General features: G+C 40.8%; 1 protein-coding gene and 1 pseudogene across 1 annotated transcript; one reads left to right on the top strand and one right to left on the bottom strand.

Moving 5' to 3' along the window:
• LOC127581502 (eosinophil peroxidase-like) overlaps positions 1–37,287 on the top strand; it is a 43,485-nt pseudogene extending 6,198 nt beyond the window's left edge.
• Positions 37,288–41,971: 4,684 nt separating this feature from the next.
• LOC127581501 (myeloperoxidase-like) lies at positions 41,972–71,333 on the bottom strand. The gene is made up of 14 exons (XM_052035962.1): positions 71,208–71,333; positions 70,760–70,787; positions 70,051–70,132; positions 67,337–67,512; positions 66,142–66,274; positions 64,682–64,811; positions 62,399–62,605; positions 59,797–60,139; positions 55,421–55,581; positions 52,497–52,755; positions 49,865–50,035; positions 45,902–46,139; positions 45,330–45,535; positions 41,972–41,994 (listed from the first exon to the last, which is right to left on the bottom strand). Exons 1-14 carry the CDS (start codon positions 71,331–71,333, stop codon positions 41,972–41,974), a joined length of 2,283 nt encoding a protein of 760 aa, XP_051891922.1.
• Between the last annotated feature and the right edge of the window lie 756 nt (positions 71,334–72,089).

Genomic DNA, 72,089 nt, shown 5'->3' with positions numbered 1-72,089 from the left:
TGTCAATGGAAGTCACAATCAAACTACACTCATGCTCTGGTCAGTTCATATCTCGATTGTTGTGTCTAATCTAGCCATCCAGAAACAATGGTGATTGAAGTGCAAGGTGATCGGAATGTTCAAACACATCCTGGAATCATTATTTTATTTATTTGATCAGGGCTCCTTTCAAAAAAAGAAAATCACCCTCATATCATGTGATAGAACTGATGTTTGTGAGTTCTAGAATTTGACCAGTCCACTTCAAAATATTCAAGAGAATGCTGCAGTGAATAGTGGCAAAGTTGTTGATTGATTGGTGACATCATAATCAGAGTTTGGGGTAACTGGATTTGTCTCATTTTAGTTTTAGATCCATGGATGTTTCCATTTGAATATAATTGTGAAATTCTGAAAAAGAAGCCTTCTTTAGTAGATTTTTAGTGATACGGTAAGACATATTGGCAGCCCACTCCCCATGAGTCCACTTCCCTTTCCCCAGTAAAAAATGCTCAGGCTTACATAATTTAAAAAAGGAAGATAGTTAAGAGCACACATTCAAAGCATGATTTGTAACAGACACAAATACCAAAAAGATTGTTAGCATGTGCAATGCAATCACACACCAGGGATGTTGCTGACAAGCAAATCACTGATTTAACATCAGTACAGCCAAATTGAAGCTCAACTGTACAGTTAAAATCAAAGGTTTAATACGCATTGGGGATCAGGCATTCAGCAATAGTAATGACAACTCATTCACCTTAACTCTGCTATTTAAGAAGATCATTCAGTACCTTCAGGTGATTTCTGCTGGATGTTTTGCTTTGAATTGTCTGGTGCTTTTATGTTGCTGAAATTCACAGAGAGTGCTGAGTTTGGCTTGAATTCCAAGCTTCTGCAGGAATCAGTTGCTTCCAGAGGCAAATGCTTTAGCAGTCATTTTTGTTGAATTGCAACATGACTGAATGAACAGAAGGCAAGAAGAGCAGAACACCCTGATAGAACAGTAGGGAGGAGGATGGGATGGATGCCATATCCATCAAGAATTGTTGCAGAACCATTCACCTGTGCACCTGCAGAATTCAGTAGCAGCTTTCTGAATGAGATTTGCTGAGGTCTGTAGACATAATGAGAATGATGTGCTTCTGTTCATCAAGCTTGTCTTGGGAATAGCTGGAACTGTCCTTTGCATACCAGAGCTTCCCAAACACTGTTGCATAAAGGAAGCTCAGACATCAAACTCAAAGATAGACCTCAATCAGAAGGGTGTGTATACCCTCAATGTCCAGTTGGTGTGCAACCCCACATACCACTTGACACTGAACAGATCCTAGAACTCTGACAGGAGACATAACACCCTCATTCTCTGGAAGTATGTTGAGGTGTCTGCATTTGACGCTCCATGGGAAATGAGGGGGTTATAACTGGATGAGAAACCCATGGCCGTAAATCATGGCCCTTCATTCTGTTGCATGGCCCACACAGACTAGCCAATGTGTGTATAAATGGATGCAGCAGGCAGATAATTTGGATGTTTGGTGTGCTTGAACAATTCTGCCATCTGGGCTGCTTGGAGGAACCTTGCAGACCTCAGCTGAATGAGTTCAAGGTTTGAACTCATTCTGTTAAGCACAAGTTCAAACAGCATGCCACATGCTCCAAAACTTTGTTATCATAAAGGCTCAGGCTTTGCCACTAGGTGTATGGAGAATAGCTGCAGAGCAGGGAGAGAAAGAACATTTTGGCCATGGGGATTCCTCTACAGCCATGGAGCTAAGCGAGCTTTAAGAAAGCAAGCTAGGCCCCCCGTGTTTGGACTAGGTAGGGCATAGAGTGAACAGGGGTGAGGATGTGAGGTGGCGGCACTGGAGTTGTAATATTCGGCCCACTGCCAAGGTTGTTTAATGTTTGCTTTACAGGTTTATGACATCTGTTATGAAGCTGGCATTAAACCAGCAAGAGGATTTGTCAGAAGACAGACTTCTGGCAGCAGTGAAGGAAAAGAATTCTCTTCAGCTATTTTGAAACCGGTTCAGTTCATGGAACAGCATGAACTTGTCAAACCAGTGGGCAGTATTGTGCAACTGCTTACGTACTGCATGAGCAATCCGGAGTCTGCACTGCCAATCCAGAGATCTGAATTCAAATCCCACCATGGCAGCTGTGGCATTTAAAGTCAGTTAATAATCTGGAACTTCAAAAAATTTAGTAATGATGACAACAAAATACTGTCGTGCTGTTAAAACCATTATTGCCCCTCAGGTTGGAAATCTGCCTTTTTTTTTACCTGGTCTGACCTACATGTGTTACGTATGGTTGACTCTTTAAATAACCAAGCAATTAGCAATTAGGGACAGGCAATAAATGCCGGGCCTGCCTGTGACACCCAGATCTCAAATATTTACCTGGTCTGACCTACATGTGTTACGTATGGTTGACTCTTTAAATAACCAAGCAATTAGCAATTAGGGACAGGCAATAAATGCCGGGCCTGCCTGTGACACCCAGATCTCAAATAATGAATAGAATGTGAAAAATTTAGCTGATGTGATAAATGCTCTGGACACTGGTCCTGGGGCCCCCAATAAGTTCAGCAGCAGGAGAGAGTGATGCTTTTGGAAAATGTGTGTTACTGACTGCCTCCACTCTGGAAGCAAGGTCACTGAAAAATCCTTTGCCGAGCTGGAGAATGCAAAACTTGTGCACCCAGAGGGAAAGCTCAGTCACCACTGACTCATTCGCTGAATAAATGTAAATCAAAGATCCTTTACCAACCTGCCCCCACCGAACAATAAAACAACTGACAATACATATCCACAATGGAGACCCTGGAAAATGTGTCTCACTTTCCATTTCTCAGGAGCCATCTCTCAGCGATAGCAACATTGATAATGAAATTCACCACTGGTGTTAGCACAGCCAAGAGAAGGTCTCTCTGCAGGTCGAGATCTCAAACCCACCACAACACTCATGTTTACAGGCAGTACTAATCACTGGTGTTGCTGCAAAATCCTCCTAGTCCACTGGTGCGTTAAGCAAACCAGCATCATTGTACTCTCTCACAAAAGCCCTTTCGACATCTCTGACAGCCAGGCCACATCGAGCACATGCCTGACACCAGGTACCTGAAATACACACTAGATTTCACCATGTCAGGAGATTTCCAGGAGAATTGAGTAAATGCTTCAAACATTTAACAGCTTTATCAGCTTGAGGCAGACTCTTGCCTACGAATTAGCAAAATGGAGAAGAAACACTAAGGAAGGTACTGAACGCTGACTCTCTTCAGGAACTAGTGAAAATTGGAACTGAAAAATCAAAAACAAAACTGCAGATGCTGCAAATCTGGAATAAACATAGAAAATGCTAGAAACACTCAGCATGCCAGGCAGCATCTGTGGAAGGCAAAACAGAGTTAATGTTTCAGGCTGACTTGAGTGAAGTGAAAAAGGGAGATGTTGTGCCACACTGCACACATAGTCCATGCATCTGACTGATTGAGCACCTTCTGTACCACCTGTGGATCATGCATGGGACTGGAGTAAAATCAAGTCACCCTCCAATCTGGGGATCTGCCTGAAAATCTAATAATCATGGTGCAGTAGATTGAGTTCATATCGCATGATGGCAAGTTTTGAAACGTCTGAATAATTTAGGGCCCAACATCAAGGAAAACAACCTGGCAAATATTATTGAACCAAGATATAACTCTGCCAAGCAGAGATGTGAATGCACACTTCGATAAGAAGGCCAGAGAGGAGGTCCAAACAAGGGAAAGGGCTGCATGGGAGAGCAGCACTGAGATAGTACGAATGTGAAAAAAATGCTAAAGTAAACAGGAAGGCACCAGTGAGGAAAGACAACAGACTGGTGAAGGCCCTGTTGAATTTAGCACATGATGTCCTTATCATATTTTATTTCCATTTGCTAGCTGTGATGATAGACTGACAGGATGTCAGATGGGAAAAGCAGGGGCCATCGGCAATAATCACCAGTATTTGGAAGAATTGGGGATTGGTGACTCAAGAGTTGACATTCAGGGGAGATAGTTGACCAATCACAGGTCAGGAGATGAATGCCTCCCAGTGATATCACGGTGGTGTCTGAATGAAGCTTTGACGAGCTCAGTGAACATGTTTATCCTGATCCACAAATGATGCTCTGAATATACTTCCTTTCTGCAGCTAGCTGCTCCTATCTCCATAATCCTGCTGCATTTCCTGAACCCTGGAAGATCCATTAAAATTGGGCTCCCAGCTGCAGTGTGGGAACTGAACAATGGTAACAATGTCATAAAATAACAGCTGGTGCATGCTGGCCAGTTTGGGGGTTGTATTTTATGCTTTTTAATTATAACTACCCCACCTCTGCTTCCAGTCAAACTACTCCTGTCCATCATGGGAGGAATTAATATCAGTGCCTAGCAGTCATAGCTCAAGGCATACCCAAGTATGATGATGAAGAATTGTCCCTCATTTGTTCAAATTATAACACGTGGGACATGTGCAGGCACCAGCTCTTGTAATTTGACCCTGAACTCAAGCAACTGTAGCCTAATTTTGATTATATCTTTTATTCATAGTTATTCCAGTCTGAATTTCATAAGTTTGGTGATTAAACCCAAAACCAGAGGGCCAAGATCTATTGGTATCTGAAACCTAAGTTGCATGCTTTTAATCTGAACTTCCAATTTTATATCTACTCTCACAAGACGTTGGTTGTGATGAGTAAATCCTGGTGCAATGCCCAGGGTCAGGGATTAATTGGACCAAGGTGCTGGAGGAAAAGTGGTAGAGTGTAACGCGAAAGGGGAAATAGATGGTGGGGCAAAATGAAAAAAGGCAAGAGGGGAGGCAGGTATTGAGTGGGGAGGATAAACAGTGATTAAAGGAAGGGAAAGGGAGGAATTAAGGAAAGGGGAAAGAAGTGGAGTGGAGGGAACAGAGAGGAGGTGCAAGTGCAAGGAAATGATTTGTATTGGAGAAGGATGGGGCTTTTTGATTTTCCATGATTGGTTTCTGACGTGGAGCAGTGCAATGTAGTTTCATCATGAGGGAACTAATACCTGGAAATCTGAAATAAAAATAGAAAATGCTGGGAATTATCAGCAGATCATGATGATAGGTCAGAGATCCAAAACGTTAACTCATTTTCTTTCTCTGCAGATGTTTCCTGACCTAATGAATGTTTCCAAAATTTTCTGCTCTTATTAACACACTTCAGCTCCTCAAACGCCAGCATCCTGCTATTGGCAGGGTTTAAGAAGCACAGTGATTTGTTTTTTTTTAAGAATGGAAGCAAAAAACGTTCTGCTAGAACTTCAGGTGCTTGGACAAGATAAGGGAGCTGAAGAGTGAGGGAGGGGGACAGAGCTCCAGATGTCTGCATTTATAACCTTTGCTCATTGTTAGTGTGCTCATGGTGGTATTAGGTACAGAACCCCCAGTCATACATGAATATGTATATAAAATGTGAGGAACAGCCATACAGCACACATTAGCTCTGCCCATAATATCTGTCCCTTCAAGTACAGTCAAATTTAAATTCCTCTGCATTGTTCATCGTAAGCTTCAGCTCTTATTCCTTGCCCTCCCCATGATAAAAACTGATGTTTAAAGAATCTGTCTGTCTGAAAGAAACTTCTGCCTGTTTGGTCAAGTGCTGTCAATTGAAATGAGCTGAACAACCTATGCAGCCAACTAACTATCCAGCAACACCCCCTGTATTAATAATGTAGTCAAGTTCTCTAAATGATGCAATTTTGTTGGGGACTTTTCATGAGTTTAGTGAATGGTCCACCTCCATATACAGATTCTGAGGAAGTCCAGAGCAATCTGATGAAGCAAAATGTTGCACAGGAAGCTACCAATAGAGTGGACAGAGTGTATAAAGAGACGAGAAAGGTGAGTAATTATCTTGGAAACACTACCCTTAGGCTGGCTTGTGACGACTTATTTGATTTAAGTAACTTATTTGATAGAACCAGTTCAGATTTAGTATCACTGATCATAGTTTTATACTGATTGAACGGCAAGTGAACTGCTAATAATCAGAACCAAATCATTCCTATTTCGGCTTTGCTAATCAATCCTTAAGGTTATTAAAGTATAATTCCATGTGCTTGCCTTTCCTTAATCTACTCTTAACTACCAGAAATGTACAATTTCCTGGTTCATTTGCTTCATCAGTTCTGCTCCCTCTAGGCACTTTCACCCTCCCATGTATTAATTATATGACACTTATCTGGAAGCCATCAGCACATGTATTAAAATTAAGAGAATTTTGCATCATTTGTGAAAGATTTAAAGAACATGAAACCTCAAGTAAAGCCCCTGGTGAATTCTCACTAGTGAAGGTTTATTTTTATTTATTGATCATTAATTAAATAGCCCTGAAATCAGCATTTTCCCAAAGCGTTCACTACTCATTCCCATTATGAGGAAAGAAATTGCATTTTTTTATTTCAGTGTCAGATAATAATCTGTTAAATAAGATTAGACTTGTACCTCTGCAAAATCCAATCATTTGGTTCCAGGCTTGCGCAGGTACCTTTCTGAACATCAGCAATAGTCCAATCAAGCATTGAATTAAATCCTTTTCAAAAAAATAGACCTGGACTCTTTTGGCAATAATTTCTACAATGGCTCACATTAATCTTCCTTTGCCTGGAAGCCACTTCTTTGCTGATTCTGTATTTTTGTAGGTGTCAGTACACCAATCAAGAAATTTTCTGTCATTGTGAAGTCTCAGAGAGTTTGAAATTCTCAGTGTACAGAGCATCAAAAGGCAGTAGACTCGACGAGAAGAACTCATCCACTCACTATGTGTTGAAAGTCCAACACCTTAGGTGGAGGGCATTGAGTGCTGCAAGAAGTGAGCAGGGGAGCGCCTGTGGATTTCGATAGCCTTTTACCTCAATTTGTCAAAGTACCTCATGAGTAAAAAGTGGGGAGAGACTAAGGATTGAAAAACTACATCACCTAATGCCTAATAGAAGACATTTGACAAGATGTCTCTCAGTGCAGTGAAACTCAAATAATCCAGTATCTGACCATTTGAAAATCCCAATGGTCTGGTATCTGGCTCCTCAGGTAGTATTTTCCGTGCTCTTGCAACTCGCCAGGGCCCTGCTTCCCTCAATCCCTTCCACTCCCCGGGCTCCAGATCCCTGGCTCCTTTCCACCCACCGGGGCCTTCTAACAATGGGGTCCCAGTTCCTGTACTCCCTTCTAACTCACTGGGGCCCTACCTCCAGCATCTCCTCTGCCTCACCAGGACCCTGGATCCACACTCCCTTCTGCCTCACTGAGGCCCCCTTCAGCTCACTGCGGGCCCATTTCCCACGCTCTCTTCAGAGTGACTAGGGTCCCGTTTCCCATGCTCCCAGAAAACCTACCAGGTTCACTGGGAAATCTATCATAAAACAATGTAACATCTAAAACACGTTAGTGTATTAATATGAGTAACATCCGATAGAACAGAAAATCTGGCAGTTCAGAAACACCAAAGTCCCAAGCATGCCAGATTATTGAAATTTATATAATTTGTATAATAAGGTTGTTGTAAAACTATATTGTTCAATCTGATCATATCATAATAATCTTGCAGAAACAGAGGGCTTTTGAAAGCATCTGAGTAATCACAAGCTGCAGATTTGTTCAACTTATTTGTAGCTGTCATGAAACCCATCAGATTGTTCTTTCCTCTTTTAGTGGCAGAAGTAATGATAATGCATCCCTGGCAGCTTTACATCGCCTGACTTTCTTCAAGCAGGTTGCCGCAATGAGCAGGACTGTTGTGCAAAGTGCTGATAATGTGGAGACTTCACTGAGACTCAACCAACACCAGGTTGATGTGCAAGGTCAATGGGTGATCAATATAACAGGTCAGTTTAAAAAATGTTTCAGGCACATAACAAATAGGAGTGGCAATGGGCCATCTGGCTTTTCAAGGCCGCTCTGCTATTCATCACGATCATTGCTTATCTTTTATCTCAACACTATTTTCCAGCACTCTCCTTTGATTCCCTTAATGAACAGAAATCAATCAATCTGCATTTTTAACCTACACAATGACTAAGCCCACACAGCTGTCTGGCGTAGAAAATTCCAAAATTCAACGTCTTCTCAGTGAAGAAATTTTTCCTCATCTCAGTCCAACATGGCCTACTTCTTATTCTCGAACAGTACCCACTAGTCCTAGACTCCTCAGTCAGGGGAAACATCCTCCCTGCATCTGGCCTGTCGAGCTCTTTAAGAATCTTGTAAACTTTGAGATCTCCTCCTATTCTTCTAAACTCTAAAGAATACAATCCCAGTCCTCTCAATCTATCACATGGAAAACCCACCATCTATGGAAATGCACTCCCCCCCCCATGGCAAGTAGGTCCTTTCTTAGATAAGGAGACTAAAGCCATACACAATACTCCCGTGGTCTGGTCTCACCACAACCATATACTATTGCAATAAGATTTCCTTATTCCAGTGTTCTTATTCTCTCATTATAAAGGCTAACATACAATTTGCCCTTCTAATGACTTGCTGCACCTGCACATTGACCTTCAATAGCTTGTGTACAGGCACAACTGCGTACCATTAAATATCAACACTGTCCAGTCTCTCACCATTTAACAAATATCTTTCTTTTTTGTTATCTGCACAAAAATCTCTTTAAATATGGACCACTATCTGTCTCCTCTCATGCCTTTCAATGCATTCTCCCAGTCAAACTCTCCAGACATGCCTTCATAGTTTCCATCGTTTAGATTTAAGACCTTAAATTCACATTGAAATATATCACTTTCAAACTCAATGTAAAATTCCAGCAATATTAAGGTCGTTCTCCCCCAAAAGCTTCTTGACAAAAAGCTTGTCAATCAACCATTTCTCATTGCACAAAACAAAATCTAAAATAGCCCTTACCCTAGCTAGTTACTCAAATACATTGCATGAATTCATCTTCCACCTTACTCCATCAAATTGGATTTGTCCTAGTCTATATGCGGGTTGAAGTATCATATTGCCCCTGTTATATGCACCTCTAATCTCCTGATTTATACTGTGCCCAATATTACAGCTACTATTTGGAGGCCTATATATAATACCTACCAGTGTTTCCTGACCTTTGCTTCTTTTTGCTTGACTGAAATTGATCTAATTCTACATCATGATCTGTCATACCACTATCATTTCTCACCACTGCATGAATCAGACCTTTTTGCTTTTCCTTCCTAACTCTCAGCTTTGTTGCCACATGTCTGTTAGAATAGACACAAGAGAGACTGCAGTTGCTGGAAATCTGGAGCAACACACAGAATGCTGGAGGAATGCAACGGGTCAGGCAGGATCTATGGAGGGAAATGGACAGTCGACGTTTCAGGTCGAGACCCTTCATCAGGACTGGAAAGAGAGGGGAGATGGCCAGTATACAAGGTGGGGAAAAGGGTAGGGCAAGAGCTGGTAGTCTCCAACCTGAAGGCATGAACGTCAATTTCTCTAACTTCCGGTAACCACTCCCCACTGTCTGCTTTTTATCCCCCTTTATCCCACCAGTCCCATCACCCCTTCCCTTTCCCCTGCCCTGCCCATCACCCACACGTTCCTCCCTCCAGTTCCCCTCCTCACCTCCTTCCCTTTATTCCACGGTCCACTGTTCTCTCCAATCAGATTCCATCTGTTTCAGTCCTTTGTCACTTCCATCTATCACCTCCCAGCTTCTTACATTATCCCCACTCCCCCCCCCCCCTCACCTGCCTATCATCCCCCTCACCTGGATCCACCTATCACCCACCAGCTCTTGCTCCACTCTTTCATACTGGCTATCTCCCCTCTTTCTTTCCAGTCCCGATGAAGGGTCTCGACCCGAAACGTCGACTGTCCATTTCCCTCTGTTTGACCCGCTGAGTTCCTCCAGCATTTTGTGTGTTGTCTGTAATAATACCCATTTCCTCCTATTTGTGCCATTAACTCGTTTGCCTTATTGTGAATACGGTAAACATTCAGATACAATGTAATTAACTTGTTTCTGTACTTTAATCCGCTTTGCTGTTCAACTTTGTTTTTGCCATCTATTTATTTCACTTGCTACTTTTCTAACTTCCCCTTCCTGCATTATCTTTCTCCTTTCTGAATTCCCTGTGAGGTTTCCATCACCTGTCGGACTAGTTTAAACTCTCTTCAATAGCACCAGTGCATCCCTCCTTTTTCTGCACATGTTAGCACATGGAGTAATCCTGAGATTACAATCTTGGAGGTCCTGCTTTTTAATATTTTTCCCAGCTCCCTAAACTCTGCCTGCAGGATCTCATTCCCTTTTCATCCTATTTTGTTGGTGCCAGTATGGACCAGGACCACTGACTGTTCACACTTTCCTCTCAGAATGCTCTGTAGTTGTTCGTCGACATCCTTGACCCTGGCACCAGGGAAGCAACATCACGGGGTCATTTCTACTGCAGTAAAACAGCAGTCTGTCCCCTTAATTATTGAACCCCCAATCACTATTGATCTCTCATTCCTCTTCCCCACTCCTGCCACCCCATCCCACCCCTATGGAGTTGAGCAACTTGCAGCAACATGTTCCTGGATCTGACTACAGACCTCCAAGGAACCATCTCCCTAACAGAGTGAGATTGATTCAGAGGACTCCAGCACTAGCAGCCTTATCCTCTCAGTCAGTCCAATGGTCACCCATATCCTGCTCATGCTTAAGCTGAAGTGTGACAACTTCCCTAAACATTCTGTCGTGAAGTTGTCAGCCTTACAGATGCACCAAAGTGACTTCAGCCACTGCTTCAGATCCAAAACATGGATCTCAGCTGGAGACACTTCATGCATATGTAGTTGTCTGGATCACTCTATGTATCCAGGACCTCCCACATACTGCAGGAGGTACATTCCCCTTGGCCAGTTGTGCTCACCCTCACTAATAACCTACCCAATGTCAAAGTGTCGGAAAAGACTTACCACCACCTGTCTGACTTGCACCAGTGTCGCCCAAACCCCTCACACTGAAAGCTGTTGCACTCCAAGGACCACTATGTAAAGATCAGACAGCAGGTGTCTCAAAGAGTTTGGGCACATCTGAAATATATATTGGTAAAACTTTCTCTTAAGCTGGTGTACCTGTGTTTTCTAAACTACCTGCCAAATAGAGCCAGGAAAGCAACTTTCTTGTTCTCTGCTAATACAATTTTTTATTCTATAAAATGTGGTCCTGGTCAAAATCTATACTTTAGGCTGAGAAAAAGGTGACAGAATGGGGATTAAATTGGGAATTAATTTGGGTTATGTAGATTGGGTTGTTAAATCTAGGAACAAATTTTAAAATATTCCCAGGAGAGGATGAATTTCAGGATGGAAGCTGTCAATGATGGTCAAAATTATAAGTGCCTTCACCAGTGTTGTAATCCCCAAGCAGCAACATAATATTTACATTTCCAGAACTAATCTGTGATCTTACACTCCAGGAAACGTCGTAAATCTGTCATGAATTCACTAAATATTCCACTTGACATTGATACTTATGGTAAATATAAATCCATTAAATCCATTATCAGTCTCAATAAAATGTTTGTGTCTCCAGATGCTTCCGCTTATCAGAACTTGTTCCACAGATCATGCAACTCAAAGTGACCTGGACAATATGCCACATACCACAAATTGTTCAGGGGTTGTCCAGCTTTCTGTTTGTAAGAATGACTGTTGGTCCAACCGATAAAGAGCCATCAATTCCATGTGCAACAACAGGTAACTTTAGTGCAAGTTTCATTCAATTATGGACCTAGATAAATTACAGCTTAAAAAATAAGGAAAGCAGGTACTTAAATGAATGATAAGATTATATGGGTTACATAAAAATGGAATCAAATGAAATAAACTATTAACAATCCTTTAATTACATAATCTACAGAAACTGTTTGAATAGTAACAGTGATAGTTCTGCAGTCAACAACAACCTGCATTTAATATTACCTTAAGCACTGTAACCCCAAGGCATTTCTCAGAAACACTATCAAACAAATTCTGACACACACACCCAGTTAAGGAGATAATAAGATGCAACCAAAGACTTGGTCAAGCCAATGGATACTCAAGAGGTGTGGGCGGCAAGAAAAATCAGCCTTAGGCATTGGTGGGAGGAAGAACGTGGGGATCTACAGATGTCCAGAATTGGAGCACAGATTGCAGAGGATTAGAGTGTTGTAGAGGGTAACACCATTGAGGGAGTGGGAAAATAGATTAAATAGAATCCTGGTCAAGGGGAAGTCAGCCAAGACAGTTGTAGCAAGGGCTATTGATCAGTCATTGGGGCCACTATCAAAACAATGTTTTTAGAAGAGATACATGGATGTAGAATCTTACAGAGTTATGGATTAAGAGTAATAGGCATAGAGAGAATGACTTACATAATACATGATGCTGTTATAGACTTTAAATTCCAGAAATTCCCTTGGAACTAGTCCTGTCCCACCACCATAATAACATTATACTTTAAGTAAATAGCCAAAAACATATCCAGCATAAATCAAGGATAACTCAGATATGGATATCTGTGGAAGTTAAGGAGAGCGACACACACAGGCAAACAGGATGCCAGAGGTTAGGATGCTAAATGATTCAGAAACACATCATGAAATATATGTGTAATGAAGGTTGAAACACAGTGACAGATTGTGGTTAAAAGATGATGAAGACATGGTGATAAATGTAAATCCTGCCTTACATTGTCAATATCTTGAGCAATTTTAGAACATTAGTGAAACTCTTTGTTGGTGCTAAGTCACAAGTAGACTGGAATCTCCCTCAGATGCCCCCTCTCCAATTAGGAAAGGCAGGCTGAATTCTGACCCACTTTCCCAACCTCCCATCCTCCCTAGAAGAATTCAGGATGTACTGGGCTGAATCTCATCAGCTACAAATTCTAATGCAAATTTTGGCCAACGGCCTCAGAAGTTCATCCTAGAATCACCTGAACATCACTGAACACTGAAACGGCTGTAAACCATATTTGCTAGCCATCCCAGCTATACAAATCAACAAATGTTATGATGAAGCCCTGATACATGTGTCAGCCACTGTGGTGGACATGTTTTGTATATTTCCCAAAGGCCTAATGAATCTATAATTAATAAGGAACACCAAGCATTCCAGAACTTCAGGGAAATGGCTGTGGTTTCCAAAATCAGATTGTTAACTTGTTGGGACTTTCTGCCTTACTGACAAGAGTATGACAACAGCCCAAGGTTGACAATTAACCAAAGGAGTCAATGTTCCAACCTGCCACAGTCAGGAAATCTGCCCTCTGATCAGTTCAATGACAGATTGAAGAAAGATATTGGGAAGTTCCGATCATTGTCCAGGTATCACTAGCTACAGAGCACAGAATGCAAGAGGGTTAGCTGAACTGAGGTATAAATCTATTGAACATCTGCCTGTGAAAGGTGAGAGTCCTTCCAGTTTTTTTAGCAAAAATATTTGCACATTGCAAAAGACTGTGGACCTTCCCATACACATTTATCATGTCACCACTAGATACTTGAAGCAAACACAGACTCTAAATTCAGACTCATTTTGAGCTTTTTTCTGTTGATACATAGATGTGCCAATTTAACTGTTTCCTAGGGATTTTATTTCCAATTTTATTATAAGAGAGAAAAGTGCAACAGTGAAGGACTCCCAGTGAAATACTCCCTGCCTTGTTTTATGAGGCATGGAACTAATTTCTGTCTTAATTTTACATTTATATGACTGCAGATATAGACACCGGAGTCAACGTTGATATTTTCCTTCTGTTCACTTCCAGGAGGATTCCCCATCTGGGAATACCCAACATGCATTTTACCCATTGGATGGATTTTCCCTTCCAAAGGGCTGGATAGAGGGGAAACTTTACTTTGGATTCCCTCTGCTACTGGTAATTATTGTTGCTATTCTAAATCAATCAGACAGCACTCAATTGCTTGCATTGGAGAAAAGGATTGTATTTCAGATACCAACTTATTTCCTGTAATGAAAATATTTTAAAATTAGTTCTTTATTCTTTCCTGATTCAGCAGCAGGAGGTATTCGCAAACAAAGGAGACACTATACGCGTATTAAAGGTTATAAAAAATACTCTATTAGAATTATATAAAGAATAAAATACAGAAAGAAAGAAGAATACTTAACAAAATACAGAAGGGAAAAAGAATACTTATCAACCAATCTGATACAATGCTTCAAAACCGCTACCCTAGTTCTTTTCTATTCAATCTTATCCCTCGTGGCCTTTGGCCGAGGCACATATAAACAGAGACAGCATGTTTTGCAGAAGAAAATGTTTTCACCATCATCTTATCTCAAGGCTGCGTACTCCTGTACATTCTCAAAAACTTTCCCACATTCCAAGCTGACACCATTTTGTCTTACAACCACCATTTTGTGTTACACACTTTTGCACATACCAAGGAAGAATCAAATATGACTTCTGGAAAATTTAATTCTCCATTGAAAAGTTGACTGAGGACCCAAGGGACACTTTGCTGGAATCAGTGAGGGTGAAATTGAAGAAAGGGAAACCAATAAGGAAACATTGTTTGGATTTTAAATTCTGTGAACTATTGCACTAGAGGAGGAAAGGAATTCTGTACCTTTGAAGTTGGTGCAGTTTAATCCTGTTAACACCCAAATTGCCCAGGGAAAGGGGCCGAACACTTGGGTATGTTGGCTGGTATTGCCCAAAAGTCCTGGGAAAGCAAAGGGCTTTTGGCACCAGAATGTACAGAATTTATGAGAAGTAAAAGAAATGATGGTGCTGGGAGGTGTGTTTTTCTGTCTGAGTTGTTCTACATGTTGCCTGCAATATTAAATCATTAATATGCAGTGGTACAATACAGCACACCTGGCCTATGCCCAGAAGTCACTTCTGAGCTCCTCTTCATTTGGAATTTTTAGTAACAACGTTTAATAGAAATGTTTCTCACTGTGAAAGTTTGAATCAACTAGTAGAGATAGTTCAATAGTTTTTGAACAAATCTGTTCTTACTCAGTACAATCTACGTCAAGTACCAAAATAAATGCAAAAAGACATCATCTTAAAATCAAAATAATTGATGGCTAGTCCATGCTGTGCTCCTAGTTTTTGTTCTGTTAGTGATCAACTAAGATTGTAGGTTGCATTTAAAATCCAATTTATGCAGCAACAGAGGAACAGTTCGGTGCAGAACTCTGATGTTATTACCTGTGCGTCTGAAGCCAAGGGAAATGTCAGCCACTGTGCTTTTCAATGTTGGAACTGTTCCCCAAAAGCTACAAAAAAGAAATCTTGTGAGACTGTACATTGAAGAAAATTGCAAACACTCCAGGTTTTTCCCAGTCATTTGTCAAACTGAAGTCCAGATATTTCACTCCAACCATTCTGCTTGCTCTCTGCAGAAGGCAATAGCTACAAAGATGGCTACAGATCATTTTTCAAATGAACTAAAGCAGAACATTGGTGGCAGTCAGATAGGTCTTGGTGGGCATCACCGCAGCTGCAAGGTCGAAGGTCGGATTGTGCCAGTAGCAGGAAAGTAGCCTTTATAAGTCATGCACGAACAGAAATCTGATATCTGAAACTATCTTTAACTGTGATTATTTTCTGTGATTAATTTCAGGTTGGGGATTTATTTTCATGTAGAACTATTCTTTCAGATCTATGAATATATTAAAACAATTTAAGTGAGCATGTATTTACTGACAGCACTTTCCATCTGTACATGTACTGTTGGTGTGACCTGTAATTACATCACTGACATGGGGAAGGAAGGGGAGGAAGGAATGACGCTGTAATGGCATCATTGGCAGAAAGATGCACAGGTCCTCCCCAGCTTATAAACCCCCGACTTATGTACAGCCCCTACATACGAACGAGCGTTTGGGAGACCAGGATTTGCCGCTGCTGTGGGGCTGCAGGCATTTTCTGCCGTCTGGGAACTTGGATCATGGCTGCATTTCCGACTTTACAAACAGTTCACAGGAATGGAACCCTGTCGTCACTCGGGGAGGCGTGTAAATACAATGTGACAAGTTTACACGGGAAGTTGGCATTTTAACCTTGGTCAAGGAAATTTGGTATTGGTATATTATTGCCACTTGTACCAAGGTCAAGAGTCCATCTCATCTTACAAGGGAACCGCTCAATAGTCTTGTCACAGTGGGGTAGAAGCTGTCCTTGAGCCTGGTGGGATGTGCCCTCAAGCTCCTGTATCTTCTGCCTGATGGGAAAGGAGAGAAGAGAGAATGTTTATGTGAGCTTTCTTGGCCGTGGCGTCTACGTGGTTGGTGATGTTCACTCCTAGGAACTTGAAGCTCTCAACCCCTTCAACCTCAGCACTGTTGATGTAAACAGGTGCTAGTACACCACGCCCTTTCCTAAAGTCAATGACCAGCTCTTTTGTTTTGCTGACGTTGAGGGAAAGGTTGTTGTCATGACACCATGTCACTAAGCTCGCTATCTCCTTCCTGTACTCTGACTCATCATTATTTGAGATAAATAAAAGCATGTAAAATTCTGCCCTTAATTTTACAAGTTTTAACAGTGACTGAGCCAGGCAGAAGAACAATATCCCAGAAGCTTCACAGACAGAAAATGAGGATTTGGCAGGAAACATAATACACAGATGGCAACCTTGTGCAAATTAAGTGCAAGAGGATGTATGTGACAGATCTGCTATGTAGATGCACTGAGGGATGGGATGTTGATGGGGGTATTTGGGTCACAAATCCATTGGCTTTTTCCTCTACAGAGAGATTCCTCTACCGTATGTTGGAGAAACTGGGAATTAATGAGGAACAGAAACAGAGATACTATAATGAAAATGTAGGAAAACACTAAAACCTTTGGTATGGTAAATGTTGCAGGCAGTTGTTGGAGAAGAGTATAGTTGATGGACTCTGCCATTTGATGTGGAGTCCTGCTCACCAAACACTGGGGCCATGGCCCTCAGAATTGGCCGACTAAATAGGAGGATCCATATACTGAATATTGAAAACTAGTTATTAATTATTCTTATTCATCTTCAGGTCAGAGAAGTTTCCAACAAGATCTTGAAAGCACCCATTAAAAGTATTGTTTCAGATTCTAAAGGAAGTCAATGTTTTGCACAGTGGGGTCAGTGGATTAGTCACAAAATAAGTTTAACTCAATCATCCAACAATCCCCAGATCATCATCAATGACATCAACTGTGCAACATCTTGTGTGAAGAAAGCACCTTGTTTTCCCATTAAGGTACAGAGCTGGTTTCCCATTTCTAGACAACCGGGGCTGTGCTTGAACCAGATTCGTGCTTATGCAAGATCTGTAGGATTTTCATTTAGTTCCACTACTGGTAACACTGGACTGATTTTCAGCCTAATTGCATTTTCTTACAAAATTGAGACCATTATATTGGGCCCAAATAAACAGTAGCAACAATCAGAAAGATCCCAGTAGCCCCTAGTGCGGAGTCCAAACCTAGCCTTGGCCAAGCTATACATGTTGGTCTCTTATATCCATTTTCTTGTCTTCCTCCCTGTTGCTTCTTTAGGTTGAAGAAGTGAGGAAGTTGAGAGGAGACAGCAGGTGCTGGAACCTGGAGCAAAAAAAAATACTGCTAGAAGAACTCAGCATCTGTGGAAGCAAAGGGGCAGTGGACATTTTCAGACCCTGCTTCAGGACTGAGAGTGTAGATAGCCAGTACCTGGAGGTGAGAGGGAGGGGTGGGGCGAGGCACAGGCTGGTGGGCGATAGGTGGAACCAGATGGGGAATGGGGTTGATGGACAGATGGAGCCAGTTGGGGGAGGGGGAGCGAGAGGTTTGAGACAGATGCTTGTTGGTGATAGGTAAATAGAACCAGGTGGGGAGGGGAGAGGCTGTCGGTGATAGGTGGAACTGGATAAGGAAGAGATGATGGGCAGATGAAACGGGGGTAAGAGCAAGTGAGAATGTTAACTGCAGGTGGCAATGAAATATTAGTCTGAGAACATTTAACACTGCAGTGTTGGAATGGTTCCCGACTGAATTGGGAGGTATTCATATTCAACAAAGTAAGTGGTGTTCTGTTCCTGAATCCACTCCAAGTCAAATTCCACAGCCGCTCACTACTGTACATCATCCTTTATCTTACTATACATTCGGCTGAATCCTCCAGTGACTGGCAAATTTCCCGAGTTCCCTGGTCGCATATCTCCGGGAGTACGCTCTTTGTTCCGGCGTGCTCCTAGGCACAGGCTTTCAACAGGTGGCTGAGTGGAGTGTTGAGTGAAGCGCTGCGCACAGCCACTCTGTTTCAGAGGGCCCTTCACAGAGAGCGAGCCCGGGACAAGCATCACTGAACGCTGGGAAAGTATTTTAGCATTTACATTTTGCATTCAATTTATCAGATTGTGTTTCTTACCATGCTGTAGATTGTCCTTGAAGTACATACCTCTTAATATTTTGTATATTAAATATCATAGAAATGCACAATGCTTAGTCCTTAAAAACAAAACATTGACCGTGAGCTTTGTCTTGCATGCAACCTAACCTGGAGCAATCTCTTAAAGTTTGAAGCAATTTAAAAAGAAACACACCTGTATAACTGAGCCCAGATAGTACTGGCTTTGCCTCGGTCAGCCTGGGTCTGATGCGCCCCCTGCTGTTTAGCACTCGAAGTTCAGAGCCGTCTGGATCGTCGGCGATGGGGCAGTGTCGAGAGCAATCAGTGGGGCTCAGCGCTGCAGCGGGACGTTGCTCGGAAGTCAGGCAAATGTCCGTCCTCGCCCTCGGCTGCTCCAGTAGTTCCGATAAGAAAAGCCCAGAGGTGCGAAGGGAAGATATGCCCCTTTGTGATTAATTTGCAGCAGTCACACATTCTCGTGAATTGCTGATAAATAAAATTAAACTGGATTCTTTCCTAGTATTTGTCAGACTCTGATTTATTTTGAAATAGAAATCTCGTAAAATCCCCTTTTCAAGTAGCGAAAATGTCCAGGGCATCCAGTGCATTTATTTTTAAGTTCAGGCAAGTTTTGGCAGAATTGTAGTCACAGGAACTGTTTGGGGAAAGTAAGGGGACTTGGTAATGAAGCTGTAGTGGGTGACCAGGAGAAGGTTGCTCCATCGACAGTCCCAGCTCTTGGTGCCTTCATCTGTTAAAACCAATTGCTGTGGTGATTTGCCTCAGCAGCTGTCGATATTGACAATAGAAGGAATGAGTAACAATGTCAGGTAAAGAATGTTCTTAAGGGCAATACTTAAGTGAAAATTTATATGTCCTTTAAACCAGAGTATGTATTAATGTCCTTCTTTAGTGCGTGGTATGGTTGGCCTTCGGCCAATAGCACCTGACAGGATTCTGCAGGCCATTTTCTTCCCCCGCCCTTCCCTTCCTTTGCCAAATATCTCCAATTAATAAACTCTCTGTTCCAGGCAAGACCACATCATATATTTACCACATACTACAGAAAGTAATTCAATATGTGTGGGTGGTCACATCAAGATCTAAAAAGCAGAAGCACTGCAAATTACTGCAGGTGTGTACTGAAAGGTCAAGCACAAATTCTAAGAACATAAGAGAACCACCCACCTTAAAAATACCTCACAGTGGGTGGGTCGCTGATAAGAAATGTTGCCCTGTCTAGTTTAAGTGTGTGCTCCTCCCTATGATTACCAGAACAGAAGCATTCTATATTCCAGCATCATCGTGTTTTTCATCTAGATTCCAGCATCTGCAGTCCTTTGTTTCTCTATGTTTTTTCCATTTCTCTGGACCACACTTGTTATTTTAAGTCAGATCAAGCAAAGGCACCAACTTCAGCTAGTTTGCAAATCCCTCCCTCCAACCACAGGACAAATAAAATTAATAATATATATCAAAATCAAATTAACTGCAGATGTTGGAAGTCTAAAATAAAAACAGAAAATGCTAGAAACTCTCAGTGAGTCAGGCCGCTTCTGTGGGAAGAGAAACAGTCAAAGGTTTTGATGTAGGGTCTTCGACCTGAAATGTTAACTCTGATTCTCTTCCCACAGATGCACCTGACCTGCTGAGTAGTTTCACATGTCCAGCTATTCAGAGCTATGTCAGAGCTGTTCCAGAGACACAACAATACTAAGCAGCCCGTCTATTCATTAAGCTGCTCCTTCTCTCCTGGTCAATCATCACTATTTTTCATCCTGTTTTTCATCCACAGGTACCTCATGGTGAGCCACAGGTTAGGGGCACTCGACAGTGTATTCCATTCACCTATTCAGCTGTTGTATGCCGTTTGGGATGTGGGAATGTAAATGCATGTGAGCAGATCAATGCACAGACAGCTTACGTCGATGCCAGCAATGTTTACGGCACCACGGAAAACCAGGCAATGAGACTCCGAGATTTCACCAGTGGAATGGGCTTGTTGAAAGTCAGACCACAGCCTGCAATACTTGCCTTTCATAAACGTTAGCCAGATGAGTGGTTGTACAGTGGCCAGCAGCAACTCCTTTCATCTCAGTATTAGATCTCCCTGTATGCAAGCTGGTAAGAAATTGTTGATGGTGATATAGTATAAACCACAAATTAGCATGGAGCCCCAGAATTCAGGACAAACCATCCGATACCATGCAAACTATCACCTGAGCCATCACTAGCTCCGTGAGTAAGCCAGTTGACGTGAATGCTGTGCACTTAGAGTGAAGAATCAAATCTGAGAACTTCAACCTTTCTGATCAATCATTCTAATAACCACCTCCACTTGGACTATTTATTGGAAAAGCTCATTCATTTGGTACAGAGCAAAGCTTCTTCATCCGTCTCCCAGTTATCCCCAAACTCAGGTGGCTGTGCCTTCAGTACTGATGAAGATATTGAGACTCATAGAATCACACAGTCCTTCTGCCCACCATGTCCATGCCAACAATATTGATTTTTGTATCATCTTCAAACTTACTAATCATACATCCCACATTCATATCCAAATGGTTAATGCATATAACAAAGAATAAGGATCCCAGTACAAATCCCTGTTGTACACCACTGGTCAGAGGTTGCAATCACATAAACAGCCCTCCACAATCACCCTCTGCCTCCTATTACTAAGCCCGTGGGCTCTTACCTTTTGGTACAATCTTCCACGTGGGACCTTGTGGAAGGACTTATTGAGGTCCAGGTGGACTACAACAACCACACTGCCCTCATCAGTATATTTTGTTACCTCTTTAAATTGATCGGACAGGATTTCTCCCCAACAAAACCTTGCTGACCACCTTTGATTAATCCCACCCTTCCAATTGCAGATTTATCCTGTCCCTCAGAATTTTTTCTAATAACTTCCCTATCATCAATGTTTGACTCACAAGGTTGTATTTAACTGCTTATCCCTGCCGCCCTTCTTGAATAAAGGTACCACATTTGCTGTCGTCCAGTCACCTGTGGCCATCAACGACTTAAAGGTCTCCGTCAGGGCCCCAACAATTTCCTCTGAGCTTTGCTTATTTAATAATTTCAGGTTCTAAGGATATTACTCATGGCATAAATTCAATCTCATCCATACACATATGATGCTCTCCGTGTTTCTCTCCTTTTGCAAATAATAGATGAACCCTATTCCTCTAGGTGATGCCCACGCAGATGAAAACATGGGGCTGTTCTCTTTTCAAACGCTATTTCTATGGGAGCATAATCATTTAGCTAGGGAGTTGAAGAGACTGAACCCACACTGGAGTGGAGAAACCATCTATCAGGAAGCAAGGAAAATCATTGGAGCATTTCATCAGGTAAAGACAAAATAGAACATATCTGGACATGTATATTTTGCAACTATGTTTCCAAAGCTCTTCAGTACTGGGCCTTTCATCATCCTGTCTGGAGCTATTGTAGACTAATTGATGAAGATCGATTTCCAGGATCATTCAACAATTCCATAATCATTGCATTGTGCAACCACCAGGATGGAGAAAGAATAAAACAAACCTTAGTCTTTTTCCATCTTGCATTTTCTATATTAATGTATTGCTAGCTAACCTTCTGACTTCCTCCAGCACTTTTTGTGTATTGCTCCAGATTCCAACATCTGCAGAATTTCTTGTGTCTCTGTTAATGTATTTCTTGTGTGTTTGTAAGCATGAGGCTGTATACTTGTGCCTGCCTCTACCTTTGTGCATTTGTCTATGTTCCTTATCTTATTTTTGAATGGTGACTTTGCATCCTAAAGATACAATGGATATTTCCAACTCTTTAAACTTGTACGTGGGTCCAGGACTTGCACCTCCAAATTTGGGCAGTGAATTAATGTAGCATATTTCCCACTCACAGTGGAAATGAAACATGGCTTGGTTAGTTCTATAACAGGTGTTTGGTACATTCCGTTTTGGCACATGGTGAAGGTGAGAATTATTCCCTTTGTTGTTGTTGTTTTAATAACCCATCCAGGCCATCTTTACGTCGCTTTCATTGGACTCTCTCACAGAGTTTCTCAAGCCCTTAACAAAATGTGAGGCAGTCTTTCATGGGCAAACCCTTAAAAATTAAAAGATGTAAGCAGAGAATGTCCCACCGGTCAGACAGTATCTGTGAGATGAAGTACAGCTAATGTTTCAGGTTGATGACCTTTCATCAAAACTCAGTGGGGGGATGGGGGAGTTCTGGTAAACACCTTACCGAAAGCAAAAAGGGAAATGGAAACCAAAGGAAACTGAACAAGATAAAAGAGACAAATGGAAATCCCATTGGAAAGAAGAGAGGAGCTTTTTCAAGGTGGCCCTTCCTGGAAGAGAAGTGGTGGGGAAATAAGCAATAATCCAGAAGTAAGAGGCTGCAGATGATGTAAGTCTGAAATAAAAACAGAAAATGCTGCAAATACTCAACTACCCAGACCTCATCTGTGAAGAGCGGAGCAGAGTTAATGTTTCAGTTCAAATTCTTTCTTCAGAACTTGGAGTGCTAAAATATTTCAGTTTTCCTCACAACATGGGTGTACCTCTTTTTAAGGTCACCAATCAAGGCATTCGGAGAACTGTTACTCATTCCACCAGGAGTACTTATTGGGAAAGAGCAAACCGTATTCAGCACAGCTTTAACAGATCATAAATGTCTCCAGGTGTTTCATGAGGCCAAATGAAATAAGTAATGCCAAAGCAAAGAAGACATCTGAAGAGTAAGCGCAGGACTGAGGGGGAAGGGTAACGTGAGGGCTGGGATGAGAGAATCATCATGGGATGAGAAAATTGTCCTGTCGTGGACAGCTAAGGAAGTTCAATTTGTAGTTTAAAAGAATGACAGGTGATCTTATTGAAACACACAAGATCCCATGGCATAAATATTGAGAGGGAGGGAGTATCGAAAGATGGGACATGGTTACAAGGTAAGGGGGAAGTCGTTTAAAACTGAGGTATGTAGGAATTTCTTCTTGCAGAAGGTAGTGAATCTCTGGAATCCAGGAGGGTTGTGGAGGAAAGATCACTGAGGGTATTTAAGGGGATGTAGATACACTTTTGAAAGTTCAGTGAATTGGAGGGCCCTGAGGTGAGGAGATGAGACTTGGGGCGGATCAACCATGATCGTATGGACTGGTGCGGCTGGTGACCTACTGCTGCTCCTCTCACTTGTGTTCTTTAAAGAGGGACTTGAAGAATGAGAGGGAGCTGAACTGGCAGAAGGAATTCCTGCAGTCTGGAACTGAGATAGCCAAAAGCTCAACATCCAATGATGAGGCCAAAGGAAGAGTTATGTACCACTTGGAGACAGGATTGTAATGATTAATGGATTGTAAGACTGGAAAAGGTTATATAGACAGTAATCAGCAAGGCTATAAAGGAATTTAGTCACAAAGTTAATAATTTCAAACTAACAGCTCTGGGCCCAGGTGGCAGATTAAACCAGTGGAGATACACGTGACGTGTGTGGGAGTTGGTAGAGGACAGGATGCAGGTAGGAGATTGTTTGGATGAGCAAGTTTATAGAGGCTGGAGGATAGGACGCTGGCCTCGAGACCATTGGAATAGCTCAGGCTGGAGGTGACAAAAGCATGAGTGAAGATTTCACTAGCTGAGTGGCTGAGGCAGGGGTGGAGGGGAATGGTATGAAAAATAACCTGCCCTTGCAACTGGCAGAATATAGAATCTGAAAGCCAAGTTACGTCATTCAGATTATTGAGTTTCCTTCAGTCTGAGCCAGTAACTGGGATGGAGAATGGAATCTGTGGCAAGGCCACCAAGTTTGCGATGGGTTCAAAGAAGATTGCTTGGTTTTAACTGAAAAAACAAAGCAAGACCGATCTAAAAGTTAGGCCTGTGATGTTACCCCCCTGCACCACCTGCCCCCGTATCCAGTCCATCTTCACTGGAGAGGAGCCCTGTCTCGGAAAATAAAATTATGGAATGATAATCAGAAAAGAAACTAAAAGAGATAGTGGAAGAGAATTAAGGATCTACGGCAACACCAATAAATGACTAAAACAATTTATTACAAATGTTTAACAATTAAGTTCTGCTTTTTCCATGACAGTTTGTAACCTACAGGGACAATATTCCACTGGTAATTGGCAGGAATGCAACAAGGAAGTACCTTTCCCAGTCCCAGGGCTACAATGAATCTGCCAATCCCAGGCTTGCTCATGTTCTCGCTACAGCCACCATGCGCTTTGGGCATGTCACCACCCAACTGGTCGTGAGACGTTACAATGAAAATTACCAGGATGACCCGAGATATCCCAGCAAGCTCCTGCACAACACTTTCTTTTCTCCAAGGAATCTAATTGAGGAAGGTCTTTAATATTATTATTCCACATGCAAACTAACAGCAGCCAATTTAACAATCAATTTTAAATGTTGCTGCATCTTTGTGTTCAATAGTTGTGTCCAAGTGGGATTATAGATCAGTTTTCTAAGTTTGGTTTCCAGAATTAGAACATAGAACAGTACAGCACGGGAACAGTCTCTTCAGCCCACAATGTTGTGCCGAACTAATTAAGCTAATGACAACTAATCCCTTCTGCCTACACAACGTCCATATCCCTCCATTCTCTTCATATCCATGTGCCTATCTAAGAACCTCTTAAATGCCTCTATCATATCTGCCTCCACCACCACCCCTGCCAGGTCCTGTGACACTGGCACCCCTTCTCAAACGTATCTTTTATTCTACATTGTCTCTCCTCATGCTTCCTACCAAAATACATTACCTCACATTTCTCCACATTAAACTTCATCTGCCAAATGTCTGCTCATTCCGTGAGCCGGTCCATATCCTGCTTCAATTTATCACTAAACTCTTTGCAGTTCACAGTCTATCAAGTTCAGAAACTGTGGCTTACCCCTTCATGTCCAGGTCATTGACGTGTTCAAAAAAAAAAGGAATGGCCCCAACACTGATCTCTGGAGAATGAAAAACACGATGATGCTGGAGGAACTCAGCAGGTCAGGCAGCATCCGTGGAGAAAAGCAGGCGGTCAACATTTTGGGTCAGGACCCTTCTTCAGGACTGAAGATAGGAAAAGAAGAAGCCCCATATATAGGAGGGAAAAGCAGAGCAGTGATAGGTGGACACAAGGTGGGAGGCGGGGTGGGCACAAGGTGGTGATAGGTAGGTGCAGGTAAGAGATAGTGATAGACAGGTGCGGGGGAGGAGGGGAGAGCAGATCCACTAGGGGATGGGTCAAAGGCAAGGAGAGAAAGAAAAAAGGTAGAAAAAAAGAGATAGGAAAGGGAAGAAGAGAAGAAGCATGGTGGTGGTGGTGGTGGTGGGGGGGGGGGGGGGTGGGATTACTTAAAGTGGGAGAATTCAATGTTCATGCTGTTAGGCTGCAAAGTTCCAAGACGGAAAATGAGGTGCTGTTCCTCCAGTTTGCACTTGGAATTCTGGCAGTGGAGGAGGCCGAGGACTGACATATCAGTGATAGTGTGGGAGGGGGAGAGGGGGAGTTGAAGTGACTGCAGAATGCCACTTTTTATCTTCCTCCAGCTCAAAAATCAACCATTTATCATGACCCTCTGTTCCCTATGACTGAGCCACTTTCTATCCATGCTATAAATGTCCCTCTGATTTTGCTGCTAAGCTTGTTATGTGGTACGTTATCAAAAGCTTCTGAAGGTCAATATACTTCACCTCGTCTACATCATCCTCATCAACTCTAAGTGTGACCTCATCAAATATTTCTTTCAAATTGCCCTTAAGATACCCATGCTGGCTTGCCTTCATCATTTTTCTCCAGGTGACTATAAATTCCATCTGATCAATGATTCCGAAAGCTTTTCGACCTCTGAGTTTAAACTGATTGGTCTGTAGTGCTGGATTATTTCTTATGCCCTTTTTGAACAAGGGAGTAACATTCTGCAATCCTCTGGCACCACTCACTGTCCAAAGACCTTTGGAAGATATGGTCAGTGCCCCCACGATTTCCCGTGCTTCCCTCAAAGTCTTAGAATGCATCCCATCCTGTCCTGATGCCTTAACTACATTAAGCTCAGCCAACTTTTCTAAAAGCTCTGTGCTATTATTTTTCAATATATCCAGTTTGCAATCCCTCTTCATTTAAATTTAAGCAGTGTTACGGACTCAGTGAATGTCCCTTTTAGATAGTGTGTGTGTGTGGCGTGCTTACGTCAATAGAAGATAAAGGACGTAATGACGTTGTTGAAGAAGTCAGGAGAAGGAGAGAGAGAAGGGAGAGAGACACCAGCCTGCTAGTTTTCTCTATCGATGGATGAGAAACAATAACTGTGTCTGCCACTGAAATCCATGTATGGAAATTGGAAGTAATCCGGTGGAGTTCACTTTGTTGCTGACCTGTAGAAGGAAACAGGTACTTGTGTGTGGACGACCATGATTCGGATGCTTTTCGGGGTGAGGAAGTCACTACCGAGTAAACACTTAAGTGTCGCTTGGGTTCTATCGTGGAACATTTGGATTTCGTATTTACTCTCTCTATGTTTCTCTATGTCTACGTCTTATCTTCAGACAACGGTGGTTGTTGAAGAAGCCCTTACTCATGTTTCACCTTATGGCTTGCGGAACTGAACTTTAAGAACCATTCCTGAACTTGGAGTTTGGGACTTTGCCACACACACACGAAGAGTTTAGTTTTGGGGTTAACGTTCAAGGTTTAACATTTTTGAATTCTAACATACTAACATTTTTACTTTTATTTTAAGTATTATCATAAGTAGTGATTAATAAAATAGTTTTTAACACTGAATCATGCTCAGTGTGTTTCTTTTGTTGCTGGTTCGTGACAGCAGGAATTAAATGCAAATGAAAATAACTGAGTTGTTGTTTAGGAGGAATTGATCCAATCATGCGCAGGTTATATGGTTACCCAGCTAAGCTGCAGACCCAGAGCGCCATGATGTCAGATGAGCTGAGGGAGAAGCTGGTTGTATCAGACCATCAGATGAATCTGGACCTATCGCCCATGAACATACAGCGTTCCAGGGACCATGGTCTCCAAGGCAATAAAAGATGATTTCAGTGAAGGGCCTGACTTACTAATTAAGCTCTTTCAATCCATCCTGTATCTAGTTGTCTGTGACTTTTCTGCAAGTCTGTTAAGTCTGTGTCTATGCAATCCATATTTGATAAAAATAGATAACGTACCATACTGGGAGCTATATTACATAGACTCAATTTGCAAATTCTGAAACCCTCAGATTGCACATCTGTTGATGCTATTATTTTCTTATGCTGATTATCATTCTTATTTATCTTAACTCATCAGCAAAAGAATTAACCTCCATCTCCCCACCCCAAATCCAGGTTACAGTGCTTGGCGAAGGTTTTGTGGACTATCTGAACCCCATGATCTCTTGGATCTTTCACTTATCCTCAAGAATGTGAAACTTGCATCTAATCTCCTCAAGTTGTATGGAAGGCCAGAGAACATTGATGTGTGAGTCAGGGGAATCTCTGAACCCTTTGTGGAAGGTGGCAGGGTGGGACCATTGTTCGCCTGCTTGATAAGACGACAATTCAAGAACCTCCGAGATGGAGACAGATAACAGAAGCGTTGAGACTTCCATTACATTCCTTTTATTGGAAACTAGATCACCAGAGTCTATCTTGAGTTGTCTCTGATCAGTTACAATTTTACTTCTCCCACTTTGTTCACAATAAAGAGTAACACATTACAGTGTTTTAAATAGTATTAAACAAGATACATGTTACTCATACAGCAGTAGGCAGAAAAATATGCAAGGTATTTCTTTCTTCTCCGTCACTGTTTTTCTGCTACATCTATTCTTTGGTCTCATGGTTTTTCCCATACCCTGGTTTTGAGGGGCATGTACTTCCATCATCTAACCCCTAGAAAGCCTCTCCAAGTTTTTTCATTTTATTGGCTTCTGTGTAGACACCCTTTCTGACCACTTCTGTGGTGGCCAGCCCAGTTAGTGAAATCAGTCACAGAGTCATACAGCACAGAAATGGGCCCTATAGTCCTCCATGTCCACTCTGATCTTTTTACCACATCTACACTCATCCCATTTGTCAATATTAGGACCATATCCTTGTATAGAGTCACAGAGTAATGCAGCATGGAAGCAGGCCCTTCTGTCCGACTAGTTCATACTGATCAAGTTGCCCATCTAAGCTAGTCCAATATCCATCGAAACCTTCCCTATCCATATATCTGCCCAAATGTCTTTTAAATGTTGTTATTAATTGTTATTTTAAATTGTTGTTATTCTGTGCCTTGCCTATTTAAATGTCTGTCTAACTGCCTCTTAAATGTAGTAATTGTATCTGATCCTACCACCTCCTCAGGCAGTGCGTTCCAGACATCAACCACTTTCTGTGTAAGAAACTTACCCCTCAGATCCACTTCAAAACTTCTACATCTCATCTTAAAACTGCCCTCTTGTTTTTGACATCCTTGCCATGGGATTCATTCAGTCTTTTTCACAAACTCTGCTGCAGGTCTCAGGACAAAGTGGCTGCCTGCCACTTGTTTGTGCTATCAAATATTTCAGAACTTAACTCAATTCCACACACCTCTTCACTCTAGCATCAGTCTTCGGCAGAGGTGAGCAGAACTTACTGTGTTCCAACATTGGTGCATTTGTCTATGTTGCCACCCCCCACCCCTCCCTTTACGTGTTTTAACTAACAATATTCATTGCAGGGTCTCCACATTATTTTGAATCCCATTCCGAGAGATAGGAGTTTTCTCCTCACTTAATCTAATCCTGCAGAATGTTTACTAAATCTAAATTATTCCAAGCATGCTAACCAAGTACGTGCATTTTAAGCAAATCTTGTACCCCCATAGAAAGCAACAGTTGCAATATAATCAAGAATCGTGCAAGATTCTCCAGTTCTATTTTTACCTGTATACATCTTCTGGGTGATCCTTGCTAAATACCACTTCTTCCTAATTCTAGTTGGTCCAGATTTACTTGTTATGACACTCCTTACTTTTAATTTTAATGTATCTGACAAGTATTAATGTGCTTAACTCTTTACTGATTGTTTCATACTTGGTTCTTGATAGGGTATGTGTCAGTGTCATTATGATTCCAGTAGTTGTCTCCTAAACTAATGTAATCACTTCAGGCTGTGCACTTCTCTAATAACAATGCAAATCTGAGACCTGTTTGTCAGTACATGTTCACCGTGCATATAAATTAGTCTTCAGTATGGCTCAGTTCAGATCTCAAAGCAGTTTATTAATAACTGAAGATGTTCCTCCTTTGAATTCATAGACGGCAAAAGATTATCCACATGTTGAAACAAACACTGTGATTTGAAAATCTTTTAATACACTTGCAATTTGTTTGTGAAATTTGGTTAGGGCATGTTGAAATCCATGTGCTAGGAAATTCCAAATATAGATCTGGTGGTTGAATGTGGAGCCAAGTTGGTTCTGATTTCCCAACAGGGAAACCTCAGAACCCATTGCAAGTTTCACCGTTGTTGAAGGATTGGGAGCCCAGTTGGATTGATCTGCTAGGATTTCTCACACAATAGGTGAACATATGGCAAGGTTAGCTTACAGCAGTCAATAGTCAATCACCAAGTACCATCTGGTTTCTTTACCAATCAAATGGAGAAATTGATGTGTGAATGTGCCAGATATATATTGGTGCTGGTGTGAAACATTGACTCTCTCACAATTGGATACTTTTTACCAAAAGGACTCTTCTTCCCTTTTGGTTCAGTCATTTGACAAATCTGTACTTTCAACATAAGACTTTATCTCTGGATTTGCATGAGTAAGTTTGGTCAACATTTCCTTTTCTGTTTTGCAAAGGCTCATTTTTGTCACACTGGATTATTACAAGCCAACTTCCTGTCCAAGTCATCTCAATTTATAGCTTCATCATTGTTTATTTGTAACAGGCTACCACTTGTAATGATAGCAGAGCCACTTGTCTTCCCCAGATGATCCTGAAATCTGTAGGCTTCTTAATTTACATTTGTTACCCAAATCTATTAACTCTTGTAGGGTTCGTCTGACATTCTTTAGATTTTTCTACAGAACAACTTCTTTCATCAGCTAGATTTTGACCTCTGAAATTCAATGAACCAACTGGCAGTTCAGCAGCAGACAGATAACCACAAGTCCTGTTTTCATGTTCTGGACCATTTGCTCTGTTTGATGCATGTTTTCTTACAGCCCCTTTCTAATCTTTTCATCTTGGCATGTACAGAAATGCTCAGCACACATCAAACATCAATTACCTGTATTTGACTTTATTTTCCAATCACTTACATGGTTCATTGAATATTGTTTGGCTTTCCTTTGTGCTATTGGATGACCACCAGTCACACAATCCTCCAGTAAAACTCTTGCATCTAGTTTCTTGAACTGCTTACCTTTTATCACCTGTGCCACCTTTATACACCTTCTAGAACATCGAGGTGACTCTCTGCCAACTGCGCTTCCTTTTGGTTTTCTTCCCAAGTCAACAAGGTGAGTGCTAGGCCTCACTGTTTTGCAGGAAACTTGCTCACTAAAACCTGATCCAGTAATTTGAGTCGACTCATGTTAGCTAGGCTGCCACTCTTTAGAATTTAGAAGAATGAGCTATGATCTCATTGAAGCATACAGAATTTTCATTGCATCCGTATAGATATGGGGAGGCCTTGCCCTCTTCTCGATGCTAGCATCAGGCAGGAGGTACAGGAGCCTGAAGACCCACACCTCAAGGTTCAACAGCAGCTTCTTCCCCACTGCCATCAGGTTCTGGAACTGAACTGAAAAACCCCAACACTACCTCAGATAATATTTCTTTTTCTCTCTCTCTCAACTTGCACTAGTGTCATTACGTTTATTTTGTCATGCAAATTGTGCATAATTTATGTTAATTTAAGTTTATGTTAACTTATGTTTCTCATGATTGTAATGTACTGTGCAGAAGATGCATGGCATTTATACCCTGTGTGTATGTTTGCCTATGACAATAAACATGAACGTGAAATTACTTCTCGCAAAGGGTAGTGAATCTTTGGTATTCCCTACCTCGGCTCACTCATCAATTGCATTCAAAACTGAGAACAGTAGATTTCTGAATATTAGAAAAATCAAGGGATATGGGGAAAGGGCAGGAAAATGTTCAATTAGAAAGTCAGCTATGATCTTATTGAAAGATGGAGCAGGCTCAGAAAGCTGACCGGCCTCCTCCTGCTCCCTTCTACTCATATCCTTACATTGTTAACAATTCAGTAGCAGACGCTGAAATACGCAAGAACTGTCTTCCTATATTGTTATTCCTGCCAACTATTCCTTGCTGTCACAGCATTCTCATAGCTTGGCTTTCATACTGAACCCTCCGACGTTTCTTCTGCATATGCAGCGCGATCACCTCCTTGTCTTAGTATCATTTGGCTAGTGGTTTCTGCACAGTACCCTTATGTATCACACATGCGAGTTTTGGCTCCATTAGATTGGTCAGCCCAATGCTCGTACTCCACCACAGTTCTCAAGGTCCAGCAGCCATTGTTCATGTTTTGTTTCAGCACCTTCTTGTTCCAATGGCACAGATCCATTTTGCTGCATCACCGGCATTTAACATCGGTCAAAACTATTTTGATCCTCCAGCTCTAATTGGTAATATTAAGATACAGCATCCCTACATTATCTGAGGCATCAGTATGCCATTTGACAATGGTCTTTCTTCAACAGAACTATTTCACCTTCCAAGAATACTAAACTCTGCATTTTATTTATTAATGAAAAAAAACTAGGAAAGAAGTTGGTAAGATTGGCACCGTCCCCTCTATCACTGACACCACATCCCTCACCACTACCAGCTTCCCATTATCATGATTTTTGTCACTTTAAAATACTTTCAGTTTTGGTCTCCACAATTAATATCCAATTCCACCCGGATCTGCACCACAACTATCATTTGGTATTTGAGCCACGAGCCTCATTGTGTTTATGCTGCTCCAGCTGCTGCAGAGGATGCCAGAAATGCAGCCAGAACTTTGCTGACCTGAGGAATATGCCGGCTCTCCTCCCATTCCCGACCCCTTTTGAATCCGAAAGTTGCAGGCCGCACATGTTGAGGAGCTGCTTTAAACAATTTCAACAAAAATTCGTTTCTTTTCACCGAGCTGGGTTCAGGCCTGAAGTGGACCTTGGCCTCAGCACTGGGCATAATTTCACTGGTTTTTGAAAGTCAGAATGAATGCATCTGCACGAACATAAAAACAGAACATGCTGGAAATAGTCAGCAGGTCAAGCAGCACCAGTCGAGTTGGTGTTTCAGATCAATGACCCTTCATCAGGATACATTAAATGCATATCATTGATTTTTATGATGAAGCATCTTTGACCTGAAAAGTTAACTCTGTTTTTCTCTCCACAGATGCTACCTGACCTGTTGAGTATTTCAAGCAGTCTGTATTTTTATTTCAGATTTCCAGCATCGGCAGTTTTTTTTTGTCTTTCTGTACCCGCACTGATCCTACTTTAATTCTGTTTGACAGCTGGAAAATGTGAAATAATTTGGGGTTCTTTCCTCCCGTGCTCCCATCCCTTCAGTCAGAGGTAGTTGGAAGACCATCCCTCACAAAGCCAAAACCCAGCAAGTCCAGGTCCCTGTTAAGTTAGTTGTTGACCCAGTAGATTCCTGAAAACTTGTAGCATGATGGCTCAGCTGTTTTAGGGCCCTGCATTCAAGCAGGATGTGTGGACATATTAGAATATTTTAACCATACAATGTTTTTACCATATCTTAATACAATATATTTATTTTCTCTCACCTGCTGCCTTTTGTGTCCATGCACCAGCTGTGTTTGAGAGAACAGGGGAGACCAATTCTCAATGTCCATTAGTAGAGAAAGAATTTGAATTTTTTTTCCAAGTTATCTCAACAACATCTCAGAAGTTTCTTTATGTGGAAAACATTATTTGGTTATGTTACATAGACAGACACTGCAGATAAAGCTCCATACAGACAAAAATCAGTTCTGTTGTGATTCCATAAGGAATAAATGTTGGCCTAAATATTCTCACTCTTCCTAATATCTTTTTCCCTATTTCTGTGTGTTTTAGATTCTGGTGGGAAAACAAAGGAGTTTTTACTGCTAACCAACAGCAGGCTCTTCAACACGTCTCGTTACCTGCCTTCATCTGTGATAATACTGGGATTAAGAAACTTCATAGGGATGTACTTACGTTCAGACCACACCCAAAAGCATATGTCAGATGCAATCACATACCACGGGTAGACCTGAGTGCTTGGAGAGAAATGGTTAACAGTGTGATACTACTAAATCTTCATTTAGTTTAGATGTTTGGATTTCTTGGGTTGAATCATGCTGTTTATGGAACCCCAAATTCACCCTGATTTACACCCCAGATGACTGTATGTGCACTGTGCCTGGGGTTCGTTGAAGGATTTGGCATGGTTTATTCTGTCAGATTGTTGAGTCACTGGGGTCCACATGGAGTCCAACGGCAGGGCTGGCTGTTGTGTTAATTCACAGTACTTCCCTCAGACCTGGCAGTGAAACCTGATGAGGTATTGACTTAAATGGGGATTGTAGGATAAAACACCAGAAGGTAGAAGGGAAAGTAAGTTACTTTACCTGACTTGTTTAATATTTTTAAGTGTACTTTACTTTCAATTAACTATTTCAATGTTAGTAGTTCTTAAATATCTCCAAATGTCATGTACATTTAAAAATTGTTAAAATCTCTTATGGTTCTGACAGAAGGCAAAGCACTCCACTGGCTTTGTCTGCTCTCAGAGGCAAGACTTCCTCTTTGCTCCATCCAAGGCCCAGCCGTTGTCTGGACCATACCTCTGGACTCCAGTGTGCAGAGGACCAATCTGATGGACTTTATGTCCAGCCCAGGGTAAGTGCAGTAACCACAGGCAGCAACTCCAGACAGAAAGCCCACATCAACAAAGTCATTTTTGTCCTAAAACTAAGCAAGTGACTGATCCCCTAAGAGGGCGATGACTCTAAACTTTGAAGTAAATTCTAATTCTGACCTCTTAATTATCCCCAGTGTTGAAAGCTCTACCATTGGCTGAGCTTTGAAATTCCTTCCCTAATCCTCTCTATCTCTCTTCCTTCCTATAAAAATACTCCTTTAAACCTGTCTCTACATCAACGTTTTACTTATCTGTCCAATTATTTCTTTTGGTAACCTTCTGTACTTCACTTTGTTAAGCTCACTTGTTCAACTTCAGTATTTACACACAACCTTTTCTGAAGAGTTCGTTCTAACATTTAGAATATTCTGTCCTTTCTAGATCACTTTCAAAAACTTAAATTAAATATCAATCACTTAATTAAAGTACTTTAAACTACTATAGAGGATCCTATTTCAGGTGATCCAAACAACACTGATAAAGTCAGTTAAATGAATCAGGTTCAAAAGATGTTATCCAGCTAAGCAATGTGAAAAAAACCAGAACTTCAACATTTTAATCTACTTTATAAGATATCAATTTCATTTAAATTTAATCCTGTTCCTTTTGACTCTGTATGTAAACAGCTTCTTAAACCTAAAGTTATCAGTCCAAGGGCCATGGAATAATTTTACTTGTTTGTTTCTTTATCATTTTGCCTCATTAGGCAGTCCCTCGAGATTAAGGATATCTTGTTTTCCCTCTATTCCGTGACTTCTGAAGTGGCTGAGAAGGCCATTGTCCCAAGTCACCCCCCCCCCCCCCCCCCCCCCCCCACCCCCCCCCCCCCCCCCCCTCCGATTCACTTTGTGTGCAGCAAGTGTTTGACAGAGTGAGTGGGAGGGTGACTTGGGAAATAGTAAACTGCTTCAACCATCTATGCTGAGTGCCTATGTGTTCTCAGTACCATCCAGAATCCTTCTCCATTTTAAGCAATCATGGACCAAGTCAGTATCACACTCTTTCAAGGAGGATACAGAAACATACTTGAATCATTTCTTCTGTCTACTTCATAATCTCTGCTGTACCTGCACTTGGAACAGAATGTGTTTTGGGAATCTGATATCAGGCATGCAAACGACACGGCCTGTCCAAGACAGCCAACCGAGCTTAATGAGGGCCTCAATGTCAAGGTTGTTGGGCTTGAAGAGGGCACTAACATTTGTTCACATAGTCTGCCAATAGATTTGGAGGATTTTGCTGAGACAGTATTGGTGATATTTTTCCAGTGCTTTAAAGCACCTGCTGTAGTTAGTCTATGTCTCGGTAACATAGAGAAGGGCAGAGATAATAGCTGCCCAGCAGATCATGAGCTTTCTGTTGGGTCTGAGGCCCTAATCTTCACACACACTTTTACTCAAGCAGTCATAGGTTGTGCTGAGGCAGTGGTGACTTTCATTATCAATGTCTGCCTTTGTTCTCTTTGAACTGACAGGCTCTTAAACTCATGTTTCAGAGTCACTATCTAGACTGGAAGAATCAACTACTTAATTTCAGTAAGTCTTAAAGATAGTTAAAGGAGTGAGTTCCCTTAGAATATTCAACAGGATTTCAGATTATGTTGATGCAATGACCATACGATGAAGGCAGTGCTTACAATTTGGCAAAAGTTTGCTCAAATATTCCCCGTAACTCTAAACTTTCCTTTAATGGCAACTTTTGTTTCTTTACAGCAACCTCCTGTGGACCCAGCCCTATGGTCTCTCATGCCTTTTTTTTCAGCCTACGAATCATTGGTCAGGTACACCTGCCAATCTGGATTCAAGCTGGTGGGAGGTGACACCATAAAATGCCCGAGAAATGGACTGTGGAGTTCCATACCACCTACTTGTATAGGTAAGAACTAAAATCCAGTGGGGAAGAAAACACATTTAAACAGCCATTTTACCTTTAGTTAAATATAAACTGTCTATAGATCTTCCCAAACCATATGCAGACTTAGAAGCCAATAATGAAATTGGTTGGAGCAAGAGTTCTTGCTGATTACATTTTATTGTTTTAATTATGTGTTGACTGAAATGAGGAATAAGTGGCCCACCAATCAATCAATCAATCAACAGCAACTTACATTTATATACTACTAATGTAATAAAATATTTCAAGGCACATGATAGAAGAGATTCTTCAGGAAAATTTTGTGTGCAACACTCAGTCACATATGTAGTATTTAAAGAGCTAGTTAAGAAGGAGAGATTGGAAAATGGAATGGCTTAGGGATGGAAGTCCAGAGTGTTGAGCAAAGTATTGAGTAGAAAGGGAACTCCAGATTGATTCTGGGCCATTCTTTTAATCTCGTGCCAAAACCATTATAATTTTCCAAATTTATTGTAAAATGTGTGATTTTTTTTAAAACCACTAATGCTTGTATCACTAGAAATTTCAATTTTTTTTAGATGTTCACAGGATGTGAACATTGCTGCCATTTATTGTCTATCCCTAGTTGCCCCAGTCCTGAGGAAGCAGTTAAGAATCAACCGCATTGGTGGGTCTTGACTCTCATATAGGCAGAAGGGATAAGCATGGCAGGATTCCTTCTTTGAAGAGCATTAATGAACTAGATGGTGTTTTGCAACAAAATTGTAGTTCACAATTAATATTTCTATTTTTTTTTGAATTCCACATTTTTTTAATTACTTGAATTTAAATTCCATGGCTGCTATTGGTGAGATTCAAACTTGTATCTCTAAGTCAGTGTCCAAAGCTCTGGAATACAAGCCCAGTAACAACCATTATAGTACTATACTCTTCTTTAAGGATGTGTCGATACCAAATCTACCAGTATATTGGTGTACAGAGAACATAATTCTAATACTGATTATAGTCACACACTTATATACAAGATTAGCTTTCCACTCAGGAATACTAAGTTTAATTTCTATTCTCTGATTTACAGTATTAGATTTCTATTCTCCGTATATGCAGTTAGATGTCCACAACTGCTATACATTGTTGGATTTTGAAGATTCAGCTCTGAAACAGGCATGATAGAACATAGAACAGTACAGCAAAGGAACAGATCCTTCAGCCCATGTCTGTGCCAACTGTGATGTCAATTCAAACATCTGCCTGCACATATCCCTCCATTCCCTACTTGTTCACATGCCTGTCTAAATGCCTCTTAAATGTTGCTATTATAGTTTCCTCTTGCATTTGACCTCCCAAAATGCATAACTTCACATTTGTCCTGATTAAATTCCATCTGCCATTTCTCTGCCACATTTCCAACTGATCCATATCCTGCTGAATCCTTCGACAACCTTCCTCATTAAACACTGCCGATTTTTGTGTCGGGTGCAGACTTACTGATCAGCCCACTTACCTTTTCATCCAAGTCATTTATGAATATCATAAACAACATAGATCCCAGCACTGACCTCTGCTGAACACCACTGGTCACGGACCTCCAGTCAGATTAGCACCCCTCCACCACGACCCTCTGTCTTTTGTGGCCAAGCCAGTTTTGAATCCAAGCCACGATGGATCGTGTGCATCTTAATCTTCTGGATCAGCCTACCATGAGGGACCATGTCAAATGCCTTTCTAAATTCCATGTAGACAACATCCACTGCCCTGCCCTCATCGATCACCTTCATCACCTCCTGAAAAGAAACTCAATCATGTTTGTAAGACAAAACCTGCCCTGCACAAAACAATGTTGACTGTCCCTAATAAGCCCAATGCTTTTTCCGAATGTGAGTAAATCCCATCCCTAAGAATCCTATCCAATAGCTTCCCTATCATTGATGAGAGGTTCACCAGCCTCTAATTTCCTGGATTATCCATATTGCCCTTCTTAAACAAAGGAACAACACAGGCTACTCTCCAATCCTCTGGTACCTCACCTGTGGCCATAGAGGATACAAAGATCTTTATCAAGGCCACAGCAATCTCCTCTCAACAACCTGGGATTGATCCCATCAGGCACTGAGGACTTCTCCACCTTCATGTTCTGAGATGCTGTTAGATTCCAAGTACATTTTTATGATGCACATATGTACCCTACTGCTTGTACTCTACCTGTAAGTTTATTAAAATATCCTGAAATTTAAACCTAGGTCTAAGCTCTTTTTCAACATTTGAAAATTTATTTCAAAAGTCCAATTGCATTTTATATGCAACTTTAAAAATAAATTATTTATTAATCTCACTGTTAATATGCATTCTGCAATAAATTCTCTTATATCCTGATAAAAGTTGTTTCTTTAGCATGTACCACTTTTGAAGGGCATAAACAATGACATATTAAAACTCATTTTCAGAACTTCCTGGAAGTTTGGATGGGATAATAAAGGAAGGTGAAAATGAACCTAAATCAGCAGAATTGGACAAGATTATGGATTTTGTTGATGGTTCAGAAGATGGTTCTTGGGCTGCAGTCTAAGGCCAAATGTATTCAGCCTGCGGAAATGTAATAAGGGAGATAGAAACTGGATAGAAGTAGAGAATTTCCTGGATGAAGATGGAATTTGTCACTCTTTGTTGCAAATATAAACACAACCACTGCTTTTGCTGTCTGCTGAGGTGCAGGAAAAGTATTTATCAAGAAAGGCAGGAACTTCCCATGCTCTATCTGTGGAAGGTTGATCATCAGCAACGCATTCAGTCACCAGTTCAAAATCCTTTGATTCCAGCCCTGGTACCTTATGTTTATTTGATCCAGCAACATGAGTAACACTAACCAGGCCGTGATTATTGCCCACCATAGTTGCTTGGAGATGGTGTTTGGCCTCTCTAGAACCACAGCCGTCCATGGTGTGCTGCTGATCATCCAATTACTGTGGGAGTTAACCTCATGATTTTCATCCAGCAATGTTGAAGAGACTGTCCAAGCCAGGGTGATGTATGATAATGGTGATTCCAAGGCATTGCTGTTTTTAGCTTTTTCAGGCATGCTGGTTTAATGTTCCCTGTAACCTCACTTCAATAAAAGAACAGAAAGCTGAGACTCTGTTCTCCTCCTCTTCTTTCACCAGCCCTTGCAGAGAGTTGATTCCAAACAACTCTAGTGCCCACTGCAGAGTGCTTTACAAAATATCTTCTCTGAAGGTGGCTTTCTCCTACATGAAATCAACTCACCCAATCCCCAAGCTCACCAAGAACGATGCAAAAAAAAAATGATTTTGTGTTTCTTCAGACGTCAAACTCAGTAAGTTTAGGATAGAGGACTTGGATCAACTGTGCAAGGTACTTCAACACAATCAGAAATGCCCCATTTTCAGTTGCTTCTATGTGGATAATATATCAAATTGATCCGCCTGGTGTTAACCATCAGATGTCATTCTAGTTAAAAACTGAGCTCTGTTCTCCTCCCTCCTACTTCAATCAATGAAACTCCTATTTTGTCTGTGAGAAATGGTTCAGTTGGACTTGCTGCCTCATTTGCCTTCATTAATAGTGACTGCACTTCAACTGAATGTTATCTGTTGTTGTCTGATGAATGTAGTCATTTTTGGAATTCAATAGATTAAACTTTTGTTATTCTGTGTTAACATTGTTCCGAGCTAATACTCTGCCTTTCTAACTATGACAATGAAATTCTATTGTGATCATCTTTGCCTGTTGAAGCTGTAAAATAAAGCAGCAGTAAAGTGTTGAATTATGACGTGAGTGGAATGTTGTTTCTGACAGTGATGACTTTTGCTCATTCTGATAACTAAGGCAGTTTACTCCCTTTCATTCCTTTCTTCATTTCACAAAGCTTAAGGTGCCACACCTGACAATTTCGCAAGAGAAGTTGAAAGGGAACTTGACGCTATGTAAATAGCAAAGGCTATGATTAAATAAAGGTCAGTTCCAATGATTCTAGCTTGCTTCAGTGGACAAGTTAACACAATGTTTAATGTAAAACTTGTTCAATGGAAGTTAAAACTATTGCTTATGTTTTTAAGGAAGTTCAACCAGGCAAAAAGTGTGCTGTATAGATTGTAAAAGTTTGCTTTCATTGTCTTGGACTTAATGATGCTGAAGTATTTTCAAATTCAGAACCACTTACTTTTTTGGAAGATGTCTGAGTGCATCACTGCATGATTCTAATTTTAATTTTATTTAATACTAACATATAAAGATGAGTTCCACGAGCAACAGGTCATCCCACATCTGGAACCATGCTCAACGGAACCAACAATTATCCTTTATTGCAGAATAATACCACCCAATTTATTGGCTTTCAACCATCGGCAAATCAAATGGAAGGTATTGTCGATACTGCTGTCACAAATAGCTTGCTCACCAATGCTCATTATAGGTTTCACCAGACCCACTGGGCCTCAGTCATTATCTCAGTCTTGATCCAAATATGGACCAAAGAACTGAATTCCAAGGGTGAGGTAAGAGTGATTGCCGTTGACACTGAGGTAAAATCTGACCTTGTCTGGTGTGAAAATGCCCTGCTAAAATTGAGCTCAATGGACAACAAAGGAAAAACACTCCAATGTTTGGAGTCATACTTGACATAAAATAAGATATTTGATGGAGGTCAGTCATCCCAGCCCTAGGACGCACTGCAGGAGTTCAGGGCAGTGAATTTAGGCCCAATCATCTTCAGCTGCTTCATTTTAAGGTCAGAAGTGGGGAATTTTGCTGATGATTACACAATGTTCAATTCTATTAACAACTCTTATCAAATGAAACAGCCCGTGCCTGCATGCAGCAAGAGAAAATCAACATTCAGGCAGATGCTGATAGTGGCGTGTAACGTATGTGCCACAAAAATGCCAGGCAATGACATCTCCCACAAAAGAGGGTCTAATAACCAACTCTTGACCGTTATCAATCCCACCCTTCATCAATATTTGGGGGGTGGAGGTGTCACTAATAACCAAAAATTCAACTGCACCAGCCTCACAAATACCCCGGCCATAAGAGCATGTTGGAGGCCAGGGATCCTGTCGAAGGATAGGGTCAAGAATTCTTTATCTAGCCAAGGGAAATGATGACGTGGTTAAGCAATTTCTGCAGGTCATTGTTCCCGGCACAAACATAGGCATGACTTATCTTTGAAAAGGTATCTGTTGGGCATGGGATATCACTGGAGAGCTGTCCATATAAAATCTGATTGATAATGGTCAGGACTGTCCTTTACAGAACAACTGGTATTAACTGATATGATGATTAGTTGTTTTCTCTTTTTCAATCATTGTCTCCACACATTATTATGCAATTACAGAATGGTTTCTGTTCTCCTGGCATACCTAACCCTTACTCTGACCCTTGACCACCAACTCTGACAAGACCCTTCTCCACACCAGCAATCTCATTCAGTTGGAACTTATTTAACTCAAACAATTAGTGAAGACAGTATTTTTATTGGTTAATTCTACAACAGGATTACAATGCATCTCAGAAGCATAATCAGGTGTAATCAGTATGTTTGATGTGAACTGATTTGTCCCATTCTTAACTTGTTATATATGTGAGAACATTAATATATTCTAGAATTTTACTGTCTGTTAATATAAATCATCATTTCATCTCATTTCAACCTAAAGCCTATGAGCCCTAGCAATGTTTAAGTTGAAGTTAGACTAAACCCTCAAGAGGGGTCAGATGTTTCTGGGTTGATTGTGGGATATTGTCCTCCAAACCTGATCACACTCAAAGGGAATGGACACTGAAGCTGCTGCTATTCTTATTTAGCAACGTATGCTTTTCAGATCCAAACCATGAAGTGTCATATTTCATTTGCCAAGATGCCTGCAGGATAAAATGATTTAAAACAAATTAGAATGAATTGTAACTGTGCAAATGTTACAGGAGAGTTGGTGCAGTTACTGGGTGAATAATTCCCTCATGTGATCTTTCCTGAAATCATAAACACAGTTCAAACTTAGGTGCCAAGAGCAGTGACCAGAGGGACCTCCATCAGCACACTGTCATTCCTCAGAACCACCATCCAACTCTTGATCCAAACTTTGAAGTGGAGACTCACTTTGAGAGGCTGCTTTAGCCATGTCATATTCCTTGGCATGTGATCCCTCTGTGTGAGCTGGGGGTTCTGTGTGTGCACCAGTTCCAGGGCTCAGGCTTCCTCAGTTAATTTCTCATATTCACTCACAACATTGAAGGAGGCCATTCAGCCCATCAAGTCTATGCTGGCTTTTAAACCAACCCATCAATCATATTCTCCCACTTAATTTCCTGAAATCATATGCTCTCTCACATGTCTATTAATCTCCTCTTTTAGTCTGTTACAAACTTAACTGCACTAAGGGTGATTTACAGCGGTCAATTAACCAATCAATCTGCACACTTTTGGGATTTGGGAGGAAACCAAGTACCTGAGAGAAACCCACAGGGTCACAGGGAGAACATACAATCTTCACACAGGCTTCACTGGAGATCTGGATTGAACCCAGGTTGCTGGGATTGTGAAGCAGCAGCACTACTCAGACACATCTCACCAGGCAGAGCACTATTCTGGCTGGGTGTTGTGGACAGAAGACTAATGCAGATATGGCATCTACACAGACACCATGAGGAAGATCAAGCAGAACTTGAAGGGACAGTGTTGAGGGAACTTTGCCCTGTGTCTGATCGACAGTCTGACATGGCAATGCTATATGGGGATTTGTGCACCAAGTACCAGAATTAAAGAAGATGGGGGAGTGGTGAATATTTAACAAATAAAAATAGAAATGTTCACTTGTTTCCTCTTTGTTTTTTTTTGTCCACAGTGAGGAAGGTTCAGTGATTAAAGTAAATTTTGCAGAAAATTAATTGCATGAAGCTACCGAGAAGACATGTTTTTCTAACATTAAAGTACTGGACTTCTAAAGTCATTGAATAAACAGTAAGATAACATCACCACGGTTAGCCCTTGTCTGGTGACTGAATTCCACCCCTCACCTGTACAGCTGGGTGGTGCAGGTTCCCACTGCCTGTTACTCACACACGTTATTGTATCCCTTCCCTCCAGCATATATCCGGACTCACAGGTGTACCTGACCAAGGATTTACAGATCGAGAAATGGGCATGAGCCACAACAGGGACGGAGCCGCAGGGAGTCACTGCAAGAGGAAAAATGTCATTACTGGCAAGAGTCAGGATCAAAGCTGGGTGTTTAATCATTTTTATGGCAATAAATTCAAGGGGCTGAAATTCTAAGGAGGTTTCAGTGGCCTTGAGTAACGAGGAAGGACAAATGGAACTGCCCTGACTCTCAGCCACAAAACGTCTGAAGAAAGACTTTATTAAAAGATAAAACTGTAGAATTACAACAGAGTTGGAGGCTATTCTGCTCATCAAACCTGCACTAGCTATTGAAAACCGACTATCCAATTAGTCTCACTCCCCTGCCCTAATCCTCAAAGTGCTGCTATTTTCTCCCCTTCATCTACCTGGTTCCCATTCCTTGCACCTCTTTCCACCACTCTTTCAGGCAGTGCACCCCAGATGGCAATTTATAGATTATAGAACACTACAGCGCAGGAACAGTCCATTCGGCCCACATTGTTGTGCTGAACTAATAAAATTAGTAATCAAATGCCCAACTAATCCATTCTGCCTACACAGTGCCCATATCCCTCTACTTCCTGCACAGTCATGTGCCTATCTAAGAGCCTCTTGAACACCTCTATTGTATCTGCCTCCTCCACCACCCCTGGCAACGCATTCCAGGCACCCACCACTCTGTGTGTAAAAGACTTGCCCCGTATATCTCCTTTGAATTTACCCCCGCTCACCTTTGCTGCATACCCTCTGGTATTAGGCATTTCACCCTGGGAAAAAGATACCAGCTGTCTATGCCTCTCACAATCTTATAAACCTTTATCAGATCTCCCCTCAGCCTCCACCGCTCCAGAGAAAACAACCCAATTTTAATCCAACCTGTCCTTGTAGCACACGCCCTCTAATCCAGGCAGCATCCTGGTAAACCTCTTCTGTATTCCTGTAATGGGGTGACCAGAATCGAATCCAGTACTCCAGATACGGCCTAACTAGAATTTTATAAAGCTGCAACGTAACTTCCCAACTTTTGAACTCAGTTCCTCGACTAGTAAAGCCAAGCATGCCATATGCCATCTATCAAAATAAATCTCTTCTCATGTGGTTCTTTGACAATTATCTTAGACCTGGAACCAGAAATGGTGCTTCCTTTGGCATTCTGTTGTTTCTTTTGTATTTGAACAACCCCAGCTTCTCTGGTCTCTTTGCATATCTGAAGTCCTTATATGCATATCTGGGAGCATTCTACTACATTTTTTCCTGTGCTTTCTCTTGGGGCTTGACATCCTTCCGAAAGGCTGGTGCCCAGAATTGGCCATGATGCCTAAGTTGCACCCTAATTCCTAAACTGATCATTCACATTGCCAACAGGTTAAAAAGGATTAAGATCCAATTTGAGGAGGAGTGTAAAGCTAAATGAGCTGCAGCATGCTGGATTTTGTGGGAGAAGAATCTAACTGACAAGAAGCTGATGGCTTGCCCCACTGATCAACACATCCCAGTAAGGAGGCCTGCTCTGTTTTAGAGTGGGCCATGTTACCAGGCCAGTGGTGAGCAGCATCTGTCTTAGCTCATCATCTTCAGATTGATGCAAGATCAGAGCACCTGCAGGTCAAACCTGCTTTGTCAGGAGAAAAGCAGCATCTGTTGTGCAGGAGACAGCGTTGAACCTAAAGCATACTCCAACCTCCTCCGAGCACTATGCAAATATTCTTAAGCTTAGTATTTTGTTCAAAACTGCCTGGCAAAAATAACCTGAACTTACAGCATGCTCAGCTGTCCATCAAATATCCAATCAGCTCCAACATTTGCCCAATTTATATATTACTATCATCTTTTCAAAGATATCCCTTCATTGGTCTGTTTGATGCTATCTAAGTATCATTTAGATTAATTTATGTCTCACTTTTTATTTGATCTAGACAAATTTTCTCTCACCCAGCTCTCACGTTGCTGTATCTGGCAAGACTTCTCTACATCCTGTTACACTCTGAATTGGTAGAAACAGCACAGTACACTTTTAGCTCAGACAGGAAGACTGAGAGACCAAAAAAAACATTGTTCTGCCCCAGGAATACTGTACCTTCAACATTCTCCTTCCAGGCACTCAGATCTACTTGTGAAATCTGTGTGCAACGCACATATCCTTCTGGATAGGTCCTGAACCTAAATGCATCTCGAGGGACTTCTTCAATCCTGGTGTTATCGCAGATTACTCTGGAGAGTGAGATTTGCTTCAGAGCCTGTTGCTGACTGTCGGTAAAAACCCCTTGGTGTTCCCACCAGAATCTGAAGAACAAAGAAAGAGTACAATGTCAGGCATTTCTGAGATTCTTGTGTCTGTGGGCTGTAGGGAGACTGTTCTCAGCAATGCCCAACGTGCAGTTCCAGTTGAATGCCAGAGAGATTGCAGGGAACCAAACAAAAGTGCACAGGATGATCAGTTACTCATTAAGTTCTCCTCCTCCTCTTACAAATAGCATTAAATTTAATTTAGTTAAAAATTGTCAAAAATTATCTGAAACTGCGGAAGATCTTTAAGGCTTCAACTTGAGCTTTACTATTGAGACTTGGAATTCATTTCCCCTTGGCATGAATGAGGGAGTCATTTAAATTAGTTAATATTTATACATGTGATAAACAGTCATCTCTTACCTGTCTCCATCTCTCAGATTTTTGAACTGCTGTCCTGCCAAGCAGGCAAGCAATGGACCCAACCTTCCACCTCTGACAGATGGCTCTGATACTCCCCCAAGCCATGGCTCGATGTTATCTGGAGTTCCATACAACTTGAACAGGTCCCTTGCCAGACGAGAATTTCTGAGGACTACTGTGAGATCCTTCACACTGTTGGGCTCAGAGAGACCACAGAACTTCCTCCAAGCATTATAACCTGTGTTTATTAGAGAGAAAGAAAGCAAGGAATACAATTTGCGTTTTGCTCTCCAGTTATTTTCTCTCCACTTCTGCTTCTACACGAGGGCCCCAAAGCAGCCCACCCCATGGTTCAAAAATGAGTGAGCTCTAGCAGCTTGGCAGATCAATCACAGAGAGCTTAATGCCATCCTTGTCCAATGTCTACACAGAAATTTCCTGTTGACACTGTAGACAGAAGCAAAAATGTTCCCTCCATAATTCATGAAATAATGCCCTGTCCCCCTACCACTTTACCTGAAAAAGCAGTAGACCAGGGATTAAATCAGATACCTTCTTTGACTGTATAGTTACATTGCATTACAGAATATTATCATTTATTGTGATCAATTAGAATATAAACATCCAGAGGTGATGCTTCAGTTATACAGGGATTGGTGAGAGCACAGCTGGAGTATTGTGTGCATTATTATTTCTGTAATTAAGGAAGGATGTAACAAATTGGAAACAGTTAAGAAAAGATTGACTAAACTAATACCTGGAACAGATGAATTATCTTATGTTAAAAGGTTGGATGGGCTATGCTTATATCTGCTGGAGTTTAGAGAAGTGAGAGATGACTTGATTGAAACATCTAAGATCCTGACATGGTGGAAGTGGAGAGAATGTTTCCTTTTGTGTAGAGCTGGGGATCACTGTTTCAAAATAAGGGATCATCCAATTTAGGCAGAGATGAGGTGAATATTTTTCTCTTAAGAAGGTCTTTGGAATTTTCTTCTTCAAAAAAGAGTGGATAGATATGAGAAATAAAGCAAGAAAATGAAAGATTATTGAAGGTACAGTAGGTGGGAGTACAAGGTTGAGACTAGAATCAGATCGGCCACAATGTTATTGAATGGGGGAAATTACTTGAGAGATCTGGTGATGTAGCTCTGCTCCTCTTACATATATTCTGATGTACAAAGCTTGCATCAGTTGAGGGGTTAATGTAAATTATTTGGTCGTTGAAGTAAAATACCGAGCAATAAATTATACAATGATTGCAAGATGTCAGAGGTCCAACAACCTGCAGCAAAATAGTAAACAAATGGCAAAGAAAGCCAATGGCTTCCTCACCTCTGTCACAAGCTACTGGGTGATGACTAGCTTCTTTATCATCCAAGATTCCAATGGTTAATGCCCAAGCAGATCTGGCAGCTTGCCAGTTGGAATGCATACCCAAGGCCAAGGGTCTATTTATGGGCTTGCAGACTTGGGAAAGAGGGAAAGAATTACAACTGAAGATAAAATTGATTTACTTGTGAGGGTATGGATAATGAAGACATCTGATGCTGAAATAACCTGGTTTACTGCATTTACTTATTTTCAATGAACCTCTTGTGGACTAGTTGATCTGTGATGTTGATTGATGTTGAATGAGACTAAAGACCTTTCATATTTAACATTTGCTATGTGCCTGTGATGCTACTGCAAGTAAGTTTTTCGCATACATGTACTTGTGCATACAACAATAAACTCGATTTTGACTTCATCTTTCAAACAAAGTGTTTTTCCTCTTCAGCATTAAACATATCGCATGGTTCACTCTGATTCTTGACCTACAGTTTATATAAGTCACTTCTAATAGTCAGGGAGCCAGTGGAATAGCTTGTATGATGTTTCCTGCTATCGCCCGGCCAAATTGCCAAAGACCAACACACCATGGATGCCAACTTCCCCTGACACTATGACCCTGAATTGGATTTGATTGATATTCTGTGATAAATGTAAGTTGCCAGGCTTTTTAACTTAATGCCTTTGGAACCGGCTGTCATGCAAGTTGACAAAAGGCAAACAGCTTCTCTTCCCTACTGACCCTTGATTCCACATAAGTCCATACCCTTCAGCAACAAACTTATTTTGTTTCTGTAATCAGTTGTGCCATATATAAACATAACTGCAGGCTTCAGTTTGAGATGGCTGACAGTTTTGTCATGCTCCAATTTTGAGACACCTTTGTAGAAAGCCGGTTATTCAAACTAAATTAGCTCCACCCAATTCCTACTAGTTCCAGGTCACTTAATCTTCTAGTGGGGCATCACAGTGGCATTTAAAGTGCTTCCCAAAGATTGTTTAAAGATAATTCATATTTTTCCCCAGTGGGCATTTAAACTTTTATCAGCTTTATTTATTCTGCATTAAATTCCTTTTATTGGCATTAGAGTACTTGCCACCAGAAAAACATCATCCTGATGTTCAAAGGAAAAAGGGACCATTGAGGGAATACATGTCATCCAGTAAACCCAAAGGGATGAAAATGCCTGCCTCATCCTTCTGCTGGAAGGTTTGGTAACATCCTAAACACCAATAAAGCTAACATAGAACTGCACTTTCAGTGTCAAGAAGGAGGTCCATCATCACTTATCTATAAACTCATGTCTGCACTCAGTAAATGAAAATCAACAAATTGCAAATGCCCAAAATTTGAAATAAAAATAGCAAATGCTGGAAACTGTCAGCATGCCAGGCAGCATCTGTGAGAAGAGAAACAGAGTTAACAGTTCAGATTTCAGAGTCTGCAACCTGGAGCACTAACTCTGTTTCTCTTTCCACAGATGCTGCCTGACCTACTGAGTGTTTCCAGCACTTTCCATTTTAATTTTCCCACACTCAGCTTTCATTCTTTCTGGCCTTCATCCCAAGCCCCTCCAATCTTAGCAAATCTCACTGTTGGTTTGAGATGTTTATGAATGTTCTAAGAAATTTTCAATTGTCTTTTAAGTTCAATCACCATTAATTTTCCTTCCTTTATCAAGTGGACTCTTCCCTAATCCAACTTGAGTTAACATTAGAACACAGTACTTTCATAAATGAGGTGAGGCTTAAGGTAGGGTAAACCCAACTGGAATGTAAAAATCTATCCCATGATCTATCATCACATTATTTTTATCCCTGTCAAAATAGTGCCTGATGAGTTATCCACAGTACATCTTACATATAATCGAGTGGTATCCAAGCAGATTGCTTATGCTGCAGAAACAGTATCATGAACTTCAGGGAATAAGGTTACTTATTGGTTTGCAGTAATTACATTTTTCTTTCAATGTCTACAACCATACAGTCTATTGAGAGTCCGTGTAAATATGTGTTCATGTAAATGCGCATCTATGACTATGCATTTCTATTGAGCATGTGCATAACAGTACGCATATGTCTGTAGCTCCATGAGGTAGGGGTGTGTGTGTGTGTGTGTGTGTGTGTGTGTGTGTGTGTGTGTGTGTGTGTGTGTGTGTATGTGTGAGAGGGGGAGAGGATTGTGTGTTTTTATGTGAAGGAATGTGCATTCGTATATATAAGTATATTTCAATTTTTCTCATGATGTAGAGGAGACCCTTCCAGCTTGTGTTGACTCTTAGAGCAATGCCCTAGATCCCATTCCCCCACAAATTTCCCCTGTAACCTATTCTTTTCCATATGACCATTCACTCCACTGTGATTCTCTCACAATCCACCTACATTAGGGGTAATTTACAGCAAAAAATTAACCTACCAAACAGCACATTTTTGGAAAGTGAGAGGAAATCAGGGCACCCAGAAGAAATGTGGTCCTGGAGGGAACGTGTAAACTCCACACAGACCGGACCAGAGGTCAGGATTGCGGGGTCACTGCAGCTGTTGAGGCAACAGCACTACCTGCTGTGCCACACTGTATGAATGTCCATGTATATCTGTGCAATGTGGCCAGTTCTGAGCAATTCTCAATACCTGGGAGCCCATGGTCCCTGGATCGTTGCAGGTTTAATGAGGCCAGGTCCAGTGGCAGCCGACTCGTCAACTCAAACAAGTGTTGGCGCAGTTCATCCACTATCATCCGATTTTGCTTCTGCCTTTTGGCTGGATTAGCCAGCAATCCCCGAAGAATTGGTTCAACTCCGCCTGACAGAATAAAACATGGCTCTGAACATATGAACGAGTTAAGAGCTGGAGCTAGCCACTTGGTCTTTCAAACCAATTCTGCCATTCAATGAGATCATGGCTGATCTGATTGACACTCAGCTCTGCATTCCACCCACCTGTGATAATCTTCATCCCTAAGTTTATTGAGGATCTATTTACCTTTGCCTAAATGTATGCAAATATTCTACCACCCTTCGAGGAAGAAAGTTCCAAAGGTTCATGAGAAGAAAAATTTTGCTTCATCTCTGTCTTATATGGGTGACCCCCTTACTTTTAATAGTGGCCCCTAGTTCCAAAATCTCCAGTAAAAGGAGACATCCTATCCACACCCACATTGTCAAGACTCAACAGGATCATGTATGTTTTAATCATCCGCTCTCAATCTTCTAAACTCCTGCAGAGTCAAGCCTAGCCTTCTCATCCTTTTCTCAGAAGCCAAACCATCTATTCCAGGTTTCAGTCTAATAACCTGCTCTGAACTGCTCCCAATGCATTAGTTTCCTTCCTTAAATTCTGTACAGTACATCCTAGTTGTGTAACTGAAACACAACCTTCCTAATTTTGTATTCATTTTCCCTAGCAGTAAAAGATAATATTCCATTACCTGCCTAAGTTCTTGCTTTCCTCCACAGTAGATTTTGTGAGTCATGCACTAATATACCCAGAACCTTCTGCATCTGAGAGCTCTACAATCTCTCACCATTTAGATAATATGCTTTTTTTTCTTGTCAAAATAGACAATCTTCCCATTATTACACTTCATTTGCCAGATCTTTGCCCACTTATTTAACCTATTTGTATTCCTTTGTAAACTCCTTATATTCTTTTCTCACTTACCTTTCCAACTGCCTTTGTGTCATCAACTGTCTTAGCAAACATACCTTTTGTGTGTTTGTCCAAGCTGTTTATATAAATTGTAAAAGGCTAAGGCCCTGGTACCTTGTGACACACCAGTTATTACATCTTACCAACCAGAAAAAGACCCAATTATGCCTACACTGTTTTTTGTTAGCCAGCCAATATTTTATTCATGCCAATATGCTACTGCAAACACCATGAGCTTTTATTTTTCACAACAACTCCATCATAGGCCTCCTAGAAATTAATTCCTCCTTCCTCTCCTCAATATTTTGTGTGTTTTTTAACCTTTACCATCCATCACTGAGGAATTGTGAAAAGCAACAGACAGCCCTTGGCACCCAGCTTTTGGTGCAACTCTTTTAATGATTTTATCTCAGACCATTCTCCTTTACAACCAGAGCCAGCAAATCCCAACAGCTCCAAATGGCCAGTGTCAAACTGACATCCATGTCTCGATAATTTACTTCAATCGGTGGTTTAGAGTTGTGTCAAGTGTAAAGTGGCTGGCAACAGAATGGCTGCCTTCTGCCAGATACAAAGTTGAGCCCACATGTGCATAAAATTTACATAGTGCCTGTGTGCCATGTGTTTATGGTACATTTATGTGCACAATACCTGGATTTGCATTTATGTATGTTGACTATCTATGCATATGTGTATGATATCTGTTTGCTTATATGTGTTTGTTGTGCATCTATATGAGAACGGTGTCTGCATATCCATGGTATCTGCATGTCCATTAATCTACAGTTCTTGTAGGAGCATTGTGCATGTATGCCCATGTATGGTACCTATATGTGTACGGTCTGAATGAGCATAGTATCTAAAGGCCGAGATGTGCGTGCTGCCTGTGTGGTGTGTATTTGCACACATGTACCAAACCTGAATGTGAATAGTGCATGTATGTCATGTATGCATAGTTTCTGTTTGCCCATAAGATTAATGTTTCACTTCCCACCTACTGCATTAAACATCTGTAAGGCAAGTTCTGCACAGATCAGTGAAGTTTTGTTTGCATTGTCTGATTTAACATTTACAGGTTAGGTGTAAAATGAAGTTTTCCCTTTGCATTGTTGTCAAAACAAATACCCAGGTTTGTTGTACCTTTCATAAGAGTTAGAATAAAGTTCTTTTTATACTTTCCCATCACTATCGCCCACCTATGTCAGTTAAGCACAGTCCATTTAATTGGAATTATATTTCTTTTACTCCCCAGAGCTATTTGCTAAAGGCTCACACCAAAAAGAATTGGATAAAGCAGCCCAAAATCAATTTACTCAGGATGCAAAACCTAGCAGACAGACCATTTTTGTTTAACCTGGTCTGGATTTTGGGCCTGACTCTCAGGTGTCAGTTCTCTGACTCACGAATGTTACAATTAAAATTCCCACATTTGTATAGGTTTCATCACATCGCACAAACATCTTCAATTGTTTCACATATATTGATGTTCTTTGATGTACAGTAATAAGTAAGTGAAGTGTTTGAGCAGTGTGTCATATTTTTATACTAACAAATCAATGCACAAGTGTAAAAAATGTGTGGCAAATTTATAATGATGTTGAGATTTATTACTTACCCTGATCCACAACTCTCCAGGGAGAGAAGAAGGAATTGCGCAAGGGAAGGTTTGGATATTGTGGGTGTTCTTGGTAGCTTTCATTGAAACGATGGACCAATGGCTGAATAGTGACGTGTGCATACCGGAAACAAGCTGTGGCAAAAACATTGGCAATCCTGGGATCAATGGAGTCATTATAACCCGTGTAGGGTGGGAGAAATTTCTGCATTGCTGCTGGACCAATGAGGCGAGGGATATAGTCTCTAAAGGTTATAATCTGTCAGAGATGAAACGGAGAGAAATAGAAAGGAAGTTCAGAGAAGTCTGGATTTCAGACGGTAGCAGAACACTGAATCTTGTGCAAAGTGATAATAATTTGTTGTACTTCATATTACAATCAATCACCACAGTTCTGATGAAAGATCTTCTAACTGAAATGTTAACTCTGTTTCTCTCTCCATAAGTGTCGCCTGACAAATTAGTATTTACTGTTTATATTTCAGGTTTGTAGCACTTGGAGTCTTTTTTGCTTTTTAATCACAACAAGGAACATTGGTGTCAACAGCTGCAGAAAATCAGTAGAAAGTTAGAATTCTCCAAAGTTTTAGAATGTCTGCACTTGTTTTTTTTACGCCTTTCTGTCTTTTCCCAGGAATTTACTAACCCAAGACATAAACCATGCGCATATAGGGTGGCACATTAGTGCAGTTGTTAGTGCTGCAGCTTCACCACTCCAGGGATTTGGGTTCAATCTGGACCTCAGTGTGATCTGTGGTGGAATTTACACATTCTCTCCCTGACCAGGCGGGTTTCTCCAGATGCTCGTTTCTTCCACGTCCTAGAGATATGCTGGCAGGTTAATTGATTATCGTAAATTAACTGTTGGTGTGGTAAAAAAAAATCAAAGGGCAATCAACAGGCATATGTGAGGGGGAATAAGCTGCAGAGCTACAGTGAAATAAGGACAAAGGGAAAGGGCCTAATAGGATTGCTCTCCTGGGAGCCATCATTGGCCTGATGGGTTGAATGGCTTCCGTCTGCGTCATTAGAAGGATAAGGTATTTTTGATTATTAATTTGTGGGATGAATTCATCACTGGCTGGCTAGTTCCATGTATAAGGAAAATTGAGCCCAATGGCATTAAAGTGTCACTAGCAGCTTGGATAGAAAATTGGTTGAAAGGCAGAACGCAAAGCATGGTGGTATATAGTCACTTTACAGGGATCAGTGCTGGGACCACTTTATTTTTTATATTAAAAATTCAGCAACTTCAATGTGATGTACAAGTTAAAATATCCAAATCTGCAAATGACACAAAGTTTAGAAGTTGGATAACAATGAATAGGATAGTAATGGACTGCAAGGAGACACGGATGGCTGGCAGATTGGAGATATGGCAGAAGAAATTTAATACTGAAACATAACAAGTGATACCTTTCGGCAGAAAGAATGAAAGACGATATAAATTAAATGATATGCTACTAATAGGTGTGCAAGAACAGAGGGAGCCAAGGAGGATGTGAAAATCCAGTAATATTACTGGAATGGTACCAGGGATGCAGGGATTTCAGCTTTGAATGGAGATGCTAGGGTTGTTTTTGTTGGTGGTTGAGAGGAGATTTTGCAGAGGTGTTTAAGATCACAACAAATTTAGATACAGTAAATGGAGGGAAGCTGTTCCTGTTAATGGACTGGGGACACTGATTTAAAACATTTTTTCAAAAAGTACAAGGACAATGGGAAGAAAACATTCTACACAGAACAGTTATGATCTGGAATTTGCTGACTTGAAGGTTAATGGAAATAGTATCAATCGGAGGGAATTGGATAGTGACTTGTGAAAGAATAATTTTCAGAGCTGTGGAAGAAAAGTGCACGAATGGGATTGATGTGATGGTTCTATTAAAATCCTTCTGCAACATACTAATAATTCTACAATTTAATTCCTTTATTATAATTCATTCCTGAGATGTGAATGTTGTGGGCAAGCTTTTATCTCTTGTCATCCTGAACTGATGAGGCTGTTAAGTTTTAACCACATTACGGGGCATATTGGGTAAAGATAGCAGATATCCTTCTGTGAAAGTTGTCAGTGAAAAGGATGGGATTTTCATTGCAATTGCTCTTGCTGCTGGAGTAAAGTTCAAGTCCATGATTACTAGTCCAGTTGCTTGACCACCATGCTACCACACCCAATTATTGATCATGCCTAAATGTTCTTAAGGAAGTAAGGTGAGGCACCTATCTGACGAGCAGCAATAAATGGAGTGAAATTTCTACCATAGCTTTCTTGGTTAGGGAGTTAATGAATTTAGAATCAGTAATGCCAATAATGATGAAGGAACAATGACATAATAACATAAAAGAGGAACCTACAATAGAAATGGATTATCATCATGTCATTGCCACTTTAGTGAACTATGCATGTGCTTTTTAACCCATTCTACTAGTTGATAGAAATGAGTTGGGATTCTGGGTGAGTGCTAAATTGGGTTAGGATACAATGTAAGAAATCCCCACCCTATTTTCCATCCTTGCCCAATCAGGGCGGCACAGTGGTGCAGCTAGTAGAGCTGCCGGCTCACAGTGCCAGAGACCCGGGTTCATTCCAGACCTTGGATGCCATCTGTCTTGAGTTTGCACATCCTCTAAGCACTCCATTTCAACCCAGATCCCAAAGATGTGCTGGATGGTAGGTTAGTTGGCCACTGTAAGTTGCCCCAAAAGTATAGGTGAGTGGTAAAATCTGGGGGCAGCTGACCAGAATGTAGGGAGAATAAAACAAAAAGGGATTAACATTGGATTAGTGTTAATGGATGGATGATGGTTGGTGCAGACCCAGTGGAATGAAGGGTATGTTTCATGCTGTGTCTTTCTATGACCCCTTGATTCTATTCTTACAAAATCCATCTCTCAGTTGGATGCATCCTATTATAATTTACTTGGTGAAATGCTCCCATGATTTTCCTCGCCTCCTGGTAGATTGTTTCGCCACTCCAGTGTTGGTTCAGCCTCTTCAGTGCTCTTGCTAAGCGATTGTGTTCCCGTAGAAACAATACATGAAAGGATAAGAGCCCCAGGTGCTCATTCACGCGTCCATCTCCTGTAGGCCCGAGATAAGTATTACATTGATAATGATTTTGCATCATTAAAGAAAGTATTTTCTCAGTTACATATCAGTCCTGGTTTGAAATTTTTTCTTACCTTTGTCTATTTTATGCACAATTTTTCAATCTTGTTTCCCCCTGCCCCTTCATCTAAAATAAAGACTTTCTAGCAGCTTCAGTGAGATGAACCAATGCAACTTGTTCAACAAAATAGCAACATGAGAGTTATGTATATTGAATATCCTCAACACCAGAATGTCTAAGCATATTTATACATAGTGCTGAATGAACTTCATGAGTTGAGCATAGTCAAACAGGATTTTTTTTCCAATTCACGACAAGTCCATCTCAATAAAGAAACCTGATGAACAAAGGTCAGGGGCCTTTTTTAAAGCTTCCGATAGGAATTCATAGCAGAATTTGTTTCTAATCGCTCACTCGGCTATACTTTTGGCAGCTAGAGACACAAATACTTTAACCAGAGGTTCTTCTAACTATTTCTTGCCTGGAATGAACATGAAGTGGATAAGAATTGTATTTTTTAAATAAAATTGCCATCACTTGGCTAAGTGTTGAGAAGGGATCCCTTGGAAAGTGTCTCATGAGAAGGAAGGAGTGAGAATTCATTGTGGGGCATATAGGAGCATCACTACTCCTCGTTCATACAAAAGAGCTTAAAAATGAGCTTCTATGCCCTCTTCACACCTGTCACTTTCTATCCCACATCAGTCTTCAAGAAAACCATTTTCCACTCAGGTCAGAGGTTAATATTGCAACAACGTCATTGAACTTGCCTCCCCCTGCTGAAAAGAACATATTGGTCAGTTGTTAACATCCAGATAGGAAGTTGATGGCTATATCCCCAAAGATTTCACCTGATTCCCTTACCTGGTTTATATGAAGATAATCCTAGTTTAGTCCTGATAACTAATTCCATTGATTTTACACAGTGCAGAAAATAAAGCTTATTTTACAGATAGGGACCATATTAACCTGTTTCCATTTTGCTCAGAATTCCCCAGGGTCTAAAGTCTCCCACGGACTGATCATCAAAAGCCCAGACAAATCTCCTTAACTCTCTCTATCAATATAAATATATAGCTCCCATCTATTGCTGGATTTATTTGATTTGAGTTTCTGCATAGGACTATACTAATTTATATTGAAGAAATTAATTCTGCTCAGGTTACTTCTATTTGAGCATTGCATATTGCTCACTTATAAGTACATGAAAGAACTATTGATGGAAGAATTTCTCATGTTAAATCTTATTGTTGTACTTCTTTAGGCTGCACTTGTTAACTTGTTAGAATCACAGCTTCATACAATGATATAACACAGAAAGAAGCCAATCAGCTCCTTTGATATCTATCAGTCCTTTAAAAACGTTTTCCAATATGTCCCTTTTACCTGCTGTTAACCCCAGTTTTCAACATTGTTAAAGCCAATTTTCTTTTGAAAGGCATTTTAAATCTGCTTCCCCATCCTTTCATTCGGTACAGTTCGGAGGATTCCAGAATGTAACAAGTTTGCTCTATCAATATTTTTTTCCACATGTCACCTTCTGGCCCATTTGCTAATTGCATTAAATCCATTTCCTTTAGTTACTGAGCCTCTGTCACAGGAACTGGTCTCCAGCAAAACCCTCCATGATTTTAAATGCTTTTTTCTTTTTGAGGCTTTATAAGGTGTTGGTCAGACCACATTTGGAGTATTGTGAGCAGTTTTAGGCCCCATATCGAAGGGAAGGATGTGCTGGCATTGGAGATGGTCCAGAGGATGTTTACGAGCATGATCCAGGGAATGAAAGGGTTAACATTTCGGAGCATTTGATGGCTCTGGGCCTGTACTCAATGGAGTTTAAAAGAATGAGAGGGGATCTCATTGAAACTTACTGAATATTGAAAGGCCTGGATAGAGTGGACATGGAGAGGATGTTTCCAGTAGTGGGAGAGTCTAGGACCAGAGGGCACAGCCTCAGAATAGAAGGATGTCCCTTTAAAACAGAGATGAGGAGGAATTTCTTTAGCCAGAGGGTGGTGACTCTGTGGAATTCATTGCCTCAGACAGCTGTGGAGGCCAAGTCATTGCGTACATTTAAAGCGGAGGTTGACAGGTTCTTGATTAGTGAGGGTGTCAAAGGTTACAGGAAAAAGGCAGGAGAATGGGGTTGAGAGGCAAAAATAAATCAGCCATGATTGAATGGCGGAGCAGGCTCGAAGGACCGAATGGCCTAATTCTGCTCCCATATCTTATGGTCTTATCAAATCTCCCCTTCAATTTTTCTGCTCTAAGGAGAATAAATCCAGTTTCATCAGACTTTCACCATTCCTTCAAATCTCCCCTGAAATCTCTTGACATTCTTTATATAATGTGTGGTGCTTTTACTTATTAATTCATATTTTTCCAGGTGATAATTAATCTTTTCCTGGATTATTATCTATGAAGGTTTCCTCCTCACCATTAACATGAGGTTAATTAGCTAATAGTTGCTGAATGTATCCCTTTTAACACATTAGTAGTGCTGCAACATGTACACTCCTGTAGCCCTCTGGTTCTGCTTCTATCTCTAAGGAAGATGAGAAGATTATAGCCAAACCTTCCACAATTTCATCCGTCAGCAACCAAGGGTGTATTCCAGCTGGACCAGTGTAACCTTTACATTTCAAAAGCAGCCAGCCTTTAAGTACCCCCCCCCCCCCCTTTATTTTTATCCTATCCAATTTTTGTATTTATTTATTTATCCATAAGTGACACGGTAGCATCCCTAGTAGCAACCCCATTCCAATGAATGGGTTCACCATTTATATGCTTTTCATCTCTGGTGCAATACTGAGAGGCCAGATACAAAGGTCATCCAGACCCTCCCTTTAACACATTAGTGAATGCCACTGGGCTCCATAGTGAGTCCAGCAGTGGAGCAGATGTCTGATGCGCTGACATCTGAGCTCCAGGTCATTTTGGTTATCCACCTTTAACTGGGCATATGCCAACATATGCTTAGGTGTGAGTGGATGACTTTTGACAGTTCCCCACAGAACAGTCAGCTATCTGTCAGCTCAAATTGGCCCAACATCTTTTACTATTATCCTTCATACTTTTGCTAACAGTCTTTTTTAAAACTTTTTTTTCCAATCTTTTGTATTTCATTGGACTTTATTTTCTATTATTAGTGCAGATGTGTCATGTGACTTCTTTAAGGCTTATTTTAATTTTGAGTTCTCATATAAAGTAGCACATCTTACACTATCCTAATTTTTTCTACATACTTCACTTTTCTTTCAATTCATTCAGTCTCATTACCTTTTAATTCCATTTTTATCTCGTTCCCACCAAAGCAACATTTTTAAATTGCTGCCCTTCCGTTTAATTTTATGCCTAAAGTGAATTGAAATTCTAAGGGCGTACTGATCCAGCACTGAGAAGTCACCGACGTTCTCACAGTTTAATAATATTCTGCTCAGGATGTTTTGGGATTAATATTTGCTCCTCTGAATTTTACTGGTGAGGAGAGACCATGAGCAATAGAGAACATACCTGACAGATGAACTTGAATGTCAAAGCGAGAGAACAGCCTGTGGGTTACCTTCCACTGATGAGGGAGAACACAGGCAGTAGAGTGAATCTCAATGGTGAGGAGAAAGCACAGGTTATAGTGGTTTCCTCAGTCACTGCCCCTTATTGAGGACAGACATGAAGGTCTTGTCCCATAACCTTAATGAAAGGAATTGGATCTGGGCTTTATACCTTATTCTTAAGGTTAGACCTAAGTTAGGGGATGAAAATTCAAAATATTGTGGTTGAGTTGCAGTCAAGGCCGACAGAATTGTGAAGAAGTAATTTTATTAATGGAAGTAATTTGCACAGCGTCTTTTTCTTTTCTATACTGAAAACAGCCTGTGGAGGGTTTTAAGTTAGTTTACTATGTTTTGTTTTACTGTATATCCCCTTAGCACACTGCAGTTTATTGCTCGATCCACAACCATGGTTGGTTTGGTTCAGAAACTGTAGGTCCATGGTCTGGGAATCGTGTTAGATGCCTGATATTGCAGAATCCACAATTTCTGCAAAATCATGATATAGAGCAGAACCTCACTCATAATTTCTCTGAGTTATTAGGTAAGCTGATCATCTTAATGGCAAAGATAAAATGATCCACTAGGAAGTAGTATTCTACTTGTAACTAGCACAATATGTATTGGAATTCTCACCTGCTAAGAAGCATGGAACTCCACTGCTGTTGGGATTCATTGCACAAGGGCTCTCTTGTTCGCTGCTACTAAATGGTAAGTACTCTAGCCCATTGTCGGAGTAGTTCTGGTTAACCTTCAGCAATCCCAGATCAGTTGTATGGTTTCGGATTCGATTTGCAATGGACTTGGCATTCCCGTATACCATACTGGAATCGATAAAGGCTGTTACAGCGTTTAGCTGTTCCCGAACGCTGACATGTCCAAAGAATAAACCCAGTTTACCAGTGCCACATACAGGAGCAGATCGCAAGAAAGGCATGCAGCCAACACTGTTATTGAATCTGAAGTCATTGCGAGGTATCTAATAATGACAACAATAAAACCAATTTCAGACATTTGAGTGTACAAAGCTAACTCATGAGATAAACCAGCACTCTTGGCAGATAAAGCTTTTTCACTCAGAAACACATGCACACTCTTCAACTGAAATAAATACCTTTCAAAGAATAAGATATTGCTATCAATGGAAGGTTAACCTAACATATTAAAGTACACAGGAATTTAAGATTAATCTCTCAAAAGCTGCCTACAAGCAATCAGGACAAACAAAACAATGACTTAAAAAAGTTGTGCTTTTATGAAAAATCAATTTAGCTTATCAGCTAGAAAAATCTAGATGATGGGGAGAAAGGCTGAATGACTAACTGTGATAGGGGAGGGGGGAGCAGCTTTAGAAGGTTCATGAGTTTAATTGTTCAAGGATACAACTAAACAGATTTGGCAATCCTTGCCATCATGAGGAGATTTGTGCTACACTTCAGGAGGGCTATCTAAAGTTAAGCTGGTCAAACAGAGTATGAAGCATCATACAGTTCCAATGCAACAACTGTATCTGTGGAAAACTCTACTGTCAGCTGCCACTGAAAAACTGTTAGTGGGCAAACAGGATGGTATTAACCATGTTTATCAAGGCCATTGGACTGGTTTTGAGTGACTGCTCATATCAATAACAATGCAATCGTTACAGATGATTGAATTCAGTTAGCATTGATCTGAATTGTCTACAGACATATTAATCTATGGATATTAATATGCAAATACACAGCAACTAGTTAAGTTATTTCAGGGTGGTTCTGATTCAACTTCTAACACAAAATGACAATAGAAAAGCAAAGAGGTTATTCCAGTGACCTTCATCATTGAAAGAAGTGACTAATTTAGTCTTAAAGTGTATCCCTCTCTATCACTAGTCACTGGTGCTTTCAGAAACACGGAATAAACAATTGTCCTCTAATCATTAAATTGAATGTTAATATCCAACATCTGACCACATTGCTATAAGGTTTGCATTGTGTGTATTTCAGTTACCAAGAGGCCTTATGGGTTAATAGCAGCTACATGTGATCCTGCATGTTACCAATGACCATATGTCAGCAAAAACAACACACATTTGTCCACAGCATTGAGAAGCATGTGAAGATATCAGAAGAAAATAGATGCATGGTCAAAAAAGAACGTAATGGTGACTAAAAGTTTGATAAAAGAGGCAAATATTCAGAAAGGACTTCAAGGATGGGAGCTTTGTGGAAGATGGTAATGTTTTGAATGGAAAATCCAGTGCATGGAACCTGATCAATGAAAGGCTTGGTCACCAATGGTAGGATGAAGGGATGGGCTTGCACAAGAGGCTAGAGAAATGCAGAATTCATGGGCTGGGGAATACATTTGCAGTGATGGAATGGATATGTAGCCAACTTGAAGTTGGGATTTCAATAGAATGTGAAAATAATGAGGTTCAGCCCAAGGCAAATAGTTAGGGGAGACACATAGAATCAGTAACTAAATAGAGTTTGTAGTGGGGTCCAAAGGTTATGGTTCCCATTGCTTAACTGGGCAATGATGCAACTCTTCCTCAAGTGATCTTGCATATGGGTCGAGGTATTGAGAGTGAGAGGTGAATGTCATTGGTGTTCAGATGGAAGCTGAAACCCCATGACTAAAGATATGTTATAACTTGTGAGACGTAGATTAGGAAGAGGGAGTCCAACAACAAATCCATGGAGGAGTCCAAGGGTAAAAAGGATTGGATGATAAACTATTATTAGAGATGTACCATCTACAAATCGGTAAAGATGAAAGAAAGAGAGGCAATTTACAACTGGAAACTGGAGGAGAACATTCTAAGAAACAAATCAAAATGGTTAATGCAGCTGGAGAAACGTAATTCAACAGGTTATAACCGATGAGAATATCACTTGTGTCAGTGCTGGGGAAGAAAGTTAAAGTTGTGGGAAAGACAGATCTGCATTTGGGTAGCCACACATTCAAGGTTATTGAAAACTAAAAAGATGCCGGGGTGAAGCCGGAGATTACAAATAACATGGAACTAAGGCGTGCACTTTTCATGGAGGAGAAAAACTGGTGTTGACTTTAAACAAACAGGGGAAAGAATGATTTCTCAAAGGTTTTGATATCTCAGCTACATTCAGGCTAATAGAAAATTATTGCTTCAATGCTGAGAACTAGGCTCTTCTTTCTCATTTTTTGGCCAATGTATAAGGAACTGGTTAAAATTCTACTGTGCTGTTGTACCCCTATATCAAGAACAAAGCATTCTGACCCTGATGGGAAAACATGGACTTCTCCGTGCACATGTTTTATCACAGTTAATGCCTTCATTGAAAGTTTGGATGCTGCCCGATTGAGGGGCTAGATCCAGGTCATGGTCAAGCCACTGGCCCCACTGCACAAAGGTGTGAGCATTGTCCTGATCCAAGGGTACAATCTGATTGGCCACTTGTAGAATCTTGTTTGAAACCCTTCGCACCTGAAAAAAAGAATGGAAACAAAATACAGAGCAATGTCAGGCCTTATCCTTGGAAACATAATTCTTGGCTCTGAAAATCCATAAAGAGAACCAAACTCCACCAGTATGAAATGTCCGTTACTGACCCACCCTGAATCTAGAATCAGAAGGAGCTTCTGTTATTGATGTGTGGCTGCCAGTTGCTAGGAGAAAAATAGCACAGTCCAAACAGCCGGGGCAGACCCTGTCTTTAGTGATCCACATCAAAACACAAGCAGTGACCATTCAGTGGGTCCTACACTGTTGTCAGAAGGCTGCTAAACCTCACGGATTACCTGCTTGGAAGACGCTAAACTGAAATCAAGGACAGTTGGGACTCTGAGCCCTACTACCCTCCCCCACCCAATCCCCACCCCTTCCAATGCCACATTTGACGTGCAAATCACTTTTGGAGCTAACGTAGATTCTTCCCCATTCAAAGGGCACAATACCAGGAGAAGCTGGGACCTTGATCTGCTGAGTCCTAATCTCATTCATGGGCTTCCGGCCACACCTTCAGCTGATTTATGACAGGATTGCACCATAAAGCCCACAGACATTCGATGATGACTTCTTCCCATTAGGGAGACTTTCCTCTTCCATGCGTCAGCGATGAGAGTGTTTTTCAGGTATATTACCATAGAACAAAGGCCACAGGAAGTACATACATCTGACATTTGCTGGAAGAGGTTTGAACCACTGATGTGCACAGTTCTTACTAGATCTGCACACTTTGCTATATAAACCAGATAATCTTAAAATCTGGCTTTAGCAACACCAACATTCTTAAAGCTATATTATAAGGGATGAGGAAGAAACCATTTTTGCCATCTAGGATTATATTTTGAGGCTCCTTTGTTGAACTTTAGACTGCATCCATTTACTGATGAGGTTTCTTCTTCATCTGCAAGCAATGTTGTTGAGATATGGCCTATTCCTAGAGTCAGCCCATTTTATATAGAATGAGTATGCTTTATAGAATTCATTGTCCTCAGGATTCTGGATAAAGAATCCATGCACAGACTTGAAGCACTTTTCTCCACCTGTATAGGTCCACACACTGTGTTAAAGATTGTTGTTGGGAGATGTTTCCTCACTTCCTACTGCTGACCAAGAAACTTTCTCCAGATTGGAACTGTACCCTTGTAATCTCACCTTGTTACTCAGAAAGAAAGATAGTTCAGATATGCTTCTATTTCAAGGATCACATAGAATTAGGTACAATCTACACATCAACCTGGATATCAGGAAATGACTGCACTAACCAGTTAGTTTTTTGTCAATAAGTTAATATGTTAAGGACCTCTTATATGCTAAAGATTGATTCTTGGTCTCCCAATCTACCTTGTCATGGCCTTGCACTTTATTTGTTTACATGCACTGCACTTTCTCGGTAGCTGCTGCACTACATTCTGTATTCTGTCTTCTTTCATTACCTCAATGTACTTATGTATAGCATGATCTGCCAGGATGGCACACAAACAGAAGTTTTTCACTGTATCAGAGAAACAAAGGACTGCAGATGACAATAATAAACCATTAATAATAATAATGAGTTTTAAGAGCGTCAAAATTTTCAAATATACTGAATGTGCTTTCTGGTGAAAGAATGGATATGCACAGGATTATTGAAAAGGCTTGGTAAATACAGAATATGTAGTTAGACAATGTCATTGTGTATGCAATCTTGAGACATCCATTAGATATTTGTATGTGGTATTGCTGGGTGCTGCTTCCTATCAGATTCAGAAAAATCAGCCCTATTAGTCCTGCTCTAATAATTTTCCAGGTCACATGTTCACCAGAAAAGGATGATGCAGTGATGGGACTGAAAGCTGGAAAGGAAGAGGTTTCATTCAGAATGGATTCCTGCTTTCAGCAGTTCCTTAGCTTGAGCCTGTTCTCATATAATCTTTTACCACGAGGTTCCCCAAAGCCAGAGAACTGGGAATGTGGGAAATACTTTTTCCCTTGATTGCTGCTGATGATATTTTGAAAGAGCTAGAAAGAAATTCTGTGCTGCCTCCCCATCATACATATAAAGAACATTATGCTCACTAGTGGCAAATGAAATCCTGAATGTAATGTTCTCCTGCTCCAGCCCTTTGGAAGCGAAAATCCATCCTCATATTGAGCTGGGAGCCAGCGGGCAAATGCAACATTAGCCGCTCCCAGATGAGGCTTCTTCCTGGAAAATTGACAAAGTAAAACAGGTGAATTTATTTAATCTTAATTCTCTAAATTCTCTGTCTCTAAGACTGATAGAGAACTGTCTTTCTAATCTATTACTGATGATCTATTAGGACTATTCCTCCAAACTCTGGAGTCCCTCGGGGCTGTCATTCTAACCCTCTACCAATCCCCATTCTAGTATTGGACTAACTTCTGCCCTTGTGAATGGATACACATCTGCTCTTCTAAGTGCTTATGATCCATAATTCTTTTTTCAGGATTGCCCTTCTAATTCCCATTGACCTCAGGATCAACATGGGATGACCAGACCCACTGTCCCAAATCATCTGATGCTGACTCTTTCACATATACAGTAGCTTTACCCCTTCCTGTCTCATGGAAAGTGCTCCTCCCTCAGTGGGTGCCTGTATAAAGAGATTACAACCAGACAAGTTTGAGATCCCTGCTAAAGTCAATATTGACAATGAGCAACAGGGCTCCACAGGTAGAAATAAATACCTCATACTTCTGGCAAATCTCCGTGTATCTTGAAGTATCACACATGTGGACGGTACCACAGTTGTGTAGAAATGAGCCTTTATCAAAAGCCTGAAGAGTTCAATACATAGTTGCCTCTTCATCATATCTCCATGGATACATGATTCTTATCACTCTTCATCGGAGTAGCTGAATACCAGGCAGGTACGTGGCACAGTACGGGGCAAAAATCCTGGCCAGTACAGCATTGGATTGCGCTCAATTCCCAGGTTGGAGTTTGGCACAGTGCCAGTTGGAATTCTGTTCTGTATGGATGGGAGTGCCCGCCAGTGCCAGACAGAAGTGTAGCCCATTGCTGGGCTTGAATCCAGTCCAGTGCTGACTGGGACTATGATTGAATGCTGGGTGATTGTAATTTATCTCCAGATCACTTATTGTACTTATTGTCGTACTTGTGGGATGGCCAATGTTTCTATTCTGAAATTAACCCTAACAATGAGATATCTTCTTCAAATGTAATAGTTATGTTCAACTGCAGTTTTGATATTTTATGGATTAATAAGTTTTGGCTTTGAATTTCATTCTCAATGGAAAATTAATCAGTTTTGTATTATAAATAATACTGGTTGGGAACAACAGTTCTTACTTCAAGGTGCACAACAATTTAAGGGTGGTGTCATGTGACTGCAATGTCTATAGAAGATTCCAGAAACCGTGTGCAAAATAGCCCAGAATTCACCACATGCTTTGATTTTTCTCCTTGTGGTTCACGTGTATAATTCTGTACACTCAGCAACAAATGAGAACTCACTGAGCACACATACCTTATAAGTTTTTTCAGTGCCTACCTGTTATTGCACTCAGAGTTGATGGTCCTATATCTGTTTGACCAACAGTCATCCTCACAAACTGTCGGCAGGAATGCAGCTGAACAGCCAGTGATCCTTGAGATAGTGTCCAGATCACTCTGCGTTAACAGATCTGCACAATACACACAGGAGAAAATTGTAACGTCTGAAAGATGTTCCACATCAAGGTCCCACTGAGCAAAATGGTGTAGTTTCATTGTGTGTGTCATATACTGTGTAATATATACAAGATAGTGAATTTATTTCCAAACAAAGATGTACACTATTGTTCAAGTTCTAACCATTTAATGGATATTCCTGCTGGGATCATTATCAAGTTGGGTTTGGGGATTGTCTTTTATGTAGGAAGAAAGATTTTAGGGTACAAATTCTATTAGTAAAACATTTTTATATATTATACACTTAAATATTATCTGAAACCAAATCATACAAACTCAGAAAATTTCAAGTCTCTGACTGAATCAAACCTTAACTGGAAAGTTGAAGTCTGTTTTGCCATCAGTTAAAGGGGATTGAGCTTACCAGTTCCTCTGCCAAGGATCCAATGTGTCAATCTTCTTGTAGCTAAGTCCTTTTTTAAACATTTTCCTTGATATACACTTCCACCCCCATTTCACTGCCTCACCCTGTCCATCGCTGACAATGTTTTTTTGGGCTTTTCTCTGATGCTCTGCCATCCATCTAGACCTCGGACAAATTGTCAGTCTCTCATGTCCCTACCCACAACACAATTGCATGTTTCATGCACCTCCAAGCTCCATCACTTTCAGACTCCTGAGAGCCGCTCCCATGCAACCACTTGTCCCTCAGTGTCACTTCCTCTGGTGCCACCTCTTCCCTGATGTGGAGCTAGTAGAAGAAAGGCACATTTCCTCACACAGGACATATGATGTCTTTGGGCTAATGCTTGATAGAACTACCCTTCCAGAATTCCTCTCACAAAACTGGGCTGCACCTGTCTGGCACTCTCAGTGCTGCTTTAATCTGCCTTCTTCAACTGGAAGGAATGTTCTAAGACAATTCCCTAAAAAATCTCAAAAGAGAAGATAGTTTTCCTGACTAGGAGTGTGGTGCCACTGTAATCCACATGAGGTCAAGGATGACTGCCACTCTCAACTAGCACCCTGAAGGATGATGTGTGCTCCCCTCTGGCCCTGGTTCTTTTCAAACTGACCTGTTACATTGAGCCAGTGTTTGTAGATGCTGTTGGCATTGCGCTGTATGAGCTTCAGTGCAGTTTCCATGTACTCTGCAGATCGCACCACAGTTCTCGTCTCTGCCACAGGCTGCTTGAAATAGGCTAGGAGGTCAGCTGAAGTCAAGGTCCTTTTAGCGAGTTTAAGTTTGTGGCTGAATAAAGCAACAATTATCAAATATCATGATGAAAAGACAGCGACTTGAAACGTCAACTCAGTTTGTCTCACCTGACCAGAGCAGCTGAGTGTTTCCAGCATTCTCTGGTTTTATTTCACATGGCTTGATACTTTTTCAGATACAACCAATATTATACAAAAGGTAATTGTATATCTTAATTTATTTAACATTTCTAATGAAGAGGAACACTTCAAGGTATTTCACAAAGGTACAAAGAATAATTAAAAGATATCATAATAACAATCAGGGGACAAATAGGAAGGCCATTCAGCCCATCATTGAGAAAGATCCAATAGTTTCTTCAGCCCCTTGTAGCATCCAATTGTTTATTAAATGATTCTGGGACTTTCACCTTCAATTTATCGGTGAGTTCATCCCATATTTTTTGTATGAAGAAAAAATGCTGATATCAGTCCTGAAGTTACCTCTTATGAGTTTGAACCTGCATACCATTACTATTCTCAGAATGTTCTTTCATGTAATAGTAAAGACACCTTCTTTCTGTTCTTCTAATGGTCTTTTCCAGCTTTCTAAGATTACCTTAGAGAATAGTGAGTGAGAATTTCTCCAGTTTTTTCTCAGACTTCAAGGCTCCTTACATTGGGAACATGCCTCATGGCTCCTCTCTGCACTATTTCTAGTACTTGTATATATACCTCATGTAACGTGAGCAGAAACATGCACAATACTGAAAATGTGATTTAACTAAAATGGTATTCAGTTTGAACATGACTTTGATTTACATTTGACTGTATTATTTTTTATAGTTTAACATTCCATTGATATGAAGATTGCTTCTCTGGCCTCTTTAGGATGCTAGCACTATACAACTATTTCAACTTTAACTTTAACTAAATTCAAGGAATGTGTGTTTTTTCTAATTTTCCTTCCTGCACTTCTCTGTAGTACATTGTGTCAGCCTTTTACTGACAAGTTACACACATTTTTACAATTTGTTCTGTAACTTCTAAGCTACTTCTCCCAATTCCATTGTGTCCTGCTTTGGTCCCATCAGAAGGTTTACCAAATTATATTAAGTTTCTGAATGCAAATAATGTATGTGAAATGGAAGAGAAATGGTCCTGACATCAAGTTCCTGCTGCACTGTTGAGTGTTTACCTCCAGCCCAACGTTAACAGATAAAATTCAGCCAATTAAAAAAAAAGCAGAAACCAGATAACAGTGCAGAAGGAGCATAAAATCAACCATTAGGTTGCACAACAGAAACCATCATACATCATGAAGAGCAGCTTGCAGTAACCAAATACAGGCGACCCCCACATTAAGGCCATTCAGGTAACAGAAATTCGCCCTTAAAGAATTCATAAATCACTACCAAAATATTTGAGATACAGAATAAAATTTGTTCTCACGGAATTTGTGTGACAAAAAGTAAGTAAATAAACACAAATTTCATTTTTTCAACGTGCCTTTCTTGACACACGTGCAGATGCCCTGGCTTCACATGATAGAAAATCATGGTATGGACTATTTTCTAGGAACACAATCCCTCCATAATGTGGGGGCTGCCTGTAGCTGATCACTGATGGTATGCAATCCATAAGCAACAAGGCAAACCAACAGATAACAGATAACATTTCAGGTATTGAATAACAGAAAAAGTCAGAATACAAAATAATAGACAGGTAGCATATGGCATATCAGATAACAGATAAAAATTAAGCGATACAGAATCAAATTATGTGGCAGATAATTTGGTTCACTGATAACATTCTTCCAAGCCAGGTGATCACAGATTCAAAGCCCCAGGATATGATAACTTCAGTGAAGGGCTAAGGAAATATTATACCATTAAAGGTTCATCTCATGCTTTGTGGGTGATTCCAGTTTTTCACCCATTCATCCCAGCTATCCTCTTGTTCCTGGATAGCAGACCATTGTAAAGTTGCCTACTTTCCCCCTCAATCATGATTTTCCGACTATGCTATCTGTTTATTCTTGTCCCGTTCTCAGTTACCTTCTGCACACATACAAACCAGGTTAGGCATCAAGTTCTGCTGAAATCAGACTAAATTCCTGTGGCAACTATCACATAGCAAAATAATATCAAAATATTTTATCACACCCCTGGTGTACGTATATTGGCATATAGCTCGCGCATTAGCTGTTACTTTCAGATTGGTAAACTCTCTACGCCTCATAAGAAACTGTCTATGGTTCACTGTTGCAGCATTCTATGCACTATGTTTTGGGTTCCATTGAAAGTCAATTGCCATGATAAACAGATGTGTTTCTCTTGATGCTTTGAGTCTAAGTGAGTTACATAATACTCTACCTCCAGTACACAGAACTTAATGTCAGTTTAACACTGGAATGCAGTATACCTTCAAAGTATCAAACCCTGAAAGGAAATGCACCAGCAGGCACTTAATTCTCATTTTTAAATCTGAGTTCAGATCCACTGGATTTATCTGATACATGTAAGTAGTAAACTGGTGTGCATGGTGTAACTGCCTCCTGTCTGAAGTTTGTATTTTTGAGGTAATTACTCACCCATCTCTGCTTTCTTTATATGCTCTGTCCACCATTTTGATAGCTTCCTGTATAGCACTGTGTACAAACGAGCTTCCCAAGGCTTTCCCAGAATCTGTACGTACAGTAGGAATACAATACCTGAGCCACACAGCTAAAGTCGTAGAGTGATAGAGTATACAGCATGGAAATGGGCCCTTCAGCCCAACTCATCCAACTCATCCAAAATGACCAAGATGCCCTTCTAAGCTAGTCCTATTTACTCAAGTTTGGCTCATATCCCTCTAAACCTTTCCTATCTATGTACCTGTCCAAATGTCTTTCAACTGTTGTTATTATACCTGTCATAACCACTTCCTCTGGCAGCTCGTTCCACAGCATGAAGAAGTTGCCCCTTAGGTCCCCTTTAAATCTTTCCCCTCTCACCTTAAACCTATGCCCCCTAGTTTTTGATTCCCATTCCTTGTAATGGAGAAATGTGATTATCTAAACTCTAGACAATGTCGCTTTGCAGGTGAGTAGGGAATAGAACCCAGAAACATACTAGAGCAGCTGGATGAAATGTAAGGTGAAATAGAATACAATTGAACATAACATACATTTGAAGCAGGAACTCTTTCCTTGTTTTTGACAAATGGGATGAGCAAGGCCAGAGCCTGAAGCAGGAATGAAGACCAAGAGTGAAACCGTTCCTAGAGCACTAACCAGGGAATGATGCCGTTTCAGGAACAGAGACTAGATAACAGAGTGTTATCTATCTAGAGGTTGGGATCAGCCGTGAAAGCATTTCTGGAGCAGGGATTGGGAGTGAGAATATTCCTGGTCTGAATCCCAAACAGTTCATGTCATCACTTATGCTATACACAACTCTCCCTTCTCTCTTTATTCTCTCCATTCTCCCTTCTCTCTATCTGGCATCCATTGAAACATTCCAATATAATTCATCACAACTACTGCACGAGTTAGCAAGCTGTGCATTCTTTCCACTCTTTGGTTAAGCAATTTCTCTTAAATTCTATTTTGGATTCGTTAGTGACTATCTAACGTTAATGGCTTATTATTTTTCTACCTTCTCCCTATGAAACACCTTGAGTTACCCTTCAAGCCCTTTGCTAGATAGAATTTCAGCCTTTCCAAGTAAGCTTATAAGTTTCTTTTATTTTGGCTTTCTCCATTACCTCGAGGTTGTTTTTATCATCTGAACACCTAGGCAGGTGAGTTGTGTAATACTTCACAGAACTGCAGGAAAATCCAAAGAAACACACATCAAAATGCAGTACATCTTCAAAAGAGGCATACTGCATTTTTGGAGGTGTGCTTTCCACAGACTGTGTACAATATTCAAAGTGTCAATACAAGTGTATGAATGCTGAATTGTAAATTCAAAGTTGGTATTTCCTCAGGTTTCATTTACCTGGGTATCCGTACCAGGCTAACACTTTCACCTTAATGAGTTTGCTTCAAGAAATAACACCAAAGACTTTACCCTCTCTGAAATCACCAGGCATAATTGAAGATTCAGGTTCAATTTCTCACCTGCATTTATTCTGTCGGTCTGAAGCACAAAAATTACAGTGAGGAACATGTTCAGAATCCACACAGGCACCATTTTGAAGGCATTCAATACAAGTCAGGTGTCAGTGCAGAGATGCTAGAAGATGCATGTGACTGAGTTTACTGCAAAAAGAGAAAGAAAACATACTTACAGCATCAACCCAGAGTGAATCACATTAGACACACACTCAGTCATAGCTCCAGATCAGCAGCCAGTCACATCAATAATCCAGAATCCAGTCACAACAATAATCCAGCATCTACTCACATTAAGTGAATAAGTCAGTGCCCAGTTACATCAATAATCTAGTCACTGGTCACATACCCAACAAATAGTCACATTAATAACCCACTGCCTGGTCATATCAAGAACCAAAAGCCAATCATGTTAACAATACAGCACCGTCATATGAACAACCCTGTGTCCAATTACATCAGTAACCACATTAATAACCTAGTGCCCAGCCATATGAATAACACAGAACCCTGTCATAATAATAACCCAA

This window comes from Pristis pectinata, chromosome 21, assembly GCF_009764475.1.
Source record: "Pristis pectinata isolate sPriPec2 chromosome 21, sPriPec2.1.pri, whole genome shotgun sequence".
Lineage (NCBI taxonomy): Eukaryota > Metazoa > Chordata > Chondrichthyes > Rhinopristiformes > Pristidae > Pristis > Pristis pectinata.
Note: the sequence above shows the minus strand (reverse complement) of the source record. Positions and strands in the feature narration are given on the sequence as shown.

What these genes read in the sequence shown, in the direction of transcription:
- LOC127581501 (XM_052035962.1), bottom strand. Translation starts at nt 71,333, where the DNA reads ATGCAGTATGCCTCTTTTGAAGATGTACTGCATTTTGATGTGTGTTTC. An exon ending in ACACTGGCTCAATGTAACAG is followed by an intron (nt 66,275 to 67,336) that starts GTCAGTTTGAAA and finishes TGTATTGTGCAG; the next exon opens with ATCTGTTAACGCAGAGTGAT. An exon ending in CAGGATTTCATTTGCCACTA is followed by an intron (nt 62,606 to 64,681) that starts GTGAGCATAATG and finishes TCTTTTTTTCAG; the next exon opens with GTGCGAAGGGTTTCAAACAA.